Below are 58,570 nucleotides of genomic sequence, written 5' to 3'. Positions count from 1 at the left end.
GTAGTAGATGTATGCAGTATGTAGTATGCAGAATTACAAGAAACATGAACTTGTGCTGCCAGAACAGCCCTGACCCAGGAAAGCATGGACTCCATAAGACAAATGATTCTGGGTTTATTTGTATTCATACCACAGAAACTGCCCTGAAAACTCAACATTTGTGTTTTCTGCCACTACTTCTTTTGCCCTCCATTTCTCCAGTCTCCTCAAATTTTTTAAGAACACACTTCACACCATGCTTTAAATCATCTTGTTGGTGTAATAATATTATTTTATACTGATCAAACTCTTTTTATCTTTGACAATTTTTACAGAGTCAGGAAAAAAAAGTTTTTTTTATGTTACTCTGAAGATGGTCAGGTACTAGGACTCAACTGAAAATGAGTGAAAAAGCAGTCAATGTCCAAATAAAACCTTCAAAAGACTTTCAGAACATTTGGAGAACTATTGCTAAAAGCAACACCTCCTAAACAAATGAGAGTGGCTCAAGACTTTTGCACAGTATTGTATTTTTACATTACGTATTTGCGTAAAGAGTACAAGGAGAGGTCACATTTTTCATAACTGAATAAATCATCTATTTAAGTTTCTCCTGGTTGTACTTAACTTTTAAGGCAACAGTCTTATTGGAAGCTTTCAAGGCAACAAAACGAAATTCAAGCCATATTTATGCTTTTATGCCAACGCATAAAAAAGACAGGAACGTTAAGTTGTAATGACTTAAAATCAAACCATCCGTGTTCATGAGCAGGCTGGAGATATTTCTGACAACACATTTGGTGGAGTTCACTCATGCACTGTTGACTTGAAGATGCTGGAGGGGGCAAAATGCTCTGCGGATGACTTGCCCTGTTTGTCCAAGCTGTGTCTGTTCGCATTTATCCCCGGGAAGCACACTAGGGAAGAAGCTCTGAGCATGCCTCCACCCCCGCTTGAACATCCATACCGGTACTTAAACTAACCCAGTTCTTCAATAACAGGAAAAGTGCGTGCAAAGATGTTTCAAAATCGAATGTATGAAGAAAACACATGAAAATAGGACATTGAGTCTTGTGTCACCAATTTCTGCAATTTAGCCAAACTGTGATGATAAGTACAGGGTGGCTTTTGTTGAGATAAAGCGATGCGATGGCTCTGATGTTTTCCTGTCTAGATGACTGTTTGGATGACCTAGAAGTATCATATCAGGAAGCTTCAAATTATCTGCAAAGAGCTGCAACAAGTCAGACAGCTAGACTTCATTTAAAACTACTTCAGCTCTCTGTCCTTCCATAGTTATATATCATTCTTTTTGCTATAGCTTAGCATAAAGTGGGGAATTACAGCGAAACAGCTCAGCTTTTTCCAAAGGTAACAAAATGCTAAGCATCCCACTATACTGTACAAAAGCGCATAATTTCTTCATATTTTGCTAGGAAAATGGGAAATAGATACTACAAACACAAATGGAAATAGAGTATAGTCATTTCCTGGGAGGACGACTCTAAGTTGCACCCACTCAAAAAACAAAAACAAGAATAGCACAGAGAACAATCCCACCCCAACCTCCATAAAGTTATTTCTCATTGTTACACATTGTGAGCTTTTAGAGGTGCTGATTAGGCAAATTTCAATACTGTTGCACAGAGCCAGGCAATCCATTTACATAATTTACACTCTACTATGCTAGGCTAGCACACCACCATCACAGTGTTGATATTTCCCAATGTGTATTTTTTTCTTTTTGCATATAAAAGAAGTATATTATGAATAAATGGGCCAAACAACAGACATTAGTTTGCAAACATTAAAGTGGAATAAGACGAAAGCTGAAAGCGAGGGACAAAGGGCAAAAAAAATAATACAGCATATGAAATGCAGAAGAGACAGTGCAGTGACACTGAAAATCCTTCCAGCACAGTGAGTTCATCGCATATTCAAAAGGACATATTCAATTTGCTGTTTCAAAATAACTTCATAAAAGGAACACAAAGGAACAATGTTCACGTTTGAATCTCTTTCTACATCTGACTCACTTTTTTCTTTCAGACGCTGCACGCTGAGCTTTGAGCTGCCAGTCTTATTTTGATAAAACACACAGCCGATTGTGGGCAAATCTTCAATAAAGCCTCCTGGAGAAGGAATGAGTGAAAGAAAAGAAGAAAAAATCAAAACCAGACTTTTCAATATCAGAAAACACAAATATAAGACTTCACAGATCGATATCGGGAAGACATTTTTCAGCATTCTTAATTCAGATCACAAATAAAGACGTTAGATTAATCAGTGCAGGGCTCCTTCTTCTTGACCTCTCAATGGTCAGTCCACATGAACTGAACTGGCAGCTACAGGAAAAAACATCCTCCATGTCTAGGCCACAAATGCACAATGTGGTAGTTTTATGAAAGGGACAGGGCTGGCAGAAGAAGAAGAGGGCGAGAGAGGATGAAGAAGATCAACAGAGGGAGAAAAGCAAGAAAATCAGAAAAGACAAATTTCTCACCAGATGCATCCTAAACAGAGTAGCAGAACTCATTTCTTGCTTCTGTTTCCGTCCCATTTTACTTTCCCATCAATCAAGCTCTTTTGGAAAACTTTAGACTGACTTCGGTTAAAAAGGAGGTGAAACCGAGCTGTCGCATTCCTGCAAAATTGATCGAGTCTTTTATAGCTGCATGTGCTGACCAGTGCTGACCAGTATATCTGTGTTGTCCAGAAACCTAGACTACAAAGCTACAGTAGCTGTGATCTATAATATACCCCATTTTATTGTCTGTTTTGCTCTACATGGAACCATAATTTACACATCGTGTTCAATGCAACTTGAAACTAGCAAATGAAAGCACAACATAATTAGAGAAACATGAGCAGTGGGTGCATTTTTTCATAAACTTCAAGACAATTAGAAAGAAGAGGAGTCGCCCCCTGCTGGACAACGAATGCACGTTTATGCCACTTCCACTTTGGCCTTACTTTTCAGATCTGGAAGCCTTGTCTGTTCACCTGCTGTAATATAAATTAATACAAATATCTAGTCATCACATGGCAGCAACTTTTTGCATTTAAGCATGTAGACATGGTCAAGACAACATACTGAAATTCAAACCGAGCATCAGACTGGAGAGGAAAGGTGATTTAAGTGAATATAAACGTGGCATGGTTGTGTGTGCCAGACAGGCTGCTCTGAGTGTTTCAGAAACTACTGATCTACTGGGAGTTTCCAACACAACCATCTCTCAGGTTTACAGAGGATGCTTCAAGAAAGAGAAAATATCCATTTAGCGACACTTGATGTCCTGTTGATGCAGGATCAGAGGACAATAGCCAGACTTCTTCAAGCTGATAGGACAGCAACAGTAACTCAAAAAAACACTTGTTACAACCAAGGTAAGAAGAGCGTCCCTGAATACACGACATAATGAGCTACAGCAGCAGAAGACTACACCAGATATCACTGATGTTACCACAGAAGAGGAAGCTGAGACTCTGATGAGTCTTGATTTCTGCTGTGACATTCAGATGGTGGGATCAGAACTTCATCCTGCCTCGTATCAATATTGGCAAATTTTTGGCCCCTCTTGGTCCAATATCCTCCATATTGTTGCTGAACACGGTCATCTCTTTATGATCACAGAGTAGCCATCTTCTCCAGGCTGTTTCCAGCAGGATAACATGTCATGTCAGTTCACATCATCTCAAACTGGTTTCTTGAATGTGACAGTCAGTTCCCTGTACTTAAATGGCTTCCACACTTACCAGATCCAGTCCAACAGAGCACCTTTAGGATGTGGTGGAACAGGAGTTTTACATCAAAGATATTTAGCTAAGAAATCTGCAGCACCTTCATGATGCTGTCATGTTGATATGGACAAAAATCTCAGAGGAATGTTTCCAGCACCCTGTTGAATTACAGCAGTTCTGAAGGCAAAACGGGTCCAACCCAGTACTAGCAAGGTGTATTTAATAAAATGCCCTATGAGTGTATATTCTCATTTTCCAAAAAGCAAGCTACACGTGACATGGGCGAGGGTGGTGGTCATATTGCCATGACAACAAGAAGCAACAGCCAGGCGTGATTAGTGATTAGTGAATGGTCAAATAATTGTAAAATATAGGAACCCAGGGTTTGAACATATTTTATATCTGTATTTTGAACATCGTCCCATTTAAAAACAAAAACAAATGCAGTACTATGAATGTTTTCCAGGTGAGAGTGTTTAAAAATTTCCAGCATTTAAACTATATCACGTATTCTTTCTTGTTTATGACTGCTGCCTTTCACCACACCATGAGGTTTGGCTGCTTTGAAGAACTACAGACTTTGACATGGTTGGACAGGGCATCATTTGTCCTCATTCTAGTCTAGTATACCAAACTATTTTTACCATAAAGACTGGAAAAAAACAAACAAACCCTCAAACAAAACACCAGCAGTTTTCTAGTAATTCCCCAACCAAGGTACAGATCACCAAGCTGATGTGTTAAGTAGTGAGCATTATTGGTTCATTGAGCACATTTTGTTACCTTTGGAGAGAGCTTCCAAATTCACACAGCTTTTATGAAAAGTTCAGCTATTTGGTTGCTGTAGCTTAATATTTTTAGAATAGCAATGGACAATATTAATCTTCTCATGGAACATTTGGCAACAATGAATTTCCAAAAATGTGGAACTATTCTTGTAAGTTCGATTTGCAGAATTTTTGGCATTTGTCTGGGACAGAGTGGATAGAAAAAGGATGAAAAAGATGAGTTATTTCTTACTGCAGACACAAGACACCAACAGAACATAAAATAAGGTATTCATGAAGCTAGCAGGAGCAGAAGAGAGGGGATAAGATCAAGTAATCAGCACAAATCTCACCAGCAGGACCACCTGAGTCTGAAGAGACAAGAAACAGCCAATCAGCAGCGATTGCTGTGGTCGATGTCCTCAAAGAGTCCTCTCCTCTCGTAACACAAAGCTACTGTCTGGCAGAGGTCCTCACATGAATACTGAGACACGCATAGACAGGTACAGATGGAGGATGAAAAACTGTGTTTGCATGAGGGAGGGGTAGCTAAACAATAGAGCTAAATATGACAAATGCACTCAGCAGCAGCTGATGTTGTCCTCCCAGGTTACCATAGGTTGCTGAGGTTGCTCGTGGTCATTCACTCCTGCTTGGGTGGATGAAGCTGAAAGAGGATGGATGACAAAAGACAAAGAAAAGTGGGTAAAAGCATACATGTGTATGTCTGCCTGGGTGTGTGTGCAGAAAAAGCACAGCTAATCGCTTATTTTGGCAAGTCCTGAGCAATGGCAGACTGTGAGAGGAAAGTGTAGGAAACGTCTCGCAGATACACACCCTCACACACCAACCTTGAGTATTTGTGGGTTTTTTTAAAGAAAAAACATTCTGGCCTGTGTGTCTAAAGGAGAACATTGCCCAAATGTTCCAGAGCCGAGCTCCAAACTTTGCAGGAGGAGAATGTGAAGAATGCTCTGACTCTTCTCTTCATAATGTGCAGAAATTGGACATGATAGAATCTGAGTATCAGGTTAGATTAGCTTAGAAGGTCATCCTGACCTGCACTGTTTAACCCCTTTTTATGAACATTGTCAGCAGCAGCTGTGCAAACTCACATATGTGTGCAGAAGGTTATCTGATGAAATGGCTAATTACTGGAAGGGGTAGCCAAATGTTACTGGAAACGGCCTTGATTGTATGTGTGTGTGTGTTTACCTTCAGAACACCATTCTTCCTGTGAAGTCTGATCACGGCTAGTAGGGTCAGGTACTTGATTTTGGACGTCACTGCCTTCCATATTTTCATCTTCAGTCCTCCTCTCTTCTCTCAGATTGTTCCGTGTATTCCTGAGAGTGTCAGAGCAAAACAATACCAGTGTTTACTTGAGATATGGGTTTGCCAATTTCATGCACGTCAAGCTCCTGATAGACAAGACATGGGTCAGTGATCCTATTGGATGAAGATTTGTCACAGAGGCCGATATCTGTGAGGATGTTTGTTGTTAGATTTGATTCAAACCAGAGCTGTTACTGCTCTCGATCTCTGTGGTGAAGCATTTGAGTACTCTGTGTGCTCCTTCTGTGTGTGTGTGTGTGTCTGTGTGTGCGTTTGTGCGTGCGCTGCTTTAGTGGATGAGTTAAAACTGACATAATGACTTCAACATATGCAAGATTTCAACTTCACAACTTTACAAGCTAATAAGTGCCGGCAGAGCATTTTTATTGTGATAAGCAGTTGACATTAGTGGTAAAATGAGGCTAAAGATACTTTAAAAGTTAATTGGTACCATCTGTGACGCAGTTACATACATGAAAAACTGCTATATTGTGAAGTTACGATGTTTACACTTGCTGTGTCAGATATAAAAGATGAATTCTCAAAGTTACAATAACTGAGTGACAATTTAGGGAGCCAGTGTTTGATTTATGGCTGCACAGTAAAAATGCCCTAAAGGATGGTGCCTTATGTCAGTAGTTGTCACTTCTGTACATGTTTATAATCATTGCTGAGGTGGGAACTACATTTTAAAAATCCAACTCTATTAATTAGGGCTATAAAGGTTTAGTCAGCTAGGATGACTCGAATGGAAGAAAACTGTTTCCTAGGTCTCAGTCTGTGCAGCTATATGCATAGTATGACCTGCACTGTGGTTGAATGAGGTATGGTGTGTTACATTACTTCCTCGTTGAGCTTGCTGGGCTGGAATAATGGAAAAATCCTGGTCATACTGCTGGGTTAAAACCTGGTAAGCAAACATGTAAGCTGCTTTGTGAACCTGCCCTTACAACCAGAGTATGCTAAAGGACACTTGCGTGTTGTCTAGTGCTCTGTGGGTTGCTGATTAAACCACCCACAGAATTTGAAGCCAAAGTGGCAGCAGCAGAGAGTGGTGAAGTGCCATCCATATAAAGAGTATAACTGACAAGAAGCTGCTTGAATGAGTGCTAAAACTCAGAACTGAGTTATTATTTTCCACTTCAAGTTCTGTTGTATCAAAGTTAATGGGATTTTATTATTATTATTATTATTATTATTATTAATTTCTCTGTCTGAAATAAGGTCTGTCTTTAATAAAAATGTAGGAGATTTTCCAATTTTGTTCTATAATATAAAATCTATAAAAACAAAACAAACACAATTTTAAATCTTTTACACTTCCCAAACCTGTAGTTTGCTAAAAAAGAAAAAAAAGAAAAGTGGCTAAATGAGGTTATGGATGTTATTAGGCCTATTAAACATCATCACAGTCATTGACTATATATAAAAGATGGCCTCATGGTAAGTTATTACTTAATGTTATAGTAGCAAGCTGCTACAAAAATTTCACAATGCACATACGCAAATAATTATTAGTAATTACTGCTATAATGAGCATTTCCTCTGTCACCGTGTTGGTTTTCTACACGTGATTAGAAAGGGCGGGTGTAACTGTGGAACTCCACGCTCATTGGCCCTGGTATATGTGTCTGTGCATGCTTTGTAAACACAGTACCATTTTCTCGCTTGTCAATCACAACGATTGACAGGCAAGAAGCTAGTACTGTGTTTACAAAGCAAGTTTTTTTGGTTTTGTTTTGTTTTTTTATTCAATGTGACCCAAAATTAGTGACTGAACCTTTCTAGAAAATTGTCCAAAATAGTCCATTTTCCCATTGATTCTGTTTTTTGCAACCACATCTAATAGTTGGTCTTCAGACAGACCTGGAAGTTACATCCAGGTTTTATATTGTCGGTGGTCACCAGTGTTGGTCAAGTTACTTGAAAAAAGTAATCAGTAACTAATTACTGATTACTCCCCCCAAAAAGTAATCCCGTTACTTTACTGATTACTTATTTTCAAAAGTAATTAATTACTTAGTTACTTAGTTACTTAGTTACTTTTTAAAAACACGATTTACAACCTGAAGAGGTGATAAAGTGATAGATCTTTCAGCCCAATTCTACTTTTTCTACATAATCCATCATACAAAATGTAATCAAATGGAAAAGTCTCTTTTTTTAACTTGTTTTATCAGTTTTAATCTTTTAACTTTATGCATCAAGCAAAACATTTAATTATATGCAACATTCTCTGACTTGAATAAATTAGTTTAACATTTAAACCTATTTTCTACACATTCCAGCACATAAAATAAAATATTTTTTGTGTTTTCACTCACTCTTTCAAACAGATGCAAGTAAAACACAGCAGAAAATAAATAAAGTCAAAGACTCAGCGGTCCTTTTGCTCTATTTTCACCTGTAAAGCAGGAGCAGGGTAGGCGGAGGGTTACCCTGGTGTAGGTGTGCTGCGGTCAGTTGAAGAATCCGCGCGAGTGTCTCTGTGAGTTTCCCATCACGTCGTAGCTACTCGGTGCTTGCTCGGAAGTTTAGGGTTTTTTTTCGCTGTAAAAAGAAGTTTTCTTCCCACGCACGATGGACGCTAATGTTTTTGTCACTTTTTATGGAATCAAACTCAAAGTAAGGTCAGTACTTCCACACTTTAAACGCTGCACGCTCATACTCTCTCCCGCACTCGATATATTATCCATTGTTGATCTGCACACAGCTGCTGTCACCAACGTCGCACTTGCTTACGTCACTGTCATGAGACATTCTCGCAAAAAAAATCACGGTTTTAGTAACGCAGTAACGCAGCGTTCCTACGGGAAAGTAACGGTAATCTAATTACCGATTTTGCAATAGTAATCCCTTACTTTACTTGTTACTTGAAAAAAGTAATCAGATTACAGTAACGCGTTACAAGTAACGCGTTACTGCCCATCTCTGGTGGTCACTACTTATCACTAAAAGTGGCCTCACTCCTAACCCCCCCCCCCCCACCCCTTGGATCTTATGAAGGTGGGAAAAAAGGCTGTGAGCTTGTTTGTTTCTACTATTGGAGCAACTGCAAGTTTTACTGCATCCAAGATTTTTTATCTCCAGATGTGCTTATTTATAGCCTAATATTGGTGATAATTCATAAAGATGATCTTGTTGTAAATGTCACAAACTTCACATAAAGCTTATTCTAAATTTAAAAACCTACAAAAAAGTCTCCTTTTTTATATGAAACAATGACTAATGAAAAAAACATCATCCCTGCAGCACTCTATTTACACTTTGGCTCTGTCACTCTCTTCCTCACACAGACATTAAATGTACACTCTCCATAAGTTAAACAATACTGTTGTCATGATTTTGCTCCTCGTGAGGTTTATGCAGACATTTATTTATATTTCTAAGCATGTGCTGACTCTGTCTTTAACTTTAACTGTGCTTTTTCCATCCCCTGAAATTAAATTATTCCTGACAGCTCTCTCCTTCATGGTCCATGTTACCCAGCATGTGACAGAAATACAGAGAGCAAAGATGTGAGCCAAGCCAGAGTTTAAGACCTTTAACCAAAATGAAGTTTTTATTAAAGACTCAAATGTTTGTGGAACAGTGAGGGAAGTTTATTTTGGAGAACATGTTCAATCATGACGTACATTTCTTACATTTCATACTTATATTAGATTTGGTACAAACCCTGCACTGTTGATATTATCACTTATTGGACTTGTCTTCTGTTTGATACTGGCAGCTTTAATTTGCCACTCTTCTAGTTGTTGATACTCTTGAATGATCTAATCTCAAAAGACTGCCATGTTTGCAAGCCTCATCTTGAAACTTGGCATGTATAATAAAAATTGTGCTTCAAATTATTATGTGTGCAATCACTTTTAGCATTTATTGCCTCTAATGAACAAGGAGTGACGTTTTGGCTCAATTTTATTTTCTCTCTACTGACCTCTTACCCTGTGTGTATTAAACACATTTCTGTCAAGACCACTAGTCACAATAAAAATGTTATTTCCATCTACAGCTGTTTATATCTGGATGTACGGCCCTCTGCTGGGACCTTCCACCATACCATGCACAAGCATGGAAAGATGCAGAAATGAGCAGGGGCATGGGAATGCACGGTAGACCTGACATTGATTAAGTTGGATACAGCATGAACAGCATGAAATGGAGGAGGTGGGTTGCAAGGCAGATTGCAGAGGATGCAAGCCAAAATAACTCAAATAGCAGATCCAGAACCATCATCCAAAAATGCTCTCTGTAATTCTTTATGTGTTTTTTTTTTAATAATTAATGAAGACACAAGCCAGTTTACCTACCTATGATAAGTTCCTGGGTCAGCGATATTCCACGTCACCTCTTGCCCAAAAAACCCCACATGATTGCCGTCCTCTGTCCATAGTCCAGCAGAACCATCAACTGATGCTGTCAGGACAAACAGTCTGTCAAACACTTCAAGGACTTCCACACATATCAAAGCCCTTTTGTGAGCCCTCCAAGATTGCAGCAGCAGTGGAGGTTGTTCACAAGTTGCCTGTATGAAGAAAAATATGTCAAGTATATGGGGATATGAGGTGCAGTGCACCAGGTGCAATCTTATTCCCAGCACACCTCAGGTTGGATGTCCACTGCAAAGGAAGAAATGTCCCAAATCTGAAGTGAGCCTGTTGTGTCACCTGAGACCAGAAAGGTGTTTTTAGACTGATCTGAGTTCAGGCTAAGCACACGCTCACCTGGCTGCTCTGGAGCGTAGAAATGACCTGGAGGGAAAAAACACAGAAAAAATAGACTTGTGCTCATAAACTCATCCAAGCATAAAGTACTAAGTACAATCTAAAAGAAATTTTCTTGTAACAATAGGCTTGGATATATCTTTATAGGCAGTTAAAAAGTCTGCTGGTTCACTCAAAAGTGCATGCAAGCAAATCTATTTATATTCTGCTTTTGTACCATTTTCAAGAATTCTTTCTTCACTTCAATAACAAAAGTACTTCTGAGACAAACTGCAAACTCTTCAACAGATTTTAGTTGTCACCTGCATTCCTCTTATGTCATGATTTCAAATCCCCCTCTCTGCTGGAAGCATGCACAGACACATAGATACATATATAAATCTATACAGACATACAGTTCACTCAAATGCACTCATGCAAGCCTGTACCCATATGCAGTGGTTACAGTGCATGAATCCCACACCACTAAACACAGATGGGATCTGGAAAGAGACATAGTTGTGGGCTGCCAGGAATGGTACCGGCTGGCAGCCAAGTCGACAGTTCAGCCTAACTGTCACTGCTTGCAAGGGCTGTTTGTAAATCCTTCTTATGGGAGGAGGAGAATTAGAAGTGACGGATGATTAAGAGTTTTTATCTTAGATTAATGTTTTCTACTGCAGCATCTTTTTTTTTTAAAGGACCTCACATCAATCTCTTCTTTAAGCTTTTTCTTGTGCATCCCACTCACCATAACTGTGATTGTCATCAGTGATGCTCCAAAAACACAGCCAACCACCCTGGGATGACACTAGGACACCCTTGTTTCTTAATTGTTTCCTGCCAGCTCGATGCTGAAGGAACAAGATGCTATCCACGGGGAGAGCTGACCTGGACGCACACAAGCAGAAAGAAAACCACAATCATGAATATGTCACTATCAGCTAAGGATGCAAGATACTTGACTTCATTTATTCATCATTTAATTAACTGTCAGGAAAATTTATGAGAAATTAGTTTGATTATGTCTTCGTTACTTTAATTACTTATTCTTTTATACCTTTATCATTCATGCATGATGATAAAAGGAATACCTTTTTTGAGTTCTGACATTTTACATCTATTTGATATTTCAATAATAATCTGCATGTTATTTAAACATTTGTTAATCTAAGCTTTTATTGTGTGTTATCGTCAATAAAGACTGCAGAGAGCCAAAGATAAATAATTTTTTACCACGCCAGCAACAAAATTTGATCTGGGATACAAGAAACACGATGTAAATTAGTAGATAAATCATTAGTAAACTGATCCATGCTGATTTGTTTTGTGTCAAAACCTGCAAGTCATACACATCAAGTTTAATAGTAAACCCTCACTGACTGCAAGACAGCACTCGGAGCTGCATCTCCTTACCGTGCCTGCGTCCCTCTCTGCAGGTGGAGCATCGGTCCTTGTGTCTCCATGCTCCAGATCACTACCTCTCCATCATAACTGGCTGTAGCAACAACGCTCAGAGCGGAGCACTGACACACAGCCAAGATGTCTGATTTGTGGACACCGCTGGACTTCCAGGACATGTCTGCTCTCACCTTCAAGTCCTTCAGTGCACGAGTAAAAGAAAAATAAAGCACAGCTTAGTGCACAAGCATTTTGGTTGAAATGATGATAACTATATACCTATATACCTCATTTATAAACACAGTTTATAAATGAGGTGAAATAATCTGTCTCTTCTGTAGAAGCTCTACTTACTTCCCCAGGTTGCTCATAAAAAAGTGTACCATGTTGCAGTAGACTTTTTTAAACAAATTATGGCTGTGTGAAGAATTTGAACTTACCAGGGGCGTATATAACGTATGCATATATATAAGTGCAATTTACTGATTTGTGATTGCCCCTCTAGGTTTTGGAAATGAAAAAAATATATAACGAAACAGACAAGCTAAGTTCTGCTTAAGCGAGGGACTTTACAGTGAGAAACATTATGTAACTGGGCAGAGGAAAGGAAAAAAGCAGCATTAAGAATCTGCTGCAGAAGCATAAATACTACTGTTCGCTTTAACAGATGACTCCAGCCACAGAGCAGATGGCAGCTGAAGGTTGAAAGGTAAAATGTAACACAAGAATTTGAAGCTTGAGAATAATGTGCAAATGCAGACTGTTATATATTTATACACTGAGACCTGTGCAGCAGCATGCATAGCTGTAGGTGGATGTGGGTTTGTATTTATGCGCTGAAAAGACTTTAGAGACTTTCTTCACTACTGACAGGAAAACACAAGACTTCTGAATTATTATACTGAATATGATGGGACAAGTTAGTGTTACTATTGGAGGAAATATTTTCTGAGCCTAATTTGGACCACAGTCTTCTTAAGGCCAAGTTGTTGTTGGCATTCTTAAAAAAAACACTTAAATGTTTTCTGAGTCTGTACTAGATTAGTCACTATGGTGACAGCTGTTTGTGTAGGACTCATCACGCTGCTTTAAACATCTGGGAAAGAACTTGTAGCAAGAAAAAAAAAAATGTCAAGGCTAAAACTCTGTGAGACTAATTTTATAGCATCTTAATATATCTGAGCTTCTTGGGTGGACTGCATTACCCAGAATCCCCTGTCAATCAAAAGTTTATGTAATGCATTTAATACTTTATGTTGTTCTTTCTTGACCCACAGCTAATGAATTTTTTTCACTGCCTTTCCAATCTGAGAACCAGCAGCTACTGTCAGATGACTAAGAGTGTGGAGATGAAGGTCAGTGTTACAAATGCAGGTAAATTTAAAAAGCAAATATAAAAGTTAATCATTATCAAGTTACAGCAAAATAGTTCTGAGAACACATTTTAGCGTGTCTTTTGCTGCCTATGGAGGTTCTCAGTCATCCAGATCACAGTAGTTTTGAGAGCTTGAAAAGCCCTCACGTGCTTCAACTATTTTTCTTTTGTCCCTAGCTGGCGGTCGGCAGGGAAGGTCGTCCACCAAGCCAATACGTCGCTGTGGGTGCCGCAGGGTTCTCATCTTTGTCAGCGATGCACTTCCAAGACTTGCGATCTGGCCTTGACCTTTTCTTGCTTGAGGATTAGACGTCATTGTTGAAGATCGTCTTCAGTTTGCTTGATCCAAGTCTTCTTGGGAGCGTCATGCTTGATTCCCTAGTGTGTGGCCAAACCATTGCAGTCGTCGCTTCTGGATCAGCTCTTCCATCTAGGGCTGATGGTGACATTGACTACGCATTGTGCTGTTGCTGAGACGGTCACGGGGGGACACCCGGATAATCTGATGCAAACAGCGCACGTGGAAGACCTCAAGCTTGTTGAGGTCATGCTTGAGGATGACCCAGGTCTCGGATCCATAGAGAAGAATGGGCAATACTAGTGCGCGGTACAGTTGAATTTTGGTGATGAGGGTGACGTTTGTCTTACGTGCTTCATCTACCACACCTTACCTATGTTTCTATATATTCATACAAGCAGCATAAGATATAGGACATTCTGCCTTCTTCTTTCAAACTCTCAGTGCTTGTTGTTCTTTACAGGACTGTTTATCTGCACCTAACCAATGCCTGATCAAACCTGATTGGTCAATACTGCAAGCCACAACAGAAAAGTTCCAGTAGCTCACATTCTGCTGTTTGCCTACAAATTCAGCGTGTTCCTGTGACGATTAGACATTACTGCTTTTGGAAAACTTACAGTTATCCCTGTCAAAACCACAGGCCAGCTGGTTTCTTGCTGTGTTGAATATACACGTTACATATAAGTTACGTTGAATATAATAATTTTAGGTGCATTTGTGAATGCTTGTCTCTCTTTGCCGTTTGCCTTGTGATTGATTGGTGACCTGTCCAAGGTGTACCTGGCCTCTCTCATCCTATGACACCTGAGATAGGCTCTTTGACCCTGAAACAGTAAAGAAAATGGATGGATGGATGGATGGATGGGTGTTGACTGTATAAATGGCATCCATGGAGCTTTTTTTTAGATAAAAGACAGAGCCGAAAAGGATAGTAAAACCCAGAGTACCAAGTCAATCTTAATTTTAGGATATTTTAGGATGGAAAGATAAACTATAATCCTCCCTGAAAATACGTTTTCTTTCTTCTCTGCAAAACTAGAGCAGGAAGAAAAACATTGTTTTCCAGCCTGGTGTTCAGTAACCCTTAAAACTGTATTTATGTGTGGATTATAACTTTAACGCACCCTTGATTTTACCTTGTCTCCTGCAATGCTGTACTGAGTGATGCACTGGTTCCACCCCACAGCCAGTAAATGGTTGTCATGGAGGCAGGTCAACCCAGTGACTTCAGAGTTGGTGACGGGCTCCAGCTTGTGTAAGTTTAGGCCATTTAGTAGATTCCACACCTGCTTGGGGAGTGGCCAACACTCTGATTTAAGTATTTTACACATTGATGCATTACAGCCAAATTTCTTTCTCTATATAATAATAAGTAATAAGATGTATTGAACCTTAATAGTGCCATTACGAGCTCCCGTGATTAGTCTTCTGTGAGAGGAGTCCAGTGCCATAGAGGAGAGCACCTCTTCTCCATGAGCATTTAAAATGTAAAGCCGCCTCCTTCCTGTCTCTACATCCCACAGAAAGACTGATGAGTCAGCATGTCCAGTCACCACCTGCCTCAGGGTGGGGTTGTACAAGGCGCAGGAGAGGTATGGACCCTGTTTAAATTCTGTCCTGAATTCCTCATCAGTCAACCAACCACCTCCTCCTCTTCTCTTTTCTGACAGATTGAGCACTGCCAGGTAATCTTTGCAGGCCACCACTAAATGAGGTTGCATCTCATCAGGAAGAGGAGGGCTAAGCAACAGGAAGGGGAAATTTCCATGTTCTGGGATGCGACCTGGTTGCAGACAGGGAAACTGCAGACGGAGAACTTTCAAACACTGATGGGTAGAAATGTCCCAAACTCTCAGTTCCTGGCAAAAGAAGACAAATGCATCATCATTAATTCGAACATAAACAAGCTCTACTAGCATATATTCACATAAAATATACAATTATGTATGCATTTATGGTAAATCCTAATTCACTCACAGCATCTCTAGAGTAGCTGAAGATCTGCCCGACATGTTGGTAAATTGCAACATCTAGTACCGTGGTGTGGTGACCCGGCAGTGTAGCCACAGGACTTGAAGTCACATATTGTGACCACAGTCTGACTTTTCGGTCAGAGCCTCCTGTAACCATCAACTGTAGGGACGCGTTGTAGTCGAAACACTTGGCTCCCTGACATGAGGCAAAAGCATTAATATCGTATAGTATACAGAAGATGGTGTTTTATGCAGGTGAAAATATAAATGAAGTGGTGGTAAATGCTTCTTTCCTTTCAAAGATACATGACTGAGATTTTTGTTTTACAATGTTCAGACAGTTATTTGGAGAGTAAACCTTGGGTTTCAAAAAAACAAACAAAAAACAAACAAACCCATTGTGAGTGACAGGAAGCATCACCACCCAGTTTTACTCCTTTCACAGCAGCCGGTGACACTGTCTGTTTCTGCATACTGCTGTGTTTGCTCTTCTAGATAAAACTGGCCAGTTATAACAGCATTTACTACACTGTAACACTGTCACACTAGGACATTTAATACTATATAAAACTCTTTCTCTCTTAAACAGAGTTTATTTTCACATGTCAACCTGCCCTCGTAGGTCTGTGTCACCCAGTCCCCAGTGCTGTGACACACAGGTCTGACTGACATTGATCCAGATCAGAAGTGGATAACTATGAAAATCACAACAAAGTCTAAAAGCCACAACATGAGAAGTTGATTTGAAGTCAGTGATGTTACCAGATCTTATAAATAAAACAATTCAACTAAAATGTAGAAGGCAAAGGGGAGGATAAGAACACATTTGATTTAATTTCTTCAGGTAAAATAAATGTATTCAAAATAAAACAGGTAATGTTAATGAGCTTATGTCCTGACATCAACGGAGTTGACCCTGGCTTGGCTCACTCTAGCATGTAGAGGCCACATTAAAATGAAAGCTATAGCAACTGTTTTCACTGCAGATGACATATTACATGTTCAGTACTACAATAATTATGAAATATTATAAATAAATAATGCTCACAAAAGTGGTCCAACCTGGTGCTGGAAAAATGTATTTTTGAAGTGGCCAATGAGTGTATTATCAATCAAACTGACCTTGTTACCTTGTTAATTACCTGGTTAAATTTCCAAATGTAAGGCTCCTGCTTCAATGACACATTCATAAAGACCACAGATGTGGTGTTACTTTCTGACGATGTCATGATGACATTGGCACTGGGTTCAAACATTACTCTGGTAATTGGTTCCTGGTGGATGCTGGGGATGTGTTGATAGGACACCATGTCGCTGTGTTCACCAAGATCCTGTGAGGAACGAGGGTGAAACAAGAAAAAACAGTGAGTCCAAATGATGTTTAAGGAAAAGTTGTAGTGTAAGCAGCAACACTTCAAAGCTTCTTGCTTCCATGCTTCTGTAACAGAATTCAGTAAATAGAGGAGGGAAAACCTACTTGGAAAAAGATCCTTTGTGGACCTTTGTCTCTCTTTGATGGTTTCTTAAAAAGTCCCTTGGATGAGTTTAGGAACCACATCAGGTGGACTCCTCCTTTTTCATCCCCCAGTAGCAGCAGAGGAGGCTGTTCTAGACTCTTGGAGTGAAAACCCTTTAGATTGAAGTGATGCATTTAGTGCTTTCCAAATGGAGACATCCAGCTAAAACAGTAACATCTCACACAAACAGTTGTCCTACCTGCACATCATACCAGTAACACAGACAGGTTGGCACACTGCGAAACCCTGGGAGCAATTATAGGACAAAGAGTTAACAATATTTCCGGGCTTCACGTGGTTTAGTTGGTTTTTGTTAGGAATAAAAGTACCATATAAGTGAATTTCCTCCAACAAACAGTTTGAAGAAATAGTAACAAAGCGCAAGTCCCTGCAGTCAGTTGCTATGGCAATCTTGTGGACGTTGCCCATGTACACCGCATCGGTGGTCCAACCCCTGAATCTCCTTGTGTTTGCCACTTCCTCTGTTGGGTCTCCAGCAAGCTGGTTTAAATAGAAAAACGTGAGTGAGTGTGCTGTAATTCCACGTGGATATTAAAGTAGCAACATGATGTCACTCACCCCTAAAGTTTTGAGGGTGTGTAGGCTGCTGTTCCAGGCGGTGATCTGACCCCCTTTACTGACGCTAATATAGCGGAGTGGAGGAGGATGGGAAAGAGCAACCACACGAACTGTTGGCTCCCGCTGCAGAGCAATAAGTATGAGACAAGTGTAATCAATTAGAGAAAGGTTACAGGAGGAAAAAAGTAATGGTTGTCGAAAATAACATATAACTCAGGGCAGAAAAATTAAGATGCTTCATCTTTCATCTATTATAGTAATGGAACACTTTATTCATTATAATTTATAGGAGCAGCTGAGTGCACTCTTTTATACTTACATTGGTTAGATTTAACAGACCCTGATGAACCCTAGAGTTATTAAAAAGGTTTGGCAAACTGCCCTGCTTAACTCCTGCAGGGTGAAATCCAAAAGTAGCGAATGATACTATAATAATATATGAGAATATCTTCACAGGCCAGGTGAAAATAATTAAAATAATGAGTTCCAAGGTCTGTTTAGCTTCTTTAGCCATTTAGTGCAGCACAGTTAGCCTGTAACCATTATGGCTGAGGCAAGAAAGTCATCACAAATCATGTGTTTCACTACTGTAACCAGTCAAAATGTCTCAAAGGCTACATTCACACTGCAGGTCTTAAAGCTCAATTCCCATTTTTTGATCAAATCCGATTTTTTTGTCTGCTTGTTCACACTACAAATAAAATGTGACAGCAAACGCGCTCTAGTGTGAACCCACTGTTAGGGTCCCTGGGTCGTTGACCCAGTGTTTTGTGTTTTTGGTTCTTTGATTTTGTTATTTCATTATATTCTAGCTTTGCTTTATGGGTTTTAGGATCATTCTTAGTTTAGGTTCTCTGGGTGGGGTTGGTTAGAGTTTTAGTGTTCTGGTTTTCTGTCTGTGTTCCATAGTTGCTGTCTTCCCTGTCTGCTGTATCCCCACATCCAGTCAGTGTTTGTGTCTGCCCTGGTCCCACGTCTCTGTTCCCTCTGTAGTGCCTGCATGTGAGTCTGTGTTATGTGTTTCCTGTTTTACTTTGAAGGTCTCTGTCTTATCTCAGTGTGTTCAGGTTACGCTTCTTTGGTCTCGTCAGTTCTGATTTGTCCCAGCTGTGTTTCCCTCCTGTTACTCATTCCCTGATTGCTCCCTCTGTGTATTTAAGCCCTGTGTTTCTCTGTGTCTGTGTCGCGATCTACCGTTTATTTTGCTGTGTGTTTTGCCAGTCCACCGGTGTTAGTTTATTTTCAGTTTTTCCCAGTTATGTTATGTTTGCGTTCAGCATTAAAGCTGTTTTGGTTTAAGTTTGTGTCCGGAGTCTGCATCTTGGGTCCTATTCCTGTTTGCACACAGCCGTCACCTAACACCCACAAAGCGGCCCGCATGCGCAAAAGAAGGCGTCACACACAACGTGCTCTGTTTAGACCCAGACCAAACAATATTGTTTGACTGATGGCCCTTAATATAAAGACTTGTTTCAGACTTTACTTTTCCCAATTTTGCTTTAAGTTATAAAGTTATTTTGTTATTTACAAATGGCCTAATAATTATCCTTATTGCGGTTTTAGAGAGGAGCGGTGCTTCAAAGTATAGTTGCAGATTTCTGTCAGAATCTGCAGATTATACAGTACAAATAAAATGTTCACGTTTCTCCAACGTTGTCTTCCCAACAGTTTCACTAACATCTACGTTTGCAATGTCTTCTCCGGCGCTGATAATAACAAGACATCTGTCTTGTGTCGGTGACGTAAAAGACGGATTTAATGCGACATGACCGTTCAAACAGCAGTGGCTTTCTAAAACATCAGATATGTATCAGATTCAGTACCACATACGAAAGTGACCCAGATCACTTTTAAAAATATCGGATTTGTGCTTTTCACACTGTCATACCATGATCGGATATGGGTCGCATAGGGTCAAAAAAGTCAGATTTGATGTACTTTCGCCTGCAGTGTGAACGTAGCCAAAGAGAGCCCTAAGACACAATTTTTGGCCACAGAAGAACTCTTTAAGCTAGGCTAACAAGCTAAATAACCTATAAAAAATATGACCACCTAATACTTTTCTCTGAAGTCAGGTAATAAATTAATACAGTCCAACATTATTATATTCTCTTACCTTTGTTGGTCATCTTCCATGAACAATGGCTCTGTCTTTTTTCGTTGCTAACTCTATAGTTGCTAACTCTATAGTTGCTAACTTTGTCTTTGTGCCATTGTTATTTTTACTAGAGACTGTTAGCTTAGCTGAAATGAAGAAAAAGTTTACACAGTTGTCAAGGGACATAAAACCTTTTTAAAAAACAAAACAAAAAAACCCAACAAGCTTTAAATAGACAAAGGCTTTGTAGTGCTGCAGTGTTGATTTTTTTTATTTATATGCGTGATAATCTTTATATTGAAAGTAGTAATTTAATTCATCAAATAAATTTTGCCTAAACTAGTTAAACTAGCTTAAAGTAAGTAAAAGTGACTTGCTGTATTGGATTTTCTTGTAAAGAAGCTTGTATATTCATCTCCTACAAATACACAGCATGCCAAAATATTTTGATACATTTTCTACTTTATTTACATGAAAGTATAAACAACCTATTAGAAAGCATCAAACGTTTAGGAAATAAATATAGCATTAACATTAGAAAAAGTAGCCTATATTAATAATAGTAGTATATTTGGTATCATATCTATTAATGTATATGTGTATGCCGCTTTTAAATTACATTTTCAAAAATAAATCTTTTAAAAAAAATCTTACTTCTAATTAATTGAAAAATGTTTTCAAAAGAGACTTTTATTGAGTGCTTATTGTTTATTGATTTCCATAAATCAATTTCCCATTTGAATTATTTATTGATCATATAAATATTTTTGTAAAAAATGTTTTCTTTTCTTTTAAAATATCTGATAGTGATAGATAATTTGAATGTCTAAATATACAACAACAATTTACAATTTAAGTAAGTTGTCATTGATTTTAATATATTTATACTGTACAAATCATTTATTAATGGTTAATTCCATTTCCTCTGTATTTCTTTTTACTGGGTAGTAAAATATAAATGTTCCATTTTGTAATATACCATTAAACTCTTAAAAAGTGATTACATATTGTTTTAAGTTTTATGTCCTTTTCCAAATACTAACTTGGAGTCACTGACCATTTACTCTCTATAACTGTTTCTCCTTTAGAGATACAAAATACTCTAATCCATTTGAGTTTCTTTTCCCCAAGTTTGTTTAAGTCATATTATAATGTTGTTCATTTTAGTATTTGGATAGCAATTTTGCTTTGAGACAGTTTTTTTTTCTGCTGCACTCAGCTTTTGGGAGGTTTTTGAAACTTGAATTCTCTAAATGTTAATTTTGACTAGGTAGTTGCCTAATTCTGGTAAGTAATTAAAAAAAAACTGTCTAAAAATCAGACCATCTGACCACGATGCACCAGAGTTACCTTGTTATGAGAGCAGTGTCTAATCTGAGGCTGGGCCTCCAGCAGAGCAGCTGTGGGATTGGAGGCCCGCTGTCGCTCAGTGTACTCCAAAAGCAAGTAGGAACACAGCTGCTGCCATTTTATTTGTCCAGTGCAGCTGATATCTACCTAGACATGAAGAATGTAAGAGTCAAGTCAGCAATACACCACTGTTGTCTTTTAATAGGACAGTCACTTCAAACCAGTAATAGACTGACAGGATGCTGTTTTATAAACTTTTTTTTAAATCGTGGATTACAATATAACCCGCATCCAGTTTTGTCAAGACTTATAAAAAAACTTTATTACTTTTTACCTCATAAAAGAATCTCTTGCACCACGTGTCCTCAATATTTGGGCCGATGACAGACTTCAGAACATCCCAAAACTCCTCAAACGTCAATCCACGTTCTTCACTTGTACCTCTATTGCTTCCCTTCAGCTTGTGTTCCTGTGTCTCAAGTCCAGCCTTTGAACAGGTAAAAGCATTTCTCAGAAGCTGTAGGTGCTCTGGGCTCAGTTTCTCTGCAGGACTGACACCGCAGGCCGGATCACTGCAGAAAGCAGCACATCAATGATCAGTGAAACGAAAGAGCAGAAGTAGAATAAAATGTGGAGGACATTGCCAATAAGGCAGCACCCCAGCTTAACTGAGCATAAAAACATGATCATTTCTTAAGCATTAAAGAACTGTTAAGTTCAGTGTCTAACCCCTATTTTATTTTTTATTTCTGATTCTTTATTGAAGCCATTACATCACTGACAGCTAGTAAAAAGCTCACTGCAGAATGAGTGCAGCACTCCCATGTGGTAGTTTTGATATAACACACTTTTTTTTTCAAATAAAGGGAATAAGTAATGAAAGAATATGTAAAGTTAGGGGGATGTGTTTTTAAGAAAAGCGCTCCCTGCCACCAGCACCTCCGGTGTGGGCCTGTTGCTAAGGGAAACTAACAATAAGTCACATGTCTTACCATTGTGAGGTATTTTCCTGGTCCATTGGGGCATGCATGAGTGGTCCTTTACATCATACACATTACTTACAATCAGCAAATGGAACAATAAAATAATTAAGTAATAAAGAAGCTGTTGTCTCTGAGTTTAAACTGTGTGGAGTGGATGGAAGAGAAATGAATGGAGAAATGTGTGAATTTAAGAAGTTATTTGAACGTTTGATACCAGTGTTCAGCTTCTATTGACTTTTCATGAATTGTTTAAGGTGGAAAAATGGAATGAAGTACAAATAATGAAAGTTAAAATGTTTTTTTTTTTTTTTTTTTTAGCTTATTAGAAAATATAGGACAGAATCAGATATAAGAATGTGTTAGCAGGCACTACTATCCAGAGGTGACAAAAATCCATATCAATGTGCAAAGTTTATAAAACAGATTTTCTACATAAAGCAATCCCTAATTAAAAATAATATTTTATGTTTGCCAAGACCAAACAAGGGGAAAAAAACTTACCAAAACCTGCTGTGTGGCACCTCTTTCTCATAAAGTGTCCACAAATTTTTTTTGTTTCTAAAAGTATCCATAGTGATAGCCCGATTCTACCTTTATCACAGTCTGAACTCCTCCTTAAACTCTTCTTTTATGGTGAGCATGAAAAAAGAAATGAAGAGAGAAGCCAAGACTTCTGTATAAATGAGTTGAGTCGACTCCGCGATCCTGGCTGTGCCTTGAGCCTAACCATGCACAGCCGTTGTTTCTGTCCACTCCTCTCGCTTTTCATGCAGTCCTCAAACAAAGCCTGTTGTCTTCAGACAGGGAAGGAATGTCCACATCCACAGAAGCTATCGGTCGCAAATGTTTGACCACACCGACAAAAGATAGTCAACACATCTCTGAAGAGACTGCCAAGGAGACCTGAGAATTTCCAAAGTCTATTTGGGGCAACAGAGCCACAAACCCCACAGACCTCTGTGGGTTAATCATTTAAAGAAGCAAAGTTATTCACCACCAAGAAAAGGCTGAGCTTTCTGAGCTTTATCAAGAATCTATGTATATGGGATATAGTTTCTACCATAAGTAGGACTGTCCAGAAATCCTAGATATTAAATCAGGAACATCTATATTCAAAATTAAGAGAGGGTAAAAGCGAAAAGTCATGATATGGTGGCATATTTTCAGCTATTCTTACCGTTCTTCAACTGATGTAGTTTAATCATTGCCAGGCAACCAGCAGCAGTTTTCTTCCTTATAATGAGCTATCAAAAGTGCTGTCTTACTATGTTTAATGAATATACTCAAGTCCCAGTGTTTCACAGTCTGCTGAGCAAGTCCTTGAACTTGATCTCCTTTTAGGCTTGCAATGTCATTTAAAGCAACCTTCTTTTATCCATCTGATAAAAGAGTCAATAACAGTCAAGAAGTCAATAATAATGAATAAGCTCAAACTGACCCACTGAGTGTTTTATAATGCACGTAAAAAGTAAAAATAAAAAGGGACAAGTGGAAATGATAACACATATGTTAATAATTATATTATTAAGTACCCCCACTTTGGTTTTGGTGTGTCCAGAATGAATAACCTGCACAGGCAGAAACTGTTAGAGGAAACATTATGTATATGTATTATATATATTTTAAAATATGATATACTGTTAGTAGACATTATTAAAAACTACCCAGAACTACTCATCCATTGTCTCTCACTCATCCTGTCAGGGAGACTGGAGCTTAACACATTCACACCAATTTAAGAATCACCAATTAACCCAACCCCACTAACTGCATACCTGCATAACTACCACCTGGACGCTCCGAAACTTTCAGTTGTACGCCTTGTAGTTCCTTTATCTACAAGGCTTAAACAACAAGATGTTCACACACACACACACACACACACACACACACACACACACACACACACACACACACACACACACACACACGTAAGATTCTGAAACTAACACAAACATCGACATGGAGAATTAACTACAAACTTGTAAATAGCAATTTAGACCTCAAAAACACAAATATGGTAGTTAAAGCCATAATTTGAAAAAAAAACAAAAAACGATGGACTGACCTATGAAAACTACTCACGTATTCACACGTTTGATCCCGATTTTTTTTCAGTTAGGTTAAAATCCATAAATGCATGAAAATTCGTGTCCAATAGACATTTCGTGACTATTTCAGGGACTGCTGAGAGACCAGGTCGTGCATCCGGGTACTGCCACCAGATGGAGCCAACCACGGTTGCAATGATGATCTTGGCTATAAGAGCTGGATTTTTTTATTTTATTTTATTTTTTAAAAGACACTTGCGAAACGTTTTTAAAGATTTATTTTTTAAGTTATTATCCGTTTCTTTTTCAGGAATGTGAATACACTTTTGTAGCCTATGAAACAACTATTTCCCAGTGAACCGTTTTCCAGCTGCGTTTTCTCTTTTCCACTCACACCAACAGAAGGCAGCAATAGTTAAGGCTGTTGCTCAGCATAATTATAGACCCGTGATCCGCCCTTGTTCCTGAATCCTGGAGCTAGACTTTGTCAGCCCTGCCCTGACAGCTTCTGTGATGGGGCCGTGAGGATGTTGGTCTTGCGTGGACATTTCTTCTTTTAAACTGATTAGTTTAGTTTTCTTTTCATTTAAACTCATTTGGTGTCATGTTGCGGGTTGTAGTAGAGTCGGCTAAGGGTCTACCTAAAAAGACCCTTGGAGTTCCTGATCCAATTACCACTGTGATTTTTAGAGGTAGGTCTCTTTTCTCTACACGTAAAACAGTTTGGGTGTGTTCTTGTCTTCAGTAAAAAGTAAATGTTGCCTAATAATTTGTAATAGTGATTGTTGCAGGGCTTGAAGTTTTTTAGGCATCTAATTTAATATTCTTTCATCTGGTTTGTGGTAGCTGAGGTACAGAGGTGCTGCTGAGCTCATCAGATGAACTGGCCAGATTACAAATGTTAAAAAACAAAAGTGCTTTTTTTTTTTTTTAATCCAAGAATAATTTAATTTCCTGACGCATAGCTGGGGAGTGACTTGTTTGCATGTGTGTGATACAGTGAAATGAACTTGGGCAAAGAAGTGAACAGACAAGTTTGAGTCTGTACTCAAAGTTGGCTTCAGCCACAGAATTAAAATCATATATGACAGTTCTGCACAAGACAGAGCAGACACAGTACTGACTTACAGTACTGATCCTAGCATTGCTGTTGCTATAAAGGTACCGTGTCATTTGATTTAAAACAATAAGATGTGAATGTTACTTTTCTTAACTTTTCAATAAAAAGGGAGCATTAAGGAAAAAAAATGTGTTCCCCTTTCAGATGACAAGAAGAAAACAAAATCGATTGACAAAGAGTTGAATCCAGTGTGGAATGAGGTAAATCACACAGACAAAGAAACACTCTGCAATACTTCACTCCCTTTTACCTGTTTTTATTATTTTTTAAGATGAATTGCCAGGAATGTAGCAATACTTAATGCAAACTTTCCATACTGCAATTGCAGTCCCACACACCACATGGCTAACATACACACATATATGATTATCTGTAATATATATGTTGTTCCTTGATAAAATGTGCTTATTTAAGACATGACAGCAGTTTAGGTTCTGTATCTGATGGCATGCTTTTCTCACATTTGTTCGCTTGTAGTTGGTTGAATTTGATCTAAAAGGCAAGGCACTGGACTCCAGCTCCTTCATCGATGTGATTGTGAAAGACTATGAAACTATTGGGAAAGATAAGTAAGTACACTGCATGCCTGGAAACTGAGATCCCCTCTCAGCTTTGTGCAACAAGTCATGAAAAGCTTTGCCTCACCTTACTGAATTACAATACAAGCTTAGTATTGTCTGAAACAGGAGCTTGTAAGAATTGAGCCTGTTTAGTCAGGTAGCAGATTAGTCAACACAGGTAGAGGTGTGTGTCCCGTTTTCTTTTATGTTGCTTTTAAGAAACTGATTATTCGCTTACTGCAGAGCCATCATAGCTTGAGCTGTGCATGGGCTACCTGCTATTTGCACATGTCACAGGCTGCTACTACCAGTTGCTTAGAAGCAGGATCAGAACAACATAACAGCATCAACATATTGTGTGTGCGTGTGTGTGTGTGTCAGAACAAGGACACACCAATATAAACAAAAAGAAGTTTGATGTGTTCATAATAACTCAATATTGCAGCTATGTAGTTCGTTTTTTCCAACCCCCTCAGCCTGCTACACCCTTCTTGCCATGCTGAGACTTGCAGAGCTGTGTGGGATGCCTTCTTGTGCAACAATGGATGTCTTTTTTTCCCCCGTCTTTGAGATTTGTGTAGCACAGTGTGATAGAGAACAAAGCAAATTCTCAAAGCTAATGTGGAGTTGTTGTAGTAGATGTAGTGGTATGAGCTATTTTAATACTGTCTGAGTGAGATGTGCTGTAATGCCAAAAAAAGCCTGAACCTGCTCCAAAAATACGCTAAAAGGTTTTCACTTCCAGCTAAAGCCAGAATCCCATATGGGACTGATTCAGGCCAACCACAAGGAATGTTTCCCCAACATCACTAATTATCACGATCAAGGTCTTTTTTATGCTAAGAAAACCGATGATGCTAAAAGTTCTTGTTTTGTATGAAACATGTCAGTCCTGAGATGGATTTCCTGTGGATTTATGCACACATATGTGCTAAACTGAGTAAAAGTTTCCCTTGTGCATGGGACAGTCATAACTGAAGGAGGGGCTTTGCAAATGTGTCTCCATACAGAGTAAAGTTTTCCACTGAGCTGGCCGTCTGACACACTCTCTAAAGAGCTACAGAGTGGAAGCAGAGGAGGATTTGTCCTTCTCAGATAGCTTTGCAGATACTGTTATGGGTATTCCCTGTCGCTGTAGCAACAGGAGGGAGGAAAATACGCATTCTTCCTGACTAATTTGATTTTGTGAGGAATCAGAAGATTGTGGGATAAAGTCTCCCAGTGCAAACAGCGATGCAGTCTTTAACATGAAACTGAAGAAAAAAAGAGTCCAAGTATCAACAGCCATCATAGTTCATACCCTGCAGACAATGAATATCTACAGCATATTTCGTTGTAACTGCGACACTGTTTTCCACAGCTTCTGGTTAATAACTTACCTTTGAAGTCCATTTGAAAGCTTGTGGTCTTAACTATCCTCCCTTTACCTGCTTTGCATCCATCCCTGATAGAACTTTTCATTTCCCCTGTTATGCAGTTGAGGCTCAAATAGAGCTGTAGGCTTTTAGAAATCACTGAATGGTTCATGACTCGACAATAAAAAAATTAAAATGTAAGCGTATAAAATTTGACTGTATATTTGAAATGCAGAGATTTCCGGTTTGTCACAGTTTTTGGCTGAGGGAATTCTTTCATATCAAACGCTTAAGTAGTCTCATTTCCTGTTGGTCTGTGCAAATATTTCAAACCACTTTTCACTTGCCGATGAAAGATATTTCTGGGCTTTTAAGCTTTTTAAGTGCAACATGGGTGATTTTCACACTCTTGTCACAAATGTATCTCAGATGAGCCGCAATATTTCAAAGCCGAGCAGTCGTGCAAAGGGAAATGAATGTTGACAGAGGGTGGGTGGCAGACATTCAAGGTTATTTGTACTGTAAGTCACTCATTCCCGTTAACACATAGTTAATTATAGTGATTGAACTGATATAAGTGAGAACGTCATTGTGTCAGAGGCACCCTTGTATATTTGTATTCTTAGAAAAATTTAACATCCTGACAAAGTGGAAAAAAACCCTGAGTTATTACAATAATAACTCAGTATGAGTTCAGATTTTATCCTGCATGTAGGCGAGAGCAATATTTTGAACATGACATCACCAAGCCTCGACAATGGTCACAAAGTCTGCTGGTTGTTATTTGTTTAAATGGGAAGTTGGCACTCCAGGTATAATTTCCCTACTCTGCACTTACACCAGGGCTCTAATGATTTTCCCACTGCTCAGTGAGGACGCTAACACAGTTAGTACGGCACTACTTAGTATTTGAATGTTCTAAAAACAGCAGATATGCAAAGTCATGTGCTGAACCATGTCAAACTCTCCGCTGAATGGCCTTCATTTGTCGAGAGATTTTGGTCAGGCTATGCAAGGTATAGCTCTAACACAGGCTCTTCCTGCTTGGAAACACTATTTGATAGAGCTTTAAATTCTGTTGTGTAATAAAATACACAAAAAGGGCTGGTTTAATATGAGGTTAAATGCCAGTTTCATGAGTCACTGAATGTCTAGGGAGTACCAGTGTTGGTCTCCTTCCTCATGTGGAATAATGACTGGATCTCCTCCCCACAATAAATTCTGTCCAAGTATTTGTACAGTGTCCTAAAGTCATCTCGACAAGTTAAGTTACTGCTCATCGTATCACCATGTCACACTCACTGCTGAGGTTTTTTGAGTACACTATTATAGTGCATGGATAGTAGTATATTTAAATCTCTTTCACACGAGATGTTTAAATGCTGTAGCCTTTGGTGTCAGATGTAGGTCAGCAGCAAGTTTATGTTGCAGGAATTCCTCCGCCAGGAATGCTGCCAAAATAAAATGAGTGTCCACCCAAAGAGAGACAACTTAGTTCATAACACTCCATTGGGTTAGCTGTATTCCTTTTGGACACAGTAATGTTTTCTCTGTCTATATCAGGAGGAGAAAACATGGGTTTGAAATTCTGGCCTTTTATACATTTAGTTGCAAGTTTTGCAGTTTTAGTAGTTGCTGTCAAATTTCTTGTAATTGTGAAAGAATAAGCAAGATAAACAGGAAACAGTGTAGTTTTTGACTGCGCGCCAAGGCAGACACAGACACAATAAGCAATGAAAGGACAATGCTGGAAATGCTGAGATACACTGTGTGACACTGGTGTTTTGGGCATAGCTCACATAGCTCACAGCTCACATAGTTTCATTTGATTTGTTTTCTTTAAAACATTAAAGGACACGTTAACTGAGGAACACAATTCTGTTTTTCCCAAGGAACATTAATCGGGTTAATAATTACTTGACTTTGGAGATGAAATAATTGGGTAATGCTGTAAGTAATATTACTTTTAGTAGATGTTTGATGCCTTCAAAGACGCATGAGATATATCAGAAAACCTGTTTTATTCGATCATTGCATGATACATATGGCAGTGGTGTTTTGCACATTTTAATACTGTAGAGTTGTATTGTGTTATTCATTTATTATTATTTGGAAGTTTAAACTTTATCACTCCCACTTTTTAAAGGTCTCCCAAATAGGAAGCGTTAATTCATTTCCGTCCTCGGTGCAGAAAGTTGTTGCTGTTTAAAACAGAGGCTGGTAGTATTGAGTGTGTGGTAGCTCATAGTGTTGTGTTTGTGCATCTGAACAAGTATGGTTTGTTAGCTCTGGGTGGTGACCTTCTCCATGGCTTTTTGTGTGAATGTAGACTTCACTGTGCACACATGCAGCTTTTAATTTTTGTGTAATCTGTGTAATCTGATTACTGGTAAATTTGCCGACTAAAATGGTAGCACATGTTTTGCCCGATTCAATCAGGACATTGAAACAGAATGGTCACCCGGCAAAGTCCTCCAAGTTGTGTGTGTGTTGTATGTATTGAAAATTATGCTGTCTGACACTGTTTGTTTTTTTCCAATAGATTCCTCGGGTCTGCTAAAATCTATTTGAAAGACCTCGCTTCAGGTCAAGCGAGATCACTGCCGTGTAAAAATGTTCCCCTGGTCAGTGAAAGTGGACAGAATATTGGAGTAAGTTTTCATCCTTTGATATGAACTCAAAAATATAAGCAAAATATAATTTCATAAAAAATATATATTTAAAATAGAAGACTAGCCAATAATTTCCTTTCAGGCAACAATCAATCTTTTGGTCGGCTATGATGCTCCAGCAAACGCTGTACCAAACCCCAATGATCCTCAGTCAGGAGAAACTACAGTGGATGCTGGTATGTTTATGTAATTTCCAGTAATACTGCACAATAGAGCATGTGTCTACTGAGGGTATTACATTTTTTTAGAGGTTTGTCAGGTATTTGACCTGTGATCGCCCTGTCTTTGTGCTTTTTAGGAGGTGGTGGTGGCGGCGAGGAGGGCAATGGAACTCTTCCAGATGGGAGCCAAAGCGGCCCTGCAGGGACGTCCCCATCCGGTGGTCAGTCGGTTAATCTTCGTCGGGGTGTGGCCAGGGCACAGAGTCGATATCGACTTGCAAATAAACCTCAGGACTTTCAGGTCAGTTTGATTATCAATAAAGATCAATAACTGCAGAAAAAAACTTTGGATGTGCTGGTGAGGATCAGAACACGAGGATCGTGAACTTTAAATTAAGCCCTTCATGAGTGAGATGTTACTAAAATATTTATGTAGTTGGTGGTGTACAAATTTGTACAGTGCATTGATTCTATGTTCATGGGAGAAGATTGTTTATAGACAAGATATATATTCCTCAGACAAAAATCTGTGAGGAATATTTTCAGCACCTTGTTAAATCTGTACCACGAAGAATTAAGGCAGGTCTGAAGTCAAAAGGCTTCTTGTGTGGTGTGCCTGTAAATTTATCCTCCCTCATTCTGTCTCTCAGATTCGAGTCCGGATCATCGAGGCCCGTCAGTTGCCTGGCAACAACATCAAACCAGTAGTCAAGGTTTACGTTTGTGGGCACACCCACAGGACCAGGATTAAGAGGGGAAACAACCCCTTCTTCGATGAGGTACTGCCATTTATTTGCACAGAGTGACTACACAAAACTCAGATATGGATAAAAATATTTTTCTTATTCTATCAATCTCATTATAACTAATTAAAGTCGAGTCTATCCAAACATGCCACACCAGATTCTACAGAGATGTGAAATGTTTTGCTTTGTTTGAACCTTGTATGATGTTTTTTTCCTTTTTCCTTTTTTGCAGATATTCTTCTACAATGTCCACATGTTACCGTCCGATCTGTTTGATGAGAACATTAGTTTTCGGGTTAGTATTAATAGGAAATGTTGAAGTCCTCTGTTAGCATTTATACCACCTGCTGATGGTTGCACTCTTCTCTGCAGGTGTATAACTCCTGTTCACTGAGGGCTGACAGTCTTATGGGAGAATTCAAGGTACCCGGTCTACTCTCCTCCATACAAAATGCTGAAACATCTAAAATGACAAACAAGTCTGGCTAATCTCATCTTATTCTCTCAAACAGGTGGACGTTGGTTATGTTTATGATGAGCCAGGTAAGCTGGTTCAACCACAGATTTGAGTGTCATTTGCATCCACACAGACGGTACTTTAGTTTATTTTGTGGAGATCATAATGCAGTGGGCTGCTGTCAGTGTCGCATGGTGCATGGTGGAGGAGAAAATCTTAGACAAAGTGACCAGTTTAAAGGTCAAAATCAAGACAAAAAACTAAGACCAATTACAACTTTGTAGGCAAAATGTCAGTATTGTGTTACTGGTGCCAACAAGGGGCCAAAAAGCTTGTGCCAGATTTAGTAACCACTATGTTATTTAATGTCTCCACATCTAAAATGCTGAAAACTAATTTTCTTTTACTTTTTCTGAGATTTTTTCAAAGTTACAAAGTCTGAAGTGCTTTTTAACTTCTCCACACACTCTCCCTGATGGTGCCCTAGTAAAGTCTGTTTATCCTATGTGGTATTTTTATGTGTGTGGTCCTTTTACAGCCCATTGTGTCATGAGGAAGTGGATCCTTTTGAATGACCTAGATGACTCCAGCTCTGGGGCTAAAGGCTACCTGAAAGTCAGCCTCTTTGTTGTCGGGACTGGCGATGATCCTCCGGTATGACCGATGAGCTGCAGCTCTCAGAGGACTTTGACTGCAGCTCTTTGCTTCCTCCTCCACAATGTAAATAGGCTGCTTACACGATTCGCTTTCTCTCATGCATTCTTTCTTTGTTCTGCCTCAAACGCTGCAGGTGGAAAAGAGAGAGTCCAATGATGACCATGATGACATAGAGAGTAATCTGCTGCTTCCAGCGGGCGTGACTCTTAGATGGGCCACGCTGTCACTGAAGGTGTTCAGAGCTGAGGACATTCCCCAGAGTAAGAGCAGATCTAGATCAGCATTCACTCTGCATTTATACCAAACCGACTGGTCATTTAAATCATAATAAAATGAAGTTTAGTTCTCCTTGTTAACCCTATTAAACTGATGTTTTTATTGTCTTAAATAAATTAAGACTGATTCTTTCTTGCACTGTGTTAAAAACGGTTCTTTTGATTCTTAGGGCCAAAAAGACACAGCTCAAAAGTGGTCTTTTACTTTAAAAAATGATCTTTATTTACATATCCCGGGATATGGAGACTGAGCACACACAGAAACGCCTGCTCACATCAGCCAGTCTCAAACAGAAAACAGGAAGCCAGGTTATTTATGTACCTCTCGACGTCACATACGTCACACACAGTTTCATTACCAGTGTTGGTCAAGTTACTTGAAAAAAGTAATCAGTAACTAATTACTGATTACTTCCCCAAAAAAGTAATCCCGTTACTTTACTGATTCCTTATTTTCAAAAGTAATTAATCACTTAGTTACTTAGTTACTTTTTAAAACCACGATTTACAACCTGAATAGGTGATAAAGCGATAGATCTCTCAGCCCAATTCTACTTTTTCTACAATCCATCATACAAAATGTAATCAAATGGAAGTCCCTTTTTAAAACTTGTTTTATTAGTTTTAATCTTTTAACTTTATGCATCAAGCAAAAATGTAATTATATGCAACATTCTCTGACTGGAAGAAATTTGTTTAATATTTAAACCTATTTTCTGCACATTCCAGCACATAAAAAGTGTTTACACTCAGTCTTTCAAATAGATGCAAGTAAAACACAGCAGAGAATAAATAAAATCAAAGACTAGCGGTCCTTTTGCTCTATTTTCACCTGTAAAGCAGGAGTGAGGTAGGCGGAGATTTACCCTGGTGCAGGTGTGCCGCAGCGGTCAGTGGAAGAATCCGCGAGTTTCTCTGTGAATTTCCCATTACGTCGTAGCGCACTCGGTGCTTGCTTGGAAGTTTAGGGGGTTTTTTTCGCTGTAAAAAGAAGTTTTCTTCCCACGCACGATGGACGCTAATGTTTTTGTCACTTTTTATGGAATCAAACTTAAAGTAAGGTCAGTACTTCCACGCTTTAAACGCTGCACGCTCATACTCTCTCCCGCACTTGATATATGATCCATTGTTGATCTGCACACAGCTGTTGTCACGAACATCGCACTCGCTTACGTCACTGTCATGAGACATTCTCGCAAAAAAAATCACGGTTTTAGTAACGCAGTAATGCAGCGTTCCTACGGGAAAGTAACGGTAATCTAATTACCGTTTTTGCAATAGTAATCCCTTACTTTACTCGTTACCTGAAAAAAGTAATCAGATTACAGTAACGCGTTACTGCCCATCTCTGTTCATTACACACAACACTTCTTCTATTCAGTTCCTCTTTTCTGTGTCTGATTTTATTGATATGCCTGTGCACTAAAACTTCCTGTGCAGCTTGCAATAACCTCCTCTTTCTAAAGTCTGTTGAGAGGGCAACCTGTCACCCTTCTGTCTGAACTTAGTTTCACTCTGTCTGGAGCTCATATTCTACAAAAACATGCAGTTTCTGGTCAGCCTGTAACCTAGTTTTACACTGAAGTCTGGGTCTCTCTCATATAAACCAATAATAATCAGCATATAAGCATTTAAGATTATATATTTATTACCTAACAACTGTTTTCTTGCTACAGTGGATGATGCATTTGTCCAGAATTTGAAAGAACTTTTTGGAGGAGAAGCAAACAGGAAAAACCTGGTGGATCCCTTTTTGGAGGCTAGCTTTGCTGGCAGAAAGGTTCTCGATTTTCCTCCTTTTTTTTGGGCTATAATGTTAGATTAAGAAAATTAGATTTTTTTATTCTTATCCTATAGAGAAAAAAAATGCTGATGTGTGTTATTCTGCCTCTCCAGTTGTGCACACAAATCATTGAGACGAATGCCAACCCAGAGTGGAACGAAGTACTGAACCTTCAAGTCAAGGTAGTGCTCCTTAAGATAAAAGCTAAATAGCAGAAAGTAACAGAGAAATTACTGTGTTTAAGCTTTTTTTTTTGTGTGTGTGTGTGTGTGTGTGTGTGTGTGTGTGTGTGTGTGTGTGTGTGTGTGTGTGTGTGTGTGTGTGTGCGTGTGTCTCTAGTTCCCCTCCATGTGTGAGCGTGTCAAACTAACGGTGTTTGATTGGTAAGTTAAATACAATTACGGTTTAACTGTAATGTTCTGTTCTTCTTCTTTTTTTATATTATTACTAAAGAAAATATGAGGCACTTGCTTTTGGCTGAAACAGTATTGCACAAAGTTTGTGTAGTGTGGTCAGTGTGTGTGTGCACGCAGGTGTGTGCATATCCTTGTCCTAATACTAGCTTTAAGAGAATAATGCTGTGCTAGCCACACCCTTCCCTGAATAACATGCTCGGCTGGCACTGACTCTCGGGTCATCATTGTGTGTTTCTGAGAAAAGCAACTGTCAGATAACTCGGCTCCAGGAAGGCTGGATAGAAAAAAAGTGCCAGAGGAAAAGGTTAGAAAAAAGTCTGTTAGGTGTTGAAAATATACTGAGAGGGCCATAAAGTCCACTGTGAAAAAAATGAAGAAAAAACAGAAAACATCCCAAAACTTCCAACAAAAAGCAATAAAACGTGAGCCATTGTTCAATGTCCTACTTCATAGTGGTAGTGGACAAAGCAGAGCGTAGCACCGCAGATACACTGTGACATTTGCATGTCATTTTACAGTTAATCGCACGAGTGCGGGCTATGTGTCTATGTGTGCATGTTTGTGTGGACTGGGCCTGAAGTTATTATGTGTGACTGCAGGGATCGTTTGACAGGAAATGATGCCATCGGCACCACGTACCTGAATCTGGCCAACATAGCCTCCTCTGGTGGAGAGATAGAAGGTAATCATTTATTTATGTCTACTTTATCCCAGAAAACAGGACCAAGACGTAACATTTTAGCTTTAAATTAAAACGTCAGCAGAGAAGTTGATTTTTTCTTCATCTCACATATCTAGATGTTGTTGTATGAGTGTATGAAAAATGCATTATACCAATGTGCCTCATTGTGTTCCCTTCTAAATGGTACTCGACTTGTCCTTTTCTTCTCCTGGAATAGAGGAACATCCAGAATATGGGGCAACGGCGTCTTATGAAGGTTTCTCTTTTTGCTCTGTGTTGCATGGGTCATAGCGCATGACGCTCGTGCTACAATGTTGATTATGTCTAACTTTCTTTGTTCCCTGTTGCCAATATAACTGTGCGTTTCTCTGTTTTCATATTGAATGTTTTGCTGTCACAGTCTCTGCACCTGCTTGCCCCACCATTCACTGCCTCCAGCCGCCACCTCCAATAGTCACCTAGTAACACCTAGTGGCATCAAACCTTTCGCTTTAGCTTGACTTTGCTTCACTATATCAGCTTGACTGTTTTGCCATTTTCTCTCTCCAGGTAACTCAGGGGAGTCTGAGGTGGGCTTCCTGCCTGCGTTTGGGCCCTGTTATATCAACTTGTATGGCAGCCCCAGAGAGTTCACTGGCTTCCCAGACCCCTATGAGGATCTCAATTTTGGCAAGGTAGTGGAGAAGACACGATAACTGCTATCTTATGAATTTCTCTTTCATGCTTTTTCTTCAATCGCCTTTGTTGGGTTTTTAAGATTTCATTATGTTGTCCTTGTAAAGGGAGAAGGCGTGGCGTACAGAGGCAGGATTCTGGTCGAGCTGTCCACTAAGCTAGAGGGGAAAGCAGACAAAGCAGTAGACAAAATCCACAGTGATGACGTCCTGGTGGTACAGGTATTGGCTGTCGTGTGGCTGGTTTCAATTTTCACTTTTCCTGTTACTTTTTTCATAGGTCAAAACCATAGACTGTATATAAAAGATGGATGCATATTTGGATATCACCCTTATATGAGTGACTTGTCAATCTTGGCTTAAGGCGTACCCTGCTTTATCTTCCATGTTATTCTGAATGAGCCCATAAGTTAGAAAATAAACAACAAGATTATAAGCTAGTTATTGAAATCATAAGATCTTTAGAAAAAAGTTTAATGAGCCAATGAATCGTGTGGAAGGCTGACTAATTTGGTCAGAGACTTCTCATGGACATAGAATTGGGTTTCTTTTTGGAACCAATAGTCACCCCCTGCTTTCCATTAGGAAGAATGCATTTTTAAGGCACCTTTAGCGCTGGGTTCAGTTTTTAAGACCAGAAGCTATGGCCATCTTTTATATACAGCCTATAGTCAACAACTTTCTACCTCTCTTTCTCTGTTCTGCGTCTCCTCCTTAATCAGAAATACCAGAGGAGGAGAAAATACTGCCTCTGTGCAGTCTTCCACAGCGCCTCAATGATTCAGGAACCTGGAGAACCAATCCAGTTTGAGGTCAGCATCGGTAATTATGGCAACAAACTGGACACCACCTGCAAACCGCTGGCCTCCACCACACAATATAGTTGTGCTATATTTGATGGTGAGTGGTGAAATCTGCACTGAATACATGATGTTCTCAAGCACTGAATGACCACATGATTTTTAATGGCATGTAATGTTTCTCCAGGTAATCATTATTACTACCTGCCCTGGGCAAACACTAAGCCAGTGGTTGTGGTTACCTCATACTGGGAGGACATCAGCCACCGTCTGGACTCCGTCAACATCATCCTCTACATTACTCACCACTTGGTAATACTGCAATGAATGCTTTCAGTTGAGTTTAGGATTCATGGCCTGTACAGAGCCTGCTTTGAAACGGCTCTGCTAATGTTTGACATGTGTTTGTAACTCCGTGAGGTGGGAGCATAATCCAACATAATCCTCACCACTGTTTTGTTGTTGCAGCAATCAAACTTGGAGGAATTTAAAACGGCAATCTTGGCAAAAGTCTCAGACAACCAGCTAGCTGAGGTGTGGCTGAAGTTACTCAATCAGCTGATTGAAGACCTAGAAAGGTAAATGGAGCACGTTGTGAGAAATACAAATAAATGAAGCACAAGTACATCCTGGTGATTCACGGGATGGATCCCTTGAATAGAAATAAATAAATAAATATATATATATATATATATATATATATATATATATATATATATATATATAAAAACACCCAGCACGCCCATGCAGGCGGTTTATCCTTCAAGCTCGGGTCCTCTACCAGAGGCCTGGGAGCTTGAGGGTCCTGCGCAGTATCTTAGCTGTTCCCAGGACTGTGCTCTTCTGGACAGAGATCTCCGATGTTGTTCCCGGGATCTGCTGGAGCCACTGGCCTAGCTTGGGAGTCACCGCACCTAGTGCTCCGATTACCACGGGGACCACCGTTACCTTCACCCTCCCTATATATATATATATATATATATATGTATAAAATCCATTTATCAAAGGACCTGTGACTTATCTCACCTGTTTTGAATTGCATTTTTTAGTTCAAGTCTTATTTATCCTCTACTATAGCCACTCTTAGATATGTGGTAGTACTGGTCATAAGACATAAGCATGGAGGGTTGTTCAAAAAAATTGTAACATTTTATGGATACATACACTTGAAAAGTTTCCCTTTAGACTCACTAGCTTAGATTAATTTGTGAATGAATTCTCTGTGTCATATCCCTAATGTGTAGCAACTGTTTAGAGATCATGGTCCTTTTTTAACTCTAGAGTGACCTACTGCCTAAGAAACATGCAGTGTATAATGACTACTCGGCCTGATTCCTACATGAAGTACACAAACTATTGAGAGTACATGATTTATATATTAGGTAAAAATGGGGGGGAAAAAGGATTTTACATAAAACACTGTCTTAATTTGACAGCAATTCATAACAGTTGAGATATGCCACATATTTGCTTGAGAGGATTTTGAGTATATAAGATGATAGTAGGCTGAGAAAGAACCGGCTTCAGTTATGAAGCGTTAACTGCTTAATTATTTAACTTTTTTGGCCGCGCTGAAATGAGTAAGATTGTGTCTGCTTTCCTTGAGTTTCCCAACACCTGAGCTCGAGGGCCACTCCAACCTGACAACTCTGGACATCCAAATCAAGAAGCTGCGAGACAGGGCTTTGACCAGCATCAAAGATGGAGCCAGACGCATGAGAGAGGAGGCCGGAGAGATCCGTGACACTTTGTCCGATTTGGAGTCCTGGGTAGAAAAGCTCAAAACGCTGGCTGAAGAGGTATAAACACAGAAAAAATGCTTCTTTGATTTAAAAAAAAATTGCATTAGTAGGAAAAATAGTATTTGTAGGAATCTGTACAGCATTGATTATATACACTGTGTCATGCAAAAGCCTCGTGATGCAGTAACATGTCAAAAGAATGCAAGACATTCATCCTAATTATTGGACAAATCTGTGTGCTAAGGCATGATACACAGTCTTTCCATAAGCACTGCATAAGTTCACATGGTTTTTCTAACTGTGTCCAGCCCCAGATCAGCATGCCTGATGTGATCATCTGGATGCTACGGGGTGAGAAAAGAGTGGCCTGCAGTCGCATCCCAGCTCATCAGATCCTCTACTCTACATTCAGTGAGCAGGCCTGTGGGCAGCATTGCGGCAAGACACAGACTGTGTATTTACAGGTACACATGAACTGTCAAAAACAGACAAATTAAATAAATAAAAGAAATGTTTGAATGTTATGTAGTAATCAGCTGCTTTTCTATGCTTTTTATTCTCCATCTCCACAGTACCCCATGGACAAGAACAAGGGCTTAAAGGTGCCAGTTCAGATTAGAGTTAACATGTGGCTGGGTCTGTCTGCACATGAGAAAAAGTTCAGCTCATACTCCGAGGGAAGCTTCAGTGTGTTTGCCGAACTGGTATGTTTCTCCCACACATACCTGGGATTCACACACAAGTATTACATTGTAATACATGTGTCTTATTACAAGTGTTCTCAGCTCCTAAAACCAAGCCCGTCTTCCTGTGTATTACAGTACGAAAATCAGGCTCAGGTGTTCGGGAAGTGGGGGACTACGGGACTGGTGGGGCGCCATAAGTTTTCTGATGTAACCGGCAAACTAAAGCTAAAAAAGGAGTACTTCATTCCACCCAGAGGATGGGAGTGGGAGTCTGAGTGGTTCATTGATCCAGAGAAAGCGTGAGTGTAATTGGAATTGGTCATCTAAGCAGGATTTGTTTGATGTTTTCACCACTACCTTACCTTGGTAAACACTGAGTGGTGCAGTGTGAAGGAAATAAGCCACATGGACTCTCTCATGTTTACATTCTCCTCATGCCACAGAGCAGTCAATTAATGGAAATGTATCAAACTGACGGAAGTCATTCACGTAATCTTTTTAACCTATCTGTAAACTCAGAGGCGAACTCATTCTGCACTCCAAGTGTTACCAGCCGATTTTTGCCTCTCACTGTATACCCAAACTTCTAGCTGTCAAAAAAAGCAGAGTAAAGTGGAAAAACAGAACTCCCAAACATTGTTTGATGGAGGGTGTCAGACGTGAGTCTAACAGTAATAATATGGAGCACATACTTTCAGTAAGATGAGCACAGGGTTTGTTAGGCTAACTTATCGGTTAGGAAACTCCCAACATGTAAACACTGCTTGACAAACTATGTAAAGGCTTCCTTGTGTTTCACACCACATGCACACACGCTACAGTGCACTGATGTTGCCGCGTGTTTTGTGTTTTTGATACTGACGTTTGCAACGGTAGATATTCTCATTGTTGAATTCTCTTTTCATATTTAGTCTTATTTCATATTCAGTCTGCTAACAGAAGCTGATGCAGGACACACTGAATTCATGGATGAGGTTTTCCAGAATGAGACCCGCTTCCCAGGTGGAGACTGGAAGGCTGCTTCTGAACCCTTCACTGATGTGGTGAGAACACAGTTTTCTTTTCTTCTTGATAAACAAATATCGAGGCATTAATGTAACCATACACGTTAACTGCTGACTCACCCAAATGCCTGGAATAGATAATAATCCCACACTCTTAATATAGATACATTTATAAGCATATATATACCACTAAGTGACTCTTTTTGGTTGTGCAGAATGGAGAGAAAAGTCGCAACCCTACAGAGTTTGATTGTCCCCCAGGTTGGAACTGGGAGGATGAGTGGACTGTGGATATCAACAGAGCTGTGGATGATCAAGGTGCAGACACTCACCTCACAGCATAATTTAAAAAAAAATTTAAACCATATAACTAAGGACATTTTTGGTGTTTAAAGGCTGGGAATATGGAGTCACCATTCCTCCAGATGACAAGCCTCGGTCCTGGGTTCCTGCAGAGAAGATGTACCACGTTCACCGCAGAAGAAGGCTGATTCGACCCCGCAAGAGGAGTAAAGTCCCCGGAGGAACAGCTGTGGAGGTCAGCACTGCACAGTAGGGCAGGACTATGTACTGCTTTGCCATTTCTTTTATAATTGATTCTAATTTTGTAAAATACAGTTGCAACTTCCATGCGTATTGACACATACATGAGATAATTTGCCAGGGCTGTGGCTGTGTTTGACTTGGTGGCCTGCCTGAACTAATGCTATGCTCAATTTAGTTCTTAGATCCAGGTAGAACAAATGTTTCTACCTGTTAACTACAAGTCCCTTTTTGCACGCAGAGACGGGATCAAGGCAACCCTGAGGGCTGGGAATTCTCTTCTCTGATTGGCTGGAAATTCCACAGAAATGAGAGGTCATCAGATACGTTTCGGCGAAGGCGCTGGAGGAGAAAAATGGCACCGGAAAGTCGCCTCGGAGCAGCTGCCATCTTCCAGCTGGAGGGAGCATTGGTGAGAATGAGAAAATGGCATAGTAGTAATAGTGCGAGAATAAGCCAGAGAGGATGGGATGTTATACAAAGCTGGAAGTCAACCTGATCTTGCTGAGTCACCAAATATTTGCTTATGAATTAACCCCATCTACAGAGCTGTCATGTGTGTGTGTGTTTTCTTTGTTCCTGGGAGCGTGTGAAATATGAATGTGTAATAACTCTCTGGTTTTCTTGGGAGGGTATTGACACAGAGGAGAACGAGAAAGATTCCAAGGGTGACGCTACCAAGCTATTTGGTGCCAACACGCCTACTGTGTCCTGCTCCTTTGACAGTGAGTGATGCACATACAAGTGAACATATGAATGCATTTCGCATTTGCATAGAAGGATTTTTGACTGTCCGCTTCATTCATGTTGTGTTCCTCTTTAGGGTCATATATGTACCATCTCCGTGTCTACGTCCATCAGGCACGCAACATGACCTCCATGGACAAAGATAGTTTCTCTGGTAAGATTAAATCAAGAATGAAATTTAATGCATATAAAACCTAAGACTTCGAGTGGATTTAGATTTGAACTTAAATAAGTATCACTGCAAAAGCCCTTTGTTAAATAAAATGGTAAAACTACTTTTTTTCCCCACCACAGATCCATATGCACATGTCTCCTTCCTGCATGTCAGTAAGACAACAGAGAAGCTAAGAGCAACTCTGAACCCAACCTGGGACCAGACTCTGATTTTTAATGATGTAGAGATTTACGGAGACCCCCAGAAGATTGCTTACCGCCCTCCCAATGTTGTCCTGGAGTTCTACGATAGTGACCAAGTGGTACGCTGAGGGATATAGAGCGTATATAGAGAAGTCTTCTGCACAATGAATCTGTTTGTTCAGTGCTTACAGTGTTGTAAGATCCCTGATTGATGATTTTGTGCAGATACTTACAGTAAAACTGTATTTTGAAATCACACTGAAGTTGACTTCAGTGAAACTTTTTACTTTTCCAGCTTAAATTATAAGAAAAAACATTTGACATCTTCCTTTACACAGTTTTAATTGTCTTTAAAGCAATATACATCATTCATCTGTTACTCTTACAACATCCTCTGTAAAACTCATGTTTATTTAATTATGCACACATATCAGAATATGCATGGTAATCTTGGAAGTTTCTGTTTCAGGGGAAGGACGAAATGCTGGGCCGCAGTATTTGCACCCCAATAGTAAAACTGAATTCTGCTATGGATCAGACACCAAAACTGTTGTGGCATCCCATCATCCAGAAGGGGAAGGTGGCCGGGGAGGCTCTTGTGGCTGCTGAACTCATTCTTAAAAACAAGGTTTGAAAAGAAAGTAGTGGACAATAGTCTGTTTTATAGCATTGTTTAAAAATTGTTCTCTGGGCCTTCAGGTCTGTGAGACGTCCTCAAAACTGTGTTACCTCCGTCGCACGCAGTCTGTCATACATACATACTGAGTAATAAATCCTTAACTTAAACAATGTTTTCATCTTTTCGTCTCCTTTTATCATGTCCATGTAGTTTTGGTGATTACTGTTGACATTTCTTATATGAAATGTAAGGTGTAATGTTGTTTTCGTCATTCCTTTATAACTCCCATGGAACCAAGTGTAATCTTGTAGGAAAAATAACAAGAAAAAAATAAAGCCTAATGAATGCCTCTGTCTCTGTAGTCAGGAGACTCAGATCTTCCACTAGTTCCCCCAAAGAGAGAGAACATCTACATGGTACCTCAGGGCATTCGGCCTGTGGTGCAGCTGACTGCTGTGGAGGTAAAATACAGCTTTATATATAACTTTCCCTTCTAAAGTGATGGACACGCATGGAATTTGACCTCATTAAAACTCCCCAATCTATAATTGATTTCAGATTCTTGCATGGGGCCTGAGGAAAATGAAGCCATACCAACTGGCAGCAATATCGTCACCCAGCCTCGTGGTGGAATGTGGGGGGCAGAGGGTAGAGTCGGCCGTCATCAAGAACATGAAGAAGAATCCAAACTTCCCGAGCTCTGTCCTCTTCATCAAAGTGGTAATGGCAGTACTACACAAGCTCTATGTTATGCATAAGAATTAGGAAAATAAGTGTCTGAAAGAAAGAATAATTTAACTAAATTAACTTTTAATTTTGAAACTTTTTTCGATTCATTTCAGTTTAGTTTTGTTTATATAGCCCAAAAGCACAACAGTTTCTTCAAAACACTTTATATTTTAATGTAAAGACCCTACAATAAAATAGAAAAAACAGAGAAAACCCCAACGATAAGAAGACCCGCTATTAGTAAGCACTTTTCCAACCGTGAGAGGGAAAACTCCCTTTTAACAGGAAGAAACCTGGGGCAGAACCAGGCACATCTGCTATTATGTGTCGTGGGTGAGGTGAGGAAGACAAAACAAAGACATACTATGGCAGAGAGCCAGAGATTAAAAGTAAATAATGATTAAATGCAGAGTTGTGTATAAACACTCAGTGAGTGAAGAAGAAAACCAGTGCATCATGGGTAGCCCGTAGCAGCCTAGACCTCTTGCAGTGTAACTAAGGGAGGTCACCGATCAAGCACCAACTATACGCTTTGTCAAAAAAAGGAAACTTTACTCTTGCTCTGAAAAAGTCTAAAAAAACACCAACACCCGAATCATTCAACTTAATATTCAATTATTATTTATTATTGATTTAAACCCTGATTATTTATTCCATTTCCTCATTACTCTCCATCCAGCTTCTTCCGAAGGAAGAGATGTACACGCCTCCAATTGTGCTGAAGGTAATAGACCACCGTCCATTTGGCAGGAAGCCCGTGGTAGGCCAGTGCACTATCAGTTCTTTGGAGCAGTTCAGATGTGATCCATATGTCATCACCGCCGAAGGAGCAATGTCATCTAAAAGTAAGAGCAGATCATAGACTGCAGCAACCTGCAATGAACGTCATGTTGAAAAACTAGCAGTTAACTTTTGCTTTGCGACCAGAAGAATTGGTCCCTACGGCCATTAGAAGGAATTTAAGTTTAAGGCACTTAAGCTGGGACACTGTGCAACCATGTAATAGAAAAATAATGTGATGATTTCAAAATCTCATCACAACAGAAAATAGAAAACTTATCAAGTGTTTATCAGAAAAAAAATTACTTTTGATGGCAGCAATTTTCTGCAGCTATAACAACAGCATGGATTCCTAGGAGAAGAATCTGGGGTCTGGATGTGGCCTGCCTGCAGTCCAGACGTTAAAAACATTTGACACATCATGAAATGAAAAATTCCACACAGAAGATTGAGAACTGTTGATCAACTAGAATCTAACATCAGACAAGAGTGGGACCACATTCCCCTCCCAAAAGTTCAGCAACTGGTCTCCTTAGTTCCCAGATGTTTACAATCTGTTTGTTAAAAGAAGATGGGATGCTATACAGTGGTGAACAGTGCTGCCACCAAATTCAAAAGGAACTAATTTTCTTTCTTAAATTATACCATTTGATATGTTTTATTGGGCTTATGAGATTTCTGAATCTTTATTTATCCTTTTTTATTCCCGGCATCCCATCTTTTTTGAATTAGGGTTGTTTATACAGCCTGTAGTATGTTAATAGAGAAACGCTAGGTACAAACTCTGATACAGTTTATGCACAGAGATAAAAGTAACTGCTCAATGTTAACAGTGGCTCTGATGATGGCGTCGCCTCACAAACATGTCTCTATCACCATGGAGGAGACAAGGCCACTGCTAGAAGCTCAGGTACGCCCCACCACCTTTCCTAACACTCAGACGTTTCCTCTGTTCACCTAAGAGCAGAATTTGACTATCAAGTCAAATCTGACAAACTTACTCTGATTACTCTGGCTTACAGTTTATGTACAGCATGTCAGCTGCTGTCGACAAAATGGCATCCCCTACCTCCCATTTTGTATGTATGGTTACTTATTATGGCTTTCTAATTCATAAGGCGGGGCTCCAATGATGCTGAATGGCTGACAATCACAGAGCTAAAGAAAGCTGAACAAAAATCCTATCACAAAGCCATGAATCTACAGGGGAGTTGCCACAGTAACTGCAGTCTTATCTGGCATATTTTATTGAGCACATTGTTATTGTAGCATCGATTGTAGCATAGATGTTCAGGCATCTAAACTTAGAAGCTAGTGCTGCTACTGAAACCTCAAAAAGAACATGCCTACAAGTTTCCTACTTAAAGAAAGTTTGATACTTTGGGAAATACCCTTATTTTTCCTATATTTTCCTGCATGGAGTTTAAAAATGAAACTGCTCTAAATGCTAAATGTGATGCTACTGCTAGTACTCAAGTTCAGACTCAAATTAGGTAGAAAAAGCTAGTCTGGGATTGTCCGTGGGTACAGTCTAAGTGCTATTATTAATTCATTCAACAGTTCAAACAGTAGCCAGTATTAAATCTGTAAAAAAATACTACTAACAACAGCAGTCTTTATGCAGAGATAACTGGGTGGTGGCAGTAGACTCAAATTTAGCACATAGACGTGTGTGGAATCATAATGATTGTTTGCATCTAAATCGTGTGACTCAAGAAAATAAAGGTACAGTATTGTGCAAAAGCCACCTCTCATTCATATATGAGGCTGTTGCTGATTCAGTGCTTTCCACATGCTATTTTATATGGGAGCAAAATCAGAAGCTATATTTCTGCATTTATAATTCCATCAGTTTTGACAGGATGCTCAACCTGACTGGCTTAAATGCAGCTCCAAACCATGTTTTACAGATGGCTGTAGACAGCCACTGTTGTACCTCTCTCTTGTTTGTGGTGACAAAGATTTGAACCAAATGTTTTCTCCCTGTTTCCCTTCCTTAAGAATGGCTTCTTGACAGCCATCCTTACATCGAGACCATTTCTAATGAGGCTTCGGATACTAGAAGAGGCATTGCACCTAGTTTTGTTTTGTATTCCAGACAATTATCCTTGGAAGTAAAATATGCAGAAATGAGGGGTGGCTCAAGACATTTAGACAATACTGTATTTCCCAAAATGTCTTTTTTTTAGTTGACCAATAAATAAATTGTTGTTCTGACCACAAAAGAAACTTAGTGAAAAATGAAATCTATGAATGACGTGAAAATTTAGTCCTTTGATTTATTTAAAAACAGATGTCAGTCATGGCAGGCAATGGGCCTCACCACCAGAGCCACGCTACCTGCTATTAGCACCCTTTTCACAGCAGACATTTTAAACTGGCATAGCATGAAGGGCATATATGAAAAATAAAATCAATATTGATTCAGTAAGTTAACACAAGATATTAAAACAGCAATGTCGAATATTAAGGTATACACTAAATGAAATGAATCATTTAGATCTCAGTTTGATATGTCAAAATGTCTGCTGTGTTAAAAGCTCATTGTTGTTGCTACACCCTTTCACAGAATCACTGTCAGTCATCAAACTGTGGCTGAAAGCACTTTATCAACTTCTTTGCATTTCGATTTTCTGCTATCTTTTCAGTTTTGTTCCATTTAATGTTTGTCTTCTTACTTTTTTTGTTACTGTTATAAATATTTTTGACTTGTTTTTATTTTTGTTTTTGGTGCATCTTCAATCGCCAAAGGTTGCTGAGAAGGTAAGACTTATTAGTAGTTGATGAAATAAGATTTAATAGCAGACAAATCAACTTCTTTTCCCAAATGCAGTGAGATTAAAATGCAGGACAATTCCATCTTTAGGAAAAAGAGACAGTTGATTGGTGGAGTAAATTCTACGTCTCGCTAGGAGACCAGGAGAAATGTGGTCCTTACCTCAAGAAAGGATACGATACCCTCAAAGTAAGCCAGCTCCATTTCCTCACACAACACTCATAAACTAATCATTCATCTTGGTCTATGTATTTCAAATAGTACGTACGCTCCTCTTTGGTTGTTACAGACAACTTGAATGTGAGTGTTGTTCATTTTCAGATCTATGACTGCGAACTGGAAGATGTCCCAGAATTCAAAGGGCTTACTGATTTCTGCGACACCTTCAAACTCCAGCAAGGCAAGAACGACAATGGCGATGATGATCCCACTGTGGTTGGAGAGTTTAAGGTTGTCTAACATCATTTAGAACAATAATATTTGGAGATAGAGAAAAACGTTAATTAACTACAACGGGGGGACTACAGTGAACTTGATTTCTTTGTTTGAGTGTGGGGTTTACTCTTGTACCTGCAGGGTTCGTTCAAAGTGTACCCCTTGCCAGATGACCCAGGTGTAGCTCCTCCACCGCGTCAGTTCAGAGAACTCCCAGATAGCGGACCTCAGGAGTGTCTGGTTAGGATTTATGTGGTTCGGGGCATGGACCTCCAGCCCAAAGACAATAATGGCAGTGTGAGTGTTAATCTGCATTACCTACAGTAATACAAATCTTGTCAAACATAGTACGGTCAGTACCATTTCTTGTCTTTTCTGCTCAGTGCGATCCATACATAAAGATATCACTGGGAAAAAACACGATCGATGACAGAGACCACTACCTACCCAACACCCTCAACCCTGTGTTTGGAAGGTAAACCTTATGTGTCAATGGATTCAAACAGGTATAAATAGAAAATTTATTACATCTTAAGACTTCTATAACTGTCCTTTTTGTTGTTTAGGATGTTTGAGATGACGTGTTTCCTGCCCCAGGACAAGGACCTGAAGATCTCTGTTTATGACTATGATCTGCTTACTCGTGACGAGAAGGTCGGCGAGACAGTGATCGACCTGGAGAACCGCTTCCTGTCTCGATATAATTCATACTGCGGCTTGCCTCAAAGCTACTGCATGTAAGGAAGCAGATGGGAAACCTTTTAATATTTTTTGGAAAACATGGAGTCAGAGCTGAGGAAATATTAATTCCAACTGTCCTGTCATCTAGTTCTGGCATCAACCAGTGGCGGGACCAGCTGAAGCCATCTCAGATTCTTGAGAATCTGGCTCGTCTTAAAGGACTTTCCAAGCCCAGGACGGAAGATAATGGAAATTCACTCACCTTCAATGGAAAAGAATACACACTGGCTCAGTTTGGTAAGGGGTTAGAAGTATAATAGTATAAATGAGTGATTTAGATGTTTTGTGTTGAAAAATGAGCAACAATTAAGCCCTATTATGCCCGTCTACATGCCCTCATTGTTTGGCAAAGATTAACAGTACGTTTTGTCTTTAGCACATTTCACATTGCTACATATTGTTATAGTTTAATTCCCTAAAACATCTAATACTACCGTATATGTTTTATTAATTGAACAAAATTTATTTGAATGCAGCTAAAACAGCAGAATTATTTTGAAATTCAGATGTGTCTCCAACTTTCAGATTTCAAGAAGATGAATCAGTTCATTTGAATCTCTTACTGTTTAAATGATAAATGACTGATCATCATACAGCACATTAGTCAGCTACCAAAGTGCTTTGTACAGTATGTCTCATTCATCCAATCACATACACATTCACACAAGCACTTTATTCTACATTTAAGGGCTTTATATCGAACTTTCACACTCCGATGAATGTACTGGGAGGAAATTGGGGTTCATCATCTTGCCCAAGAATACTTTGCCATGCAACGGCAGGCATCGAACCACCAACCTTCTGATTAGTAGATGCATAGGTCGCAACAACAATACAATATTGTTGTGACTGAACTGTTTTGCCCCTATAACACCAGATTGTTTTAATACCAATCTAGTGATCGATTTCTTTTAATACATTAAGAGAGCAACAAGGAAATTCATCAGCACTTGGGTCCACCTTATGAACGCCTCTGTCTGCACGTGCTCAGAACACAGGGTCTCGTCCCTGAACATGTGGAAACTAGGACGCTTTACAGCACCTTTCAGCCCAACCTCTCTCAGGTTAGACATCTCATACTGTACCTGTTTCTGGCTGCAATGACTCAGGCTCAGTTATTTTTGTAAAATGTATATATTGCATTGGTTTAGGGACAACTTCAGATGTGGGTGGATGTTTTTCCCAAAAGCTTAGGCCTCCCCGAGCCTCCCTTTGACATCACACCACGCAAACCAAAGAAGTAAGTGCTGTGTTTCTCTTCAGTACTTCATCGCTGCGGATGTCACTGAGAGCTAACAATGACTGTGTTCAAATATTCAGGTATTTCCTGCGTGCTGTCATCTGGAACACCACAGATGTGACTCTGGATGAGACCAGTATCACTGGAGAGCGCATGAGCGACATCTATGTTAAAGGGTGTGTTAATTCTGCATCAAAGCCCTTGTTTGTCCAAATCTATTGTTGTTTACTTTCTCCAAAATCTTCCTTTAGGAGGTAGCAGCACTTTGTGTTAGAGGGTTACTGTTAAAGGCCAATGATTATTCATGCTTGTTGTTTATGTGCTAGCTGGATGCCAGGAATGGAGGAGGACAAGCAGAAGACCGATGTCCACTACAGGTCTCTGGATGGCGATGGTAACTTTAACTGGCGATTCGTCTTTGGGCTTGACTACCTGCCAGCTGAACAACTCTGCCTTGTATCCAAGAAGGTGAGGCTTGTTGCCAGTTGGTTTATCATACTGTAGATCAAAGATTATTTTAATACCATTTTAAAAAAATAACACAGGTATTGTTGGAATTAAGTTAAAGCATGTTTGAATGTCTTCTTCTTCTTCTTTTTTATAACAGGAACACTTTTGGAGTCTTGATAAAACAGAGTTCCGGATTCCTCCCAAACTGATTGTTCAGATTTGGGATAATGACAAATTCTCACTGGATGATTACCTAGGTAAGAAACTTTCAAGTCCAACCTGTGTGTCTATGCCTAACCTTTATAAAACCTGAGTACAATGTGCTGTGATCCCAGGTACTGTGGAGCTGGATTTGCGTAACCTGGTTGCTCCTGCGAAGACCCCAGAGAAATGCTCTCTGGATATGATGGATAATGTGGAAATAGGTCCACACAAGGCAGAGCAGAACAAGTCTCTGTTTGCTCAGCAGTCAGTCAGAGGCTGGTGGCCTTGCTCTATTGAACAAGATGGGAAGAAGGTCCTGGGTGTAAGTATGAATAGAAACTTCAGTTTTCATTTGATAAGATGGAACCACAAGACATTTGGAAATGTAGAGTTAAAATACAATATTCCCAAAGTGCCATGAAGAGAAAAGATTAAGAGCTTTGGACAACACCATTATACTTCTACTTTATTTTCTATTGACTAGTCCTAAATTCCTAAATTGGAAATGTGTTACTTGCAGAACATTGTCAGACAAATTGGTCTTAATTTAGTTGAAGTATTCCAAAAATATCACAGGTCCTTGTCGTCTTGTCACTCTGTTTGTGTTGGGTTTTCAGGGCAAAGTGGAGATGACACTGGAGATTGTGAGTGAAGTGGATGCAGACGAGCGACCTGCAGGAAAAGGTCGGGATGAACCCAACATGAATCCAAAACTGGACCTTCCAAAGTAAGAGCCTGCTTTACAAGATTAGCTGGGCTGAATTTTGAAAGGTATACAGGCTATGATGTCTACTAAATACATTTTCTGTCAACTACTAGTCGCCCAGAAACATCCTTCTTCTGGTTCACCAACCCATGTAAGACCATGAAGTTCATTGTGTGGAGAAGGTTCAAGTGGGTCTTTATTGGACTTATCATCCTCATCATAGTGGTCCTCTTCATCGCCATCCTGTTGTATTCTTTACCGGTAAGGACAGACAAAAGCGAACCACTGGACAACAAAGTTTTCTCATATTATAAAATTGTTCAGTCTTATCATCTTTGTACTTATAGGAAACTTGTGAATGTGTGATTGATTGTTCTTTCTTGCATTTTACAGAACTACATCTCAATGAAGATCGTGAAACCCTTAAGTTAGCAATAAGGACCACCAGGAGCAACGAACTCCACACAGATACTGCCAGATTATCTCAACTTGTACCTTTTTTTAACTTTAGTTTTTTTCAACAAATGGGAAGGGGAGCTTGCACATTTGCACTATTTCAACATATGAACACATTTTCTACACCACCGAACTGTGACAATACAGTCCATTACAGTCTAGTTTTGAAAGGGTTTTGTTTAAGACACTATATGGAAAAGGTGTTTCCCATTAGCCCAGTTTGGGTGATATTTAGGGATTACTTTTATTAAACAGAATATTCCTTTTTATTAAAATGTTTCCATATTTGTGGATATTATATATAAATGGGATCACAATTAATAGCTCAAAGTTTCTTAAAGTGTATTTGTATTACTTGACTGCTCAAAAATTGCAAAATTGCAATGTGGAAAATTCCATCTTTCTCATCTCGCAATGGAGACCTGATCCTTACGGCGTAGTGTGTTTTGGGTTTTAAAAGCCACAGAGATGCTGTGTTTTGAGAAAATGTGTCTTAGATGTTCTGATACTCCTCACACTTGAGGACTCACTACAGATTTTACTAAGGCAGCAGTTGTTCTTTTTTCCCCTCCTGGATCGCCTGGAGCATTCTTTAGGTACCTTCCAAGCTTTGACAATTGTCCAGCTGGAAGTCACTTGAACAAGTGATGAAACGTTTCTCCCACTGAAAATGCTACAACCACAAAGACAGAAACAACTTTCTGAGATTTCCTTCCTGGATAAAAGATGGGATTAAAAAAATAAATTGTTCAAAAATTTGGATTTTGACTGAATAAAGCCAGCACTTTACATTTAATATTGAAATATGTACAGCACATGTTGTACAGAAGTTGAATTATATACATTTTCACAAAATGGTCACTTTCTCATGATGTGTAACCCAACACATCATTTAGTGATTACCACAGATTATGGGTGTATAAAACAGCCATGTAAGCCAACCTTAATGTTCCCCTTTTGGAAGTATAAAACGTTTCTTTCTAATGAAAATTTATTCTTCCTGTGAGCTGCGTTGATTGCAGCGCTGCTTCAGTAAAGCCTCCACCTCTCCTCTCCGTGCCAGGCTGTTGGCTTTGCCTTGGAATCGCCCGTTCTTCCCTGCTCCCTTCCCTTGGAGCAATTCTAACACTCTGGAAAGTAAACACACAGATATAGTGCCAACCTACATTAAGATTTTAACAGTAGAAGCTACATAAATATGAAAACTCTTACTGTGGTCCCATCTCAGTGACTAGTTCACTGGGTCCAGCCAGCAGAAACAAACCAGGTCCCTTTTCCTCTCCAACAGTCAGGAAAACCAGTGTTTCCTATAACCAGAGTAGGGATTGAAAATAAATATACTGACGTGGTAATGCCTAGCAGTAAAGCAGTGAAATTGTGATCTTACCTCAGTGTTTATTTCATTGGCAATGATATTCATAAACTCATTGTCTCCCTCTTTTCTACAAGAAGAACAAGAACACCGTTTTGTTATTGACATACTCACCTTGATGCCAAAACGTCACCAGGTTGTAAAGAATGGATCATTTCTGAGGGTTTTTTTTAAATGGTTAACTGGTTAGTGCAGTGTGCCATGATATCTCTAAGCAGAACCTCTTACTTGTGGAAGGTGAAGAAGTCTTTGTGAGGATCATTCTTAAAGCTCTGAGCAATGAGAACCGCCATATCACGAAGCAGGCCCAGGTTAGTCTGCCAAAGACAGTTTTGTAGTAGTTGAGGAGCCTTATATGCAATATCTTAAGCTGAAGCATATTTACCCTGTAAAAAAAATCTAATTCTACTATTATTAATTTATTATTACCATACCATTTTTTTTTTACCAAATCTGTCAAACAGTAATCTAGAAAGAAACTGTTCTTACTTTCTGTAGCAGCTTAACAGACTTCTGCAACTTGTCGACTGCCTCAACGTGCTCATCTGGTCCCGTTCTGATGATAAATGACCAAAAGGAGTTTTCACTTCAAATTTCTGAATGATTCAAAGTTAAATTTTGACTATTCAGATTTAGAACTTACTTTAGAAGTGACACCAGTGAACGCTCTGTGTTGTAGCTTTTCTCTGCATACTTTAGTACCCTTTTTCCTGCCAGGAAAATTAGGTTGGTTTTGTTTTTCTTTCCTTTCTCAGTTCCCAGCAGCTTTATTACCTTAAATTTGAATACAAAGAAATTAGATACACAACGGTTAATGGCACAAACACTAAATATAATTGTGAAAGTGTCAATGTTGTACCTGTAAGTGACCGAGGTTGGAGACGTGGGTTCCACAGCACATGTTGGCATCTATGCCCTCTATATCAATGATCCGAATGGGTCCTGCGTGGTCCTCTGGCAGCCCTCGACTTCTCACCTGATTTGTACAAATACATATTGTGTAATACACTTAACACAGGGCAACAGGTCTCTTTTACAACCAGTAAGTGCAATATCTGTACCTTCTCCACAGCTGGGTCATCTATAGAGAGAAGCTGAACCATGACAGGAATGTGAGCTCTGATCTTCTCATTTACACATTCTTCCAGTTCCTGAAGCTGGCCAGGTTTCACACAGGGAGTGTCCAGCTCAATGGTGCTTCTTTGACGACCCAGTTCCCTGATAAAAACCCAGAAAATCTGTAATCCTACAAGGCTTAGTGGCTACATGGAAAAGAACATATGCAGTGGTAAAGTACCAGGATGTGGTCTTGTATCCAAACATTGTGTCTGCCAAAGCTGTAATCAAATGCTGACCTAAGAGTCAAGAAGAAAACAATTACTGCTTAGGCAACAGGTAAAACAAAATGCGCGATGGCGTTTTTTCCTGTCTCTGTGGTGATTATTACCCGAGTGCTGCTGCATATGATCAAATCTCCTTTCCCAGTCTACCTTCACTTGAACCTCCTGACCCACCTCCAGAGGTGAGGCCACAAAATGCAGGGCGTCCGGTCCCTGCCTTGTCACTCTCAAAACTGGGACATCTCCAAGGAATCCATGGTCATCTGGCTGCAGGAGGACAACGTAAAGCATGCAAATTTTGCAAGTGACATTGTACAGTCTCGCATTTGCATAAACATTTGCAATGAAGGAACATGTGACGTACACATTTAAATAATGGAGTAAGAACTTGAAAGAAAAAGAAAATGAACATGCTTACCTGGCCACCTCCCTCAGGAAACAAGATGGTATCTTGTAGCTTGATGTGGAATCCTTTAATAGTTTCTTTCTTTCCATTTACTTCTTGTTTTAGTTCCGCCGGGCAGCAGGAGACTACAGAGGTAACAAACTGGAAGGGGACCAGAGAAATAACGATAATAATCGTGTCATATAAAATTTACAACCAGAAACATTACATGCTTCTTAAAGGACTGCAGTTGTTTAAGTGTGTGCAAGATTTCAGTCTCATACAAGACTTTATAAAGGTCTGGCTTTGTAAAGGACAATTTATGTGACAGCAAGTACAAAGACTGAAGACTTAAAAAAGGTGACAGTATCCTAAATTCTCTAAATGCATAGCATTTAAGGTGATTTATTACTTTTAAGCGGCGTTTTAAAGGAGAAAAATGATACGATCTGAAATATAGAGTGTGGAAATTACACAATTACAACCTCTAACAAAGTAAAACTGAATAAATCTAAGGTTATGTAAGATAAAAGTGCGACTCGTAGACTATATATAAACGACCTATAAATCAGTTGCCAGCCCTTGCTCTGGTTACAAAGGTAGCTAGCAGGTGCATCAGTTAGCAGGCATGCTAATCACTTCTGCACCGAACTGCTGATAAATTTCCGGGAGGTCTTTTCGGATGCTTTTAAAAGCTTCGCACCTCTTTCATATAGCAGTCTCGCTGACACTGAAAAGCCATTTTGTCCTGTTTTTGAAAGGAAAACTGCGCCAGCCGGTAGCACGAGCACGGGGAGGTGAAGCCTACAGCTGTCAGCTGACGCCTACGGGTACCATAATAGCCCAAACTTAATGACTTCGACTTTCGCTTCATAACTTTTTAACTTAAGCGAAAAAGATTAATTAAGCCACTATTATTTAATCATCTTTTAAGTGCACTTTTTTTAACAGGAGGAAGAGAAAACCTTAGGATGTGCTCTATAAAATCGAATAAATTGCAACCCGAATTGTAAAATGTAAATAAAACCAGAATGCAATGATTTTTTAAATCTGATACAGCTATAAATGATTCTCAGTAGAACGCAGACAACATACCAAACGTTGAAAGTGATGAAATGAACCGATTTAAGAGGAAATTGGGTAATTTCAAATTAGACAGCATTTCAACAAAAGGCTGGAAACGTTTTTTTTTACAACTAGTTATGTTAACCGGCAACAGGTCACTAATATGACTACGTATAAAAAGCGAGGCTGTGTTTTTAGTGCATTACTACGAGTGTAAACTAAATTTGGGCTACTGATTGAGACTTTTAAATTTACTGCAACGTTACTGCCATCTTCTGGAGTTACCGACACAATCATGTTCTATATCCCCCAGTTCATTCAGCTAGTGTTATTACCTCAAGCAACATAATGCAATTTTGTGTTTAATAAAACTTTTATTATCAATCACATGCCGGTGTACAGTAAACAATTACAGAGCAATAAATAATCTCACATAAAATATCATCATACATTTAAAAACAGCATTTTGGACAATAGCACATCCATTTTTAGCATATAATACAGCTTTCAGTAAACAAACTGTTGTCCTCAGTATCCTGAGTTATACATTTACAGCAGGCTTCACCAGAGAGGATAAAGTATCAGTCAGACTGTTGAAAGGGAAAAAAATGGATGAATGGTCAGTCTCCGCAATAAAATAATCAATATAAGTTACAGATTTTCAGTCGGCATTGATTGTAGAATACTTAAATATAGACTATTGCAGAAGCAATTCCCAATTTTACATTGTACACTCCTCACTTATATGGAGAACACTTCACTTACATCACTAAGATCCCCCATATCTGGAGCTTCTCCTTTGTCACTGTTAGCCATCTCTCGGATCATCTGTAAAAGGAAAGCCATTTAAACAAAAAAATAATGGAAGGTATTGCATATTACATGCACTGGGATCAGAAGCAATATTGGAATTTGATTGATCTTATTACTAAGAAGACTGAATTCACTCACATCCACATAACGGTCATATTCCTCCTTTCCCTCATCGTCTTCGTGCTCCCAGTCCCTCCAGTTATCAAAGTCAACTGAAATCCAACTGGCCTGTGGAATGAAGACATAACAGCACCATTTTAGGTATTATTTACTAAAAGTAAAGTTGCAAGAATTACAGAACATCCTACTTAGTTAGTTGTAATATCCTCAGGCACTCTATTAATACTTATATAAAGCTTCTCTTTGCTTATATAATGCATTTTTATGAGACGGAAACAGTGAGCTAAGACTTTTTCAACTTAGGGTTTGTGATTGAAACTGGTAAATGAATAGTGAGGAAGTATCATTGGTAAAAAAAAAATTCTTCAGCCTCATAAAAACAGTCTTAACATGAGCCATGCTATTTTTATGAACCTGAGTAAATACCAGATGAGAAGAATAGAATACCTTGATACTGATCGGTTTAAGGACACAGACACAAACACGTGTGCTTACCTTAGCTGGATCTTTCTGAAGACGAGGCCAAGCACAATCAGGTTTCATCTTCCTTAGCAAGACATTGATGGTGCGGTCATAGACCCTTTCTCTGGAGTCCTTTCAAGTGATGACAAGTTAAAGGAGCGTTTAACAGCCTGCTTTCTGTACATTGAAGAATACAGAATATAATGCGGATGCTTACGTGGATCTGGACTTTGTCATAGAAGTGCAGCTCGTTGTAGTACACATCATCTGTTTCGTTTTTGCAGCTGTTGCAGAGAGGCAATGGGGTTGTCAAAGAAACCATTTTAGACATTTTCTAAACTGAATCACATGTGACTTCAAGAGAGGGAACGTCTTTAAAAACTCACCACAGAATCAGTTTGTCTGGCTGGATATCAACTTGGACATCTTTAGGTTTCTGAACCATGAAGTTGATGGTGACGTATTTCTTCCTGTCAAACCACAGCGCATGTGCTGGCTTGCTGTTAAAACACCAAGAAACTGCTTAGGAATCAAACCTGAAACCTTTTCATAATGAAAGATTTAGGAAAAAAACATGCTTTATTGCTCAGTGAGTTTGGCAGCACTTACCTTTCCTCTGGTCTGACAATTTTAGGTTTGTTCATTCTTGTTGTTGTTTTTAAATAAAAGAGAAGTTGCTATACAATTCCTTTTTACCAAGAGAAAGCTAACTCACACGTGTCCAGCTGAGTTAGTAGTGTGCCCTGATGCAGCGGCCAGGCCCTAAAAGCTATATATAGACCATCTGGTATCAGCTGCTAGGAGACTTGCCTGCCACAGCCCCTTCCGTGCCCTTTATAGCCTGACTGTGGAACACTCGGGAAAACAGATGCATTTTCTGGGTTCTCAAAGTGGTTCAGCCACCTTTAATTGATTGTTTAAGAGGATGGAGGTGGGGGCAGGAAGAATCCAACAAGAAAATTACCTAATGGGACCCACTTCAACACTTGGGAGGTTGTTGACCAACATTGCCTGAGGGATGCAATGGAACTTTAAGAATTTTGGACAAAATCTTGACACATTGATAATTTTAAAATTGATTTTGCTGAATTTATGAATCATTTACCAACATACACATACATGAATAATCAAGTGAATTTCATTTGACAGCGTTTCATTAAGTTTAAATCTTAGTTATGCAACAAAATTAAATTACTTAAAATCAGTATTTTGGCCATCAATATTGTTTAAAGAGTAGAATTGTAAATGTAAACTTTATATATAGGAAGGTAGATATAATAAAGATAAAATACTTTATTTATTTTCCAAAAGTAAAAAAAAATCCTGTGGTAGACCAGCCAGAACATCCACTACATATATGTATATATATATATATATATATATATATATATATATATAGCGTATAGCTGGATAGCGTAGTGGTTAAACTACACGCCTTTGGAACAGAGGATCGCAAGTTCGATTCCTGCCTGGGGCGTCTGTATCCAGTAAGGGTCCTAAGGCTAGACCCCCTATGCTAAGCAAGCCTACCGCAGACATGAGCGAGACAGATAAATATGAAGGCATGCCGGCTCGGACGTCGCCCGGATCAACAAGGTCCGCGTCAGGTGTTGAGGAACCAGGGCACCCTGACGAAAAGTGGGCTACTGGAACAAGAAGGCATCGGTGGGCAAGAGACGAAAACAGGGCGTTGTTGGAATGCTACTACGCAAGTAACCCCGGCGGAAGGGGCTACATGAATAGGATGAGGGACCTATGGATTCTTCGATACCCAACATCCACAATGACGGCGAAACAACTAGTAGCTCAGTGTTCCAACATTCGAAAGAAGGGACTGCTCTCACAGCTAGAGATTGACGAGGTACAACACAAATGCTACGGCAAGGAGGAGTCAGGACGCCATGTCAGGGGGGAGATATCATCACCCCCACCCGAGATTGGGTACATAGCCCCAAGTGCGATAGGAGAAGGATCGTTGAGTGCGAGAGGAACTGACCTGAAAAATAGGATCATGGCCAAGCTTGAAACCTGGATCCCCCGTAGCCGGTTACCAAGATTACGTGAAGTACCCTCAGAAGGTCTGCTAGATGATGTTAATGCAGCACTACGGGCAATACCTACAACCACGATTACCGACACTAATAAGCTGATCTACAATACGGCAGCAGTGATCAGTGAGATGCTTGGCTACAAGTTGAACAGCCACAAGGGGCAGTACCCTCCATGGAGAAGGAGGCTAGAGGGCAAGATCAAAGTAGCACGGAGGGAGGTTAGCCAACTAACGGAG

The 58,570-nt window shown here is 39.4% G+C and overlaps 3 protein-coding genes across 8 annotated transcripts; 1 reads left to right on the top strand and 2 right to left on the bottom strand.

The window, feature by feature from the left end:
- Positions 1-486: 486 nt before the first annotated feature.
- LOC113028553 (WD repeat-containing protein on Y chromosome) lies at positions 487-22,848 on the bottom strand. The gene is made up of 19 exons (XM_026178928.1): positions 22,604-22,848; positions 21,454-21,691; positions 21,120-21,266; positions 17,672-17,794; positions 17,422-17,593; positions 17,292-17,338; positions 17,053-17,205; positions 16,718-16,906; positions 15,580-15,771; positions 14,994-15,461; positions 14,739-14,888; positions 11,942-12,126; positions 11,277-11,416; positions 10,425-10,573; positions 10,133-10,347; positions 5,703-5,833; positions 5,102-5,154; positions 4,841-4,971; positions 487-2,111 (listed from the first exon to the last, which is right to left on the bottom strand). The coding sequence occupies exons 1-18, from the start codon at positions 22,672-22,674 to the stop codon at positions 4,882-4,884; spliced, it is 2,913 nt and encodes a 970-aa protein (XP_026034713.1). The 5' UTR covers positions 22,675-22,848; the 3' UTR covers positions 487-2,111; positions 4,841-4,881.
- Positions 22,849-24,641: 1,793 nt separating this feature from the next.
- LOC113028550 (myoferlin-like) lies at positions 24,642-51,484 on the top strand. Of its 4 annotated transcripts, XM_026178921.1 has the most exons (55): positions 24,642-24,845; positions 25,418-25,473; positions 25,751-25,842; positions 29,731-29,839; positions 29,943-30,036; positions 30,159-30,322; positions 30,672-30,800; positions 31,000-31,062; positions 31,140-31,190; positions 31,280-31,310; positions 31,763-31,878; positions 32,015-32,141; positions 33,833-33,936; positions 34,053-34,121; positions 34,279-34,322; positions 34,955-35,037; positions 35,255-35,293; positions 35,587-35,711; positions 35,820-35,933; positions 36,434-36,611; positions 36,699-36,823; positions 36,980-37,089; positions 38,118-38,310; positions 38,562-38,717; positions 38,826-38,957; positions 39,075-39,238; positions 39,868-39,982; positions 40,159-40,261; positions 40,339-40,481; positions 40,728-40,898; positions 41,118-41,211; positions 41,310-41,387; positions 41,528-41,709; positions 42,060-42,218; positions 42,572-42,670; positions 42,768-42,929; positions 43,618-43,783; positions 44,552-44,628; positions 44,741-44,797; positions 46,470-46,481; positions 46,585-46,683; positions 46,816-46,944; positions 47,071-47,226; positions 47,313-47,404; positions 47,496-47,666; positions 47,759-47,907; positions 48,595-48,734; positions 48,822-48,910; positions 48,991-49,086; positions 49,237-49,378; positions 49,518-49,617; positions 49,696-49,886; positions 50,182-50,291; positions 50,384-50,531; positions 50,664-51,484. In XM_026178921.1, exons 1-55 carry the CDS (start codon positions 24,758-24,760, stop codon positions 50,700-50,702), a joined length of 6,225 nt encoding a protein of 2,074 aa, XP_026034706.1. In that variant the 5' UTR covers positions 24,642-24,757; the 3' UTR covers positions 50,703-51,484. The 4 variants fall into 4 exon arrangements, with proteins under 4 accessions (XP_026034706.1, XP_026034707.1, XP_026034708.1 ...); XM_026178922.1 differs by lacking the exon at positions 35,255-35,293; XM_026178923.1 differs by lacking the exon at positions 44,741-44,797.
- LOC113028551 (alanyl-tRNA editing protein Aarsd1-like) lies at positions 51,483-57,071 on the bottom strand. Of its 3 annotated transcripts, XM_026178927.1 has the most exons (17): positions 56,893-57,065; positions 56,670-56,783; positions 56,501-56,567; positions 56,317-56,415; positions 55,840-55,929; positions 55,654-55,716; positions 53,857-53,985; positions 53,546-53,705; positions 53,396-53,453; positions 53,160-53,316; positions 52,958-53,074; positions 52,742-52,872; positions 52,588-52,654; positions 52,327-52,415; positions 52,114-52,168; positions 51,939-52,033; positions 51,483-51,856 (listed from the first exon to the last, which is right to left on the bottom strand). In XM_026178927.1, the coding sequence occupies exons 1-17, from the start codon at positions 56,925-56,927 to the stop codon at positions 51,718-51,720; spliced, it is 1,665 nt and encodes a 554-aa protein (XP_026034712.1). In that variant the 5' UTR covers positions 56,928-57,065; the 3' UTR covers positions 51,483-51,717. The 3 variants fall into 3 exon arrangements, with proteins under 3 accessions (XP_026034712.1, XP_026034710.1, XP_026034711.1); XM_026178925.1 differs by lacking the exons at positions 55,654-55,716; positions 55,840-55,929; positions 56,317-56,415; ... (1 more) ...; positions 56,670-56,783; positions 56,893-57,065 and adding an exon at positions 54,527-54,666; XM_026178926.1 differs by lacking the exons at positions 51,483-51,856; positions 51,939-52,033; positions 52,114-52,168; ... (6 more) ...; positions 53,546-53,705; positions 53,857-53,985 and adding an exon at positions 55,255-55,478 and having other exon boundaries at positions 56,893-57,071.
- Positions 57,072-58,570: the final 1,499 nt, after the last annotated feature.

The sequence above is a fragment of the Astatotilapia calliptera genome, chromosome 8 (genome assembly GCF_900246225.1).
Source record: "Astatotilapia calliptera chromosome 8, fAstCal1.2, whole genome shotgun sequence".
NCBI lineage: Eukaryota > Metazoa > Chordata > Actinopteri > Cichliformes > Cichlidae > Astatotilapia > Astatotilapia calliptera.
The sequence above is the reverse complement of the archived record's forward strand: the minus strand, read 5'-3'. Positions and strand labels throughout refer to the sequence as shown.

Bases quoted from the DNA above. Each gene is read 5' to 3' on its own strand.
- LOC113028553 (XM_026178928.1), bottom strand. From the start codon at position 22,674: ATGGATACTTTTAGAAACAAAAAAAATTTGTGGACACTTTATGAGAAA. The intron at 21,692-22,603 runs GTAAGTTTTTTT...TGCTTTCTGCAG, and splicing joins GTGCCACACAGCAGGTTTTG to TGATCCGGCCTGCGGTGTCA. The intron at 5,155-5,702 runs GTAAACACACAC...ATCCTCTTTCAG, and splicing joins GGAAGAATGGTGTTCTGAAG to CTTCATCCACCCAAGCAGGA.
- LOC113028550 (XM_026178921.1), top strand. From the start codon at position 24,758: ATGTTGCGGGTTGTAGTAGAGTCGGCTAAGGGTCTACCTAAAAAGACC. The intron at 38,958-39,074 runs GTATGTTTCTCC...TGTGTATTACAG, and splicing joins TCAGTGTGTTTGCCGAACTG to TACGAAAATCAGGCTCAGGT. The intron at 50,532-50,663 runs GTAAGGACAGAC...TGCATTTTACAG, and splicing joins TCCTGTTGTATTCTTTACCG to AACTACATCTCAATGAAGAT.
- LOC113028551 (XM_026178927.1), bottom strand. From the start codon at position 56,927: ATGAACAAACCTAAAATTGTCAGACCAGAGGAAAG. The intron at 56,568-56,669 runs GTGAGTTTTTAA...TCTCTGCAACAG, and splicing joins CCAGACAAACTGATTCTGTG to CTGCAAAAACGAAACAGATG. The intron at 53,706-53,856 runs GTAAGCATGTTC...GTCCTCCTGCAG, and splicing joins TTCCTGAGGGAGGTGGCCAG to CCAGATGACCATGGATTCCT.